The sequence below is a fragment of the Pempheris klunzingeri genome, chromosome 7, assembly GCF_042242105.1.
Source record: "Pempheris klunzingeri isolate RE-2024b chromosome 7, fPemKlu1.hap1, whole genome shotgun sequence".
NCBI classification, from domain to species: domain Eukaryota; kingdom Metazoa; phylum Chordata; class Actinopteri; order Acropomatiformes; family Pempheridae; genus Pempheris; species Pempheris klunzingeri.
The window spans coordinates 20,847,322-20,919,410 of NC_092018.1; the positions used below are offsets into that span (position 1 = coordinate 20,847,322).

Consider the following 72,089-nt stretch of genomic DNA (forward strand, 5'->3'; position numbering starts at 1 on the left):
CCACAACTGTACCAAATATGTAATAATAATAATAATATGTGATTTCTAAACAAAAAATGTGAGCTCACAAACTGTAAAATTGTAATGTACTACCTCTCTAACAGTTCCACGGTTAAGATGTACATCGATCAGGCTTTAAAGGAAAAGCATATTTAGCCTCAGAGGATGTCATCACAGACATCTCACAATGCTGGGTGTCTTTTCACAAGTCAACCTGCCCATAGAAGCATTTGCGACGTCAGGGCAGCTGTTGCCGTCCATCAATCGGCAGATCAACCACGGTGTCTTTGGGCACGACACCGCTGAGGCATAGCTTCAGCGTGTGAATATGTGTGAAAGAACACTCGCCTCCAACTTAGATTCCTCCCGTATGAATGATGTGTGAATGAGGATGTGATGTAAAAGCACTTTTACAGAGTAGCCAAAACGACTACATAGGTGCTATACAAACACAGACCATTTACCATTAAATGTGCATTTGTAAATTAGTTCCCTATACCTGAGCTCTGAATGAAAATGACATTGGCCTGCAGCATTTATGGCAAATAGTTGTACAACTTTTTGTGCATAGTGTCAATAGGCCTTTAACACTGCATTGTGGTTGTGTAATTGAGTGCCATGAGAACGTGTGACTGACGTGATTGGATAATGTTGTCACAAGGAGAAATCATTTCCCAGTGTGTAATACAATTCTATTATCTTGCACTGTGATCAAAGGAATTAAAGCACAAAAATTTGAAATGGCTGGACTGGGAAGTGAAGAAAGACAGCAGTACAGTGAAGTGAAGGTCCTGCTTGGCAAAGTAAGCATCGCTTTACAAATTGTGTAAATTGTCTTGGTGGATTGTTCACATTCACAATTCTGTAAGCCACCCAGCCCAACTCTGAGAAAAGAACGAAGCATTTAAACAGAAAGACTTAGTTCTCAATTTCATTGAAATACTCTGAGGAGCCTGAGTATGGAGTGATGTCACCAGGATCTGTAGAGGAGGACGAGACAACATTAGTTCAGCTTAAATGTTCATATCGTTCATTATATAATCTTTACAAAGTGTGATGAAGAGGTCACTGTGAGACATAACAGCTGTTTACAGTAACAGGCAAGATTTATAGAAGGCAAATTATACTAACCTTCACATGGTCCCCTTTTAAATTGGATGTCATCAATAGCGATGTCACTTCGAAGTGATGGGCCTCTGATAGCTTCAAATATAATCTGCCGGAAACACAAACTATGTGACTATGTTGGCCATAAACTATGTGAGAGTGAGCGTGATGTCCACCAGCCACAGAACACACTGTGATTCTGACATAGTATTAAAAACACAGGGATGCTTTACAGTTTTAATTATTTACCGAGTCAAATTCTAAAGGAGGCAGACCATTAAATTAGCAAACATGACAAAAAATCACCCCAAAACAAGCCCCCCAACAAAAAGAAACGTAGATATACTCAGCCAGTCACCAGTAACCACTGCATTTGTCCCAACACCCACCCTAATATACTCATCATCATATCAACGTACATCACTACAGAGGTGTGTATGTATGTATGTGTGTGTGTGTGTGTGTGTATATATATATATATATATATATATGTATATTTTGGTCTGCATTAGATTCATCTGATGTTGAGTAGAGACTAAAGAAGCTCCATGCTGTTGGTATTCATTGCTGTTTTCCTGCTAGCTTTATGTAAGGAGCTGTGACACCTCTAACTACACGTTGACATACCTGGTGTCGGACGTCACAGTGGTAGTCCACCATTGCCCTCATCCAGCTGACACTCTGCTCACCGCGGCGTCTCCACAGCAGCGCGTCCCGATCTCTGCTGCTGTGGCGCAGAAGCACGCTCAGTATGCCGGTGCCAGATCCATACATGTGGTAGTAAAAGATCAAACACTGAGGGGACGAGGAGCCCCACAGGTCGGAGGTCAACAGCCGAGCTTTGTGACCCGGACGCATGAGTGACGCCTCTATGTACATGAAGTAACCTGGACGAACCATAAATAACACACTTTTAAGAATGGAAATGTATGTAATAAAGACTTGTTATTGCAGCTGTAAAAGGATAAAAAACAACAACAACAACAGAGTGCATATGAACAGCCAACAACTCCAATATTTGGACATCTTGAGCAGAATAATATGAAGTAGAAAGTGAATGCTGCCTGCTGAATAGCCCACGCCACACCGCACTGCTGCCTTTTGCAATTCCAATGCACAGTTTAAGTTTCCATGATTTGAGTGGTGGGATTTCCTGCTGCCCCTGAACACACCACGTGTGTCCTGCAGCATTCACACCAATAAATTATTGTTAAAGTCCAAATTCCAGACATTAAAATCTTCAACAGCAGGATGATGCATTAATGGTTTACATTTCACATCACACACAGGGTTCATTCCAGTCATCATGTCTTTTTAGATTGAGCTCTGAATGAATGGATAAAGCAATAAAAGAGGAAATGACTTACCCACCCCAGTAGTGTGGTCTCCCCTGGGTCCCGTATAGGAGGTGGGGGTGTGTCCTCGGACTCGCAGCCAGTCAGCTTTATCTTCTTTTTTATCCTGGATGTAGCCACAGTCTCCACTTTCAAAGTTACACTGGCCTGGGAGGGAGCCTGCGGAGCAAACACACAAGAGCAAAAGCACTCTAAGCTAAATTCACCAAGAAAATGGCTCAGTGTGTGCTACAATTTTCCTGAAAATCCCAGGATCATTCTGTGGGTGAAGGAGAGCCCAGCAGGCACAGGCCAGTGTTCAGGGAAGACACCTTACTATAGTGATCTTGATTCTTACATTCACTCACTAACATTCATCTCCATGAATTGTCCATCTCTTATCAAATTATAATACTATTATAAGGTTACAAGGCTCGTCTATTCGTCATTCTGCAACACAAGGTTGCACAAAAAATGCAAATGCTCAACACAGAAAGACAATGGTGGAGTGTGGAGGACGAGAAGGAGTCTGACAGCCTGAGGAAAGAAGCTGCTGTTGGATGGAATGTGTTTGCTTTTCTGATTCATTTGCTGTAGTTGGAGTTGAGGCTAAGTGCACTAAACTAGACAGAATATGTAATCTAAAGCCTGTAGCCTGGAAAATCACTAAATGTATTTCTGACTGCCGCTGCTTCACTTTAAAAGACTTAAACTGGCAGACCGTGTGGTGGCTTTAAGCAGTCACAGGAAACACAATGTATTTGCAACACTGACTGTGATCATTCATCAAAATCTGTGGTCACTTTGGGTATAACTGGCCAGTTTTAATTAATTCACCGAGTAAGTGAACAGTCCTGAACAGCCACAGTGAGCTGTTAACGTTCTAGTTACCCTGGGTGTTCCCTGACATTTTTACTGGTCAGCCAATAGTTTGCTTTGATTGATCACCTTAATAATTTGCCAGTTCCATTATATACACCTTCCTGTTCCAGATCCTGGTTGCTGAATCTTGGAGACTCCAAACACCAGGCTTCCCTTACTCCAATTCGTCCCAACTCATTAACAGAATTATTTAATTGTAATTTGTTATTTCATTTCTTGTTTTGTATTGACCTAAGAAGAAAATAATGTTTCTGGAACTTCAACAAGGAGGCCCCTGGCTTATATCAGACGTAAATGGGTCTTTTACCTGCTGTCATTTGACAGTCGCCCAGGTTGACAGTGATGTCATCAATGGCTACCAGGCCACAATCCCAGAAGTTAGTACATATGCTGACAAACACTACCTGGGAAACAGAGAAAAAGACTGAATACTGCTATTCAACCAATCCAGTTAGAATTCTAGTCCAGTCATCATTCCCTCTATTCACCTCTCATCCACCCCTCCTGTCTTTCCATTCTTTCATGAACATCTATCTCCACATACACCTCCTATCGAGTGCTTCATACCTTAGAAATCATGGGCTTCATGTAGGTGATCTCCACTTCGGCCCATACAGCCCTGGGAATGTCAGGCACGCTCCACACCTTCTCCTGAGCCACATTGTTCTCATCATAAATGTAGACAACCAGAGCATTGTCTACTTTCCTAAATCCGTGAAGCAGGTAGTAGAACCTCAGGCAGTATTTGTGGTTCCCTGGTAAAAAGGGACCATGAAGCCGACCCATATAACCCGGCACTGAAATGAAACGCGTGTTTGCCAGGAGGAAACGGCCTGAGAAAGATAAGACAAATCTCATCACAATATCATAATTAAGAACAAGAGAGCTTAGTTCGACTACGATGCATTCATATTTCAGTACAACACTGTGCCTCAGCTTTATTTTGTTAGACAACTCTGAGTGCTAAACTAAAATGGTCATTTTCCCCAAATTTCCATGCATTTCTCACTTCCCTGTACTTTATTTGTTATTTTACAACACGAGGTTGCACAATGAAATATATAGTTGCAGTCCCTTCATGCTACACACACAGAACTTAAATACACCATAGAACAAATATTCAAATTTAGAAGAGAAAACGATTCATTAAAAAAAGTGCCTCAGGAAAATGTACTTAACAAAATGTAATGTAATGTGTATCCATTATCAAATGTTCTGCTTCTGTTTCCTCTGTTCTCCACCCAATGGGGATGAGTTCCTCTGCAACAGTGCTACAAGAACAACAAAAGTAACCACCGTCTTCATACTCCACCTGTGCCGAATTTTAATAAAGTGGAACTATTGGAGCTTTCAGTGACTCCAATATCTGCCATATCTTCATTATGTCGCCTGGTCACCTAGACTCCTTCATCGTTACTAGCTTTACATCATGAACTGCAAAGGACTTTATTGTGCCGTCCTTTACAGTTTTTGTCCTGTGTGCATGACTTAATGGCGTCTCAGTGTTGTAGTATTAGGTGTGTGAGTCTGAGGTGCAGCGTGACTCACCTGTTCCTGTGGTGTGGTCTCCTATCCTGTAGGCATTAGCCTTGACTGAAACTCTGCTCCACACCTTGCTCTCTGCCCTCTCCTGATAGTACAGACACAGCCCATTCTCAAAGTCACAGTTGGCTATAGAGGGGTCAATGGTCGGCTCTGGAACACAAAACACAGCATCTACAGGGTTTAGATGCTGGAGTAAAGGAGTATTGTGGTATCATCCACGGATTTAACATCATGGAAGAAGGCATGAAGAGGTACATGGACCTTGACTTTAATGTTTAAAAAAAAGCCATGTGTTCTGACAGTAAAATATTCATACCAATAAGCATACCAGAATTTAATTTAAATTCACCAGAGGATGCATACTACCCACTTTGTATACTCCATGGCTTTTATTTAAGCACCACCCTCAGGTTAAATGGTGACAAATAATATAAGCCTCTCTAGTAAGACCAAAAAGGCTGAAGACAGTGCAACTTAAGATACTACAAAGACACAGACTGAACACATGCAAAATCAGGAGCTTCTTCACCAATATGACAACACGTCATCACTTTTTAAAAAAATTTACATGCTATACATATGTTGTGAAAATGGTGAGGATATTTCATTGGCTCATGACTTGTCTATTTGTATGTTTTCTAACACTACATTGGCATCATACTGTTTAGAAATGGAACATTGATTGCAGGACAAAAACAGGTAGAGTGGGTCATCCATCAATCGGAAGGTCGCTGGTTTGATCCCCAGCTCCTATAAGTCAGCATGCAAGTGTCCTTGGGCAAGACACTGAACCCCAACTTGCTCCTGAAGCAGCTTCAGTGAGTGAATGTGTGTGAAAGAATACTCTCCTCCAAATTACATTCCTCCCGAATGAATGATATGTGAATGGGTGAATGAGGATGTGATGTAAAGGGCTTTGAGTAGTCCAAAAAGACTCGACAAATGCAGACCATACAGATAAAACTGCAATACTTGCATTATATGTGGCATACCTGGCAGTGGGAGTAGTGTCATTTCTGGTTGGAAAATAATTCTATGAGGGATGAAGAGATGATCTGTTGCAGGTTGAAGGATTTAAAAAATGATTTTGATTGATATGACCATGATGAGTACGCTGGGTGCCAGAGTCTGATCAACCACCGTCAAAATAATGACTACTTTCATTTAATTAATACTTTCTCACATGCTGCAATAGAGTTCTAAATGCTAAATGCGAAATGCAAATGCTAAGTGCTAAATATTCAGTCTGTAAGCAGTTGGAGTGAAGCTGAACATTTAGAGAGTGTTGGTGTTGCACCATTTCTGAGCCACTTTGGCCACCATAAATAATCAACAATTATCTGGTTATCTTACACAACATAAAAAAAGACAGCATGTGTGGTACATTTATTATGTAACAAACGATCTAACTAAGTGTGTCTAACTAAAGAAAAGTGTGTGTGTGTGTGTGTGTGTGTGTGTGTGTGTGTGTGTGTGTGTGTGTGTGTGTGTGTATGCGCACGTGTGAATATGCAAAGGAGGGGAAGGCTCAAACACATGCCTGCTCACTTAGTCTCTCAGTGGAGGTTGCTTTGCCATGTATACAGTTGCATTATGTTCTATATGCCCAGCTAGAGTTTATTACCAGTCCTTGAAGGGAAAAGAGAGACACCCTTTGGTGTGCTGCTGTTTTAGCTGGTAAATCTGCTGATGAGCCAGGGTGAAAGAAGGGTTGTGGTGCTGCAATCAGAGCTGGTCTTTGTCCTTGCTGTATTCAGATCGGTTAGGGTCCTTTTTCCCTTGTTAGTTAGACACTTGCTAGTGTGCTCCTGTTAACGAGGAAGACCAGCTGGCGGACTTTGCGTCATACCTGCTGGCACTGAATAAACTTATTTCAGGGAGGTTTAGTGTGTCGCTACCATGAAAAAGTAGGTGTGCTTGGTGCAGGCCACACTAAGGCTGGAGCTGGAGCTGGACCCCAGCCGGTGCTGGGGCAGAGCCCTGGTCAGAAGAGAGGAATAGCAGGGGGGGGGGATATACTATATTGACCTGACGTTGTGGGGTCATGGTCCACATTTTGAACAATGGTGACCTGAAAGCTGGCTCCAGGGGTGCATTTAGCTCATAGGTGCTGAACTTCACCACCATTTTGGTGGGGCCCAACATGATCTTGATGAGCTGAAGAGCTTTTGTTTTCCTCTTTTGAGTCACAATAAAATCCCTTCATAGACTGATCTGAGAAGAATCTGTGCTGCTGTAATCTTTACATTCATGTGACAACATTCATCTCAGCATTTTGCCTTGTGGGGAGTGCTGATGAAATGTTACAGGTCAGACCTACACAGAGAGGCATCATGACTTTTACAGAAGTGACACAGGTGTTTACTCAAACACGAGGACAACATGCAAAATTGCCATCCCAGGAATGAGTGTATGGTGTCTCTCTACTCAGCTACACACCACACAACAATTAGAAAGATAAGCACCATATGTTCTTCTGTTATCTTTCAACAGCACAACGTGAAAAACAAACCTACCTTCACACCAGTACACCAGCAGATGTGCCTGAAAGCTTGGCCTGTGAACTGCAAAATCTGCCCCTAACTGAGCTGACTGACTCATGATGTTGCACCATTGGTCGGTCAAATGTTGGCCACTGACCATTGTTCTTTCAAAATGAACATGAATTAGCCCAGACATTTCATTCAGGGAAATTCCACTGATTAAAAGAAAAAACAGCAGGATTCAGGATTAAGGCAGTTACAGTACCAGTGCTTGGAGCCGCCAGAAGAAAAGACTTTTTATTTCAGCAATCACTTCTCACATTTGACGTCCCAAATAATAAACGGCAAACAGTCCACATCATATATCAATCATTGCATATCATTATTTTTGAGTATGTGACACCATCAAAGAATATCATAAAACCATTCCAATGATGGTTTTCTTAATTTCCTTAACATAATACTAATACCAAAATGGTTAGTATAAGGGCTATTCTATTCTATTCTATTCTCTTCCAGTGCAACACTTATAATACAAATAAAATTGCAGCCTCTTGTGGCCACAAGTAAGACTTCTGACTTTGAGTCCAGCACATTTAGCAGTCAGCCAAACTGAGATTGAGAATAGAACAGTCTGTGTTTGTGGTTCACTTTTTCCCCTCCTAAATCATAGACGTCCCCTCTCACCTGTATCAGTGTGGCAGAACTCAGGGGAAAAGGAGATGTCATCTACGGCCACGTATCCACCTCTAGCACTGTTAAAAGCCACCTCAAACACCACCTGGTAACACACACATAAACACCGACCAGTAACAGATGGGTAACGAGCAATGTATGACTATGACCTATTAATCCTGAGAACATGCTCTGTGAAATGTTTAAGACAATTTTCCTGATGAGACAGCTGTAGAAGCCAGACAGTGACATCAGTGTGAAGTCAATTCAGGAACATGGGTTAGTCAGCAGAGTGCTTCATGATGGAAAACTTCTGTACGACTCTTGGCTCAGTTGGACAGAGGAACTGACCCAGTTAGTAACATTACGCAAGTCTCTTTCCACAGCGACAGCCGCGCAGGCAGAAAGAAAGGAAAGCGTGGAGTAATGTGGACGAAAACACATTTAAAAGCGCAGTGGAAACCTACAGAGGAGGGGCGGTGTGAGTGCGTCTGTCTAGTCAGCTGCACACAACACAGCAATTAGAAAGAGAAGGACCACATGTTTTTTCTTTCTTTCATGATACTCGGAAAATGTGATCTTTCCACAGCATAAGGTGAAAAAAATGAAATGACAGGAACCAAAAAAGCTTACATCAGGAAAGGCACACAAGACTAAGAGAGACACAGAAAGACTGAAATAAGTTCATTACAAAGACACTGAGCAGAGGTTAGCACCTGTGATCTTTCCAAATAAGCAGAAAACTGAGAGTAAAAAGCAGCTCATTCACAGTACTTACAGAACTGTCACAGAGTGCTTCATGCAAAGGGGTTACCCTACAACTAGGGGTGAAATCATGATTTGACAAAGTGCAGTTTTCAACTCACAACGATCAATGATTTGAGTTATGATTTGCATCAGTGTCCTGAGCTGTTGGAGGGGCTGAGCTATACTGACAACTGTTATTAGGAACTTTACTCAACTATAATCAAACTTGGAAAATGACGTGCAAATCATCATCATTTTATTTGATCTCATTCATGTGGAAACAAAATCAGTTTGTTTTTATGAATTGTACAAATATATCTTGTTAGATTGATAGTTTGTACATTAAGAACCCAGTAAAGACTTTTCATGTCTCCCCTGATTTGTTACACATGTTTGCTACAGAACATTTTTATGACTCTTCTTTAGAGTCTGCACCTGCATATGTGTCTCCATCTGTAGCAGACTATGCAGGAACAAGGGCAGGAGAGTCATTAGGTAGAGTAGTGGTAGAGTTCTTGAGTTGCAGCTGTCAGACAGACTCCTCCACAGTCACAAGGCCAACACAGACAGCCACAATACATAAAGATATGCATTTATATTTATCTGGCTGCCAAGGGTCAGGACAATGCTCTCTGCTGATGACTGCAAGACGTGTGCAGCAGCTAGGAACACACTTTAAGCACCATGCTTGGACAGAATGGATATAGATGGATGAAGCACATATGCTGGGATATTGTGTTTTCACACATTAGGGGACCCACAAGAGAGTGATTACAAAAGAAAGGTGCCAATCTGTGCAGCAGAGGCTGAGAATATCTTTTAGTCCCTTGTCCATGTAGGTGAAACTCCAGCTACACTGGATCATCTCCCAAGATGCAACTGGATGGAATCTTTTGTTAGACACTCCCTCACTGCCTACATCTTTCAATCTCCAATGGCCCCTTTTGAGACAGTTTCTGGTGCAAATTTATAATGTCTGAGCCCAAGTTTAGATCACCTTGATGACATTATCGGGGTTATTTCAGATTTGACAAAGCTCTTCAAGTCTTTTAATATGTAAACATTGAATGCATGTATGTAAAGTGTACTGTGGTGCACTGAAATATTTGCTGGAAACTACTCACAGCAGTCACCTGACTCACAGACTATATGACATTAATAGTTCTGATCTATAAATGAAACTGGTGGACTCAGTTTGGATGGATTTTGAATTTAGATGTAAAGAAAAGAAAAACAGTTGTTACTAATCATAGAACACAGACAAATGCAGAATACATGTGTATACATGTTTCTATATTACTTAAGAATATTTAATATCCTTGAGTAACACTTACACTTACTGCTTCTCACTGCTTTGCCAGGTTGTGGTCATCTCTGGCTTTTTATACAACATGTCTGTGAGTAGTGAACTGACACTACTGTTGTTGTCATTTCCCACCCACACACTTTTATGAACACTGCTGGAGCTTCTAGCTCCTCTTCATCCCCACCTTCCTGCTGCTTCTCCTGCACACAGTACCCACTGAAACTCCCACTATATTGTCTGTCAACCAATCAGCCTGCTCATTCTGCCACACACAGTACCTGTTGCTGGTTTGGTCATTAACCCTCCAGGACTTCTACCAGTCCGTTTGTCTTACCCACACTAAATGTGTAACAAAATAATCTGAAAATAAGGCTTTCAACCACATCTCATCGTCTTCACCAAGAAGTGGAGCTGACTTGCGTGTCATCACCCAACCTAAGTATAGAACTTGGCCACGTGAGCACAAGAGGTTGTGTATGCGGGTGAGATCGTAACTTTGGTGTTGGATGTGATTGTCCTTCTTGAGATTCCAGCACAAAATGTGGCCACCTCAAGATCACACGTCTTACATTCCTTATGGGTCACCTCCGGCTCAGCTTGCGGAGAAGACACATAAAAACAATGCTGCATTCTTTCAAAGTCAACTGTTCCATCCATTTGCCCTCAAAGCTGCAGTACGCAGTTCACTTTCTGGTGTTTGTTAGGTTTGATAAAATCCAAGTCAAACATGGTGTGGAGTCATTTTGCTATGTTTCAACTCTAATAGTAGTATTTCAGAAAGTTACATAAACATTGTGATCAGATAATTCCTCATCAAACAGTATTTTTGGCTACATTAATTGGCCAAATTGAGAAAATTTGATAACAGCACACCTGCTTTGACTTTTTGTGTTGTGTGCACATAGCTTTCCTGTGCAATTAGAGATGAGTAACATTTAAACTGTGCTCACTTTCAGTTTGATGCCTGTTAGCTTGTTCACAACCTCTCTGTCAGCCTGACTGCTTGTGTGTCTTGACTTTTAGTGATTCTAGTGTGTTTCCTGATATCAGATATGAACTTGGATCGGAATGATCGACAAAGCTACAAATTTGTTTGACCCAATTTGTTAGAGGCTGAAATGAACCTTCAAAGAAACTTCATGCAGCCATTCCCACAATAGAGGATTTAGGTTTTTAAAATGATGTGTATTTTTGTTCATTTCAATCAAATCATCAAATAAAGCTGACCTACGTACTGTAATGGTGCATGCTAGCTCCAGTACTGACCTCCAGGGGGTGTGGGGCCTTGATGTCCACGCTGACCTGAGTCCAGCCAGCTGTAGTATACACCTCTGGCCTCCAGATCTCCTCATAGTGGCCCAGCTGGTCTCGGGTGAAAACTGAAAAGATGTTTCCCCTCTCCTGGTCTCGGTAGTAGTAGAAGGACAAGCAGCCGGCCATAGGCACTGTAGTCATTGGTGAGGTCAGCTTGGCCACTTCCTGGAAGTGCTTGGCGTACACCGAGTCCACATACATGTAGTGGCCTGGAGCAGTGGGAGATATAGATGAGCTGAGGGTACACAGTTATGGGCTGACATCACAGTCACATTTTTAGGATATGCATGGCCTTACGCTTTATGCTGTCATAAAATTGTGCAAATGAAAAAGACATTCACTAATGAACTGTTACGCTGACACATAAGGTGATGGACACTCATCTTTGTTAGTGTTTGGGGATTTAAACAGATGTTTTCTTTACAGGTTGCAATGAGCATTGACTACAGCATGTTGTTATTTCTAAGCAAATAAAGCAGAGATGGATAACCCTGACCACAGAGGTTCCAACCTGCAGGTTTCATTCAAACCAAACATTACAGCAGCTCATTTCATTGGCCTGCACACCGTCCTGATTACAGATTCTGCTTCAAGAACCATCACTCCTTGTAAACTAACTGTCAAACTGCAGAGCCTGGGTCTCTGTATCTTTATAGATCTGGATGTTTTCAGCTGTGTGTATGCATGCATATACCTCTCTGGTTATTGTTGGAGTGGTTTACAAGCAGGCTAGACTCAGGCTCTCTAGCAAGACTCCCTCCAACGTACCAGTTGACATTTGGGTTCCAGCTGTTACTGTAGCCACACAGATGATGCTCCTCAAAATTACACTCTGATAACAGGAACAGCGAAAACACCCATTATTACTTACTCAGTCTTACACATTTTGAATGAATAAATACAGTTTCACTCATAAAGTTGACTCTGACCTATGCAGTAACCAGGGACAATGTGAATTTCAAAGATGGCAACACTGTTCCCTGAGCCACGTTCAGGTCGACCTTCAAGCAAAATCTGTGGAGTAAAAAATAGACTAATCAATAAACTGGGATAGAAGGCAGCCAGCAACTTTACACCATGTCACACCAAGATGCCTAAATCATGTCATATCACATTAAATACATGTCTTGTTTTCAAGTCACATTTCATCAGCATCATGTCATATCACATCACCATCATATCACCATGTGGTATTATTCATGGCACACTGTCCATGTGATTGTGTGACTAATGATTTACCACCACAGTGTGCATAAGCACATGTTCATCTGTGATGCTCACTTGTGATTTTCTTTCATCTGCTTCTGAAATATGCTAATTGCGTATTCTATTAAAACTCAGCTTCACTAACTGATGATTTAACCACTGAAACCATCATAAATACACACAGTCCTCAATGACCAACAAGCAACTTGGAGGGAGCCAGTCCAAGATTTTGAAACTGGTATGATGTGATTAAATTGAGAGGAAACAGGTGCCAGTTAGGCCTTCCCTAATCACTTCTTTGCTGAAAACAGTTTTTAGGATGTAATTGTCATACACATGGAAATAACAAGACATATAAGGTCAGAATGAAAAGTGACTATATCTTAAACAAACAAAAACAGTTGGATCTCCACAGTGAGTCCTACCTGGTAGGGGATTGTGGTGTTGCGTAGGTCCACACTAGCAATAAGCCAGCTGTCAGAGGCTTTGTTGGCAGTCCAGAGCTGGTAGTCAAAGTTATCACTGTCTGGTCTGAGGTGGAGCTGCAGGGAACCCTGCCCAGTGATCTGGTATACCAACCTCACACAGCTCCAGTCCTGCTGGTCCAGAACTGGACTGACAAGAACCGCCTGTTCCTGGTTGTGTAAGAAGGCTGAGTCCACTGTTATCAGACGCCCTGTGACAACAAAATGAAGAGATATCATTCACTTCATCCATCCGCTTCCGTCAGGGTCGTGGGGGGGTGGGGGGGGGCCAATCCCAGCTGACTTTGGGCAAGAGGCGGGGTACACCCTGGACTGGTCGCCAGCCAATCACAGGGCCAACACACAGACAACCACTCACGTTCACACCTACGGGCAATTTAGAGTCACCAATTAACCTGCGTGTCTTTGGACTGTGGGAGGAAGCTGGAGTACCCGGAGAGAACCCACACAAGCACAGAGAGAACATACAAACCCCACACAGAAAGACCCCAGGTTCAAAAGTGGATTCGAACCTGGAACACCACCGTGCTGCCCATCATGCACTTCATGTACAATAAATATGATATATCTGTTAGTCCAATTGCCATCTATCAGCTAAAGATAACTAAAGGTGCTCAGAATGATATTCATAATTCAGCTGTGTGTATCAATCAAAATCAGCCTCATCAGAAAGAATCGGCCTCGACAGACAGACAGATACTTTATTTATCCCCAGAATGAAATTCTTGTGTCTCAGCAGCAATACAGAAATGACTAGACTGAACAAAGAACAGTACAAAAGCAAAGTTCAAAACACAACTACTAAACTAAAAGTTAAAGTAAAAAATTATGGTGATTTGTGCAAATTGCTGTACGATGTCAAAATGGGTGCAATCAATCATTTTCTAAGTTACAGTTGAAAGATGTATTTCACTTTGTCAGAGGTTACATAAATCTAATTGTAAGTCTAGTACGAGTTCAGTAAGACCTCAGCAGACTCCAGCCCACAGCCTCTGAGACCATTTGCAGCAGAAGTCAAAGATGTTCAGAGTAAACAGTAAAACTGTAAACAGTAAAGCCCTGAGCCTTCATGGGCTGAGGTGACAGCGCAAACCACAGCTACCATGTTTCAACTGAGATTTCAAAAATATGCCCAGAGATAAAGCACAGCGACATTTCTGTTTCCCGGCCGTGTGCACATGCTTGTTTAGTTCACGAATCCCCGGGCAGAGTCAGTGATACACAGCTATGAGAGATCTTCTTATCAATTCCCATGGTAAATGTTAAAGACTGCTCTAGATGAGGCTTGAGACTCATAACCTTAGCGTTACTCTGCAGTGTACTATCATTAAAGTGCTGACTGAGTGTACCACTAGGACCAGAACACCAGAACAACAACAAAAAGGCTGATGAAAGGCACTGAAACGAAAAGGTGACGTGCCAAGTACGTGTACACTAGAGATACACCCACAGCTGTGGGTATGAATATTACTTGCTGACCACAAGATTTTAAATAGATACAATGTATTTTCTGAAGAGCATTAGTAATGACTGGTACCCTGAGATAGAGTTTCACTCATCCCTTATTGTGGGGGTAGCCATTCATCCAGGTCTGTCAGAGCAGAGAGGCAATTTAATGGATATAAACAGTGTTTATAGAAAGCTTGTTTGAGTGCTCTTAGTTCTACATCAGGTTAGGGAGGGGAGGGGGGGGGGGGTTACAGTTGTATCTGTGATCCCTTATTTGGTCAAATGAAGTTCATAGAGAATCTTATAAGCAGAAGTCTTTGAGCAGTGATTTGCTCAAACAGTCATGGACGAGCAAATAGAATGGAGCAGACACTGTTCAAAATGTATCCATAAAAGACGTACAAGGCATAAGAATCAGAAGAAGAAGAAAGAATCACGGCTGCAGAAACACTGATCAAGAGACTGACCTGACTGAACCTCCCTTTCAGTCTTACGCAGGTTATCAGCCACTGCTTCTGGCATCACTTAACTGAGCCTGAGAAAAAAAATGTTAACGGCTCTTGAAGAGACACACCACTGGTTTTGCACAGATAACCGTTGTGGAAACCACGCAGCTGTGTTTTATACATTAGCCTTTTGAACAGTGCATGAGTTATGCAATCCATCACGGTACTCAGTCCAACAACAAGACCAATAGTTTCCAGTGTTGAATTAATATCATGAGCTAATGCGGTGCGCACCTCTAAAATCAGTCTGCACTTCAGCAACTTATGCAACGGTCAATAATGTATTACTGTGACAAAAACAGATGCAGATTTAATGTTAATTTGATTAGACAACTGAAACAACTTTCAACAGTCACCTAGTTCATTTTCATACTGCATATATATGCATGGAAAATGTTCACAGTCAATGTATTTCATATGTTTTCCACCAACACAATATCCGTTTGTGGTGAGTACAGCATTATTTTAACCTTAACCACAGTTCTTTTTTTGCCGACACAGGAGTTAGACAAAATATGCTGCCTATGAACATAATTACGCTTGCCAGGGTGTAATTGGCTTGTCAATGTAATTGGGATAAAACTTCATAAAAAGACACAAGTCAACAATGTGTAGTTCTGTTTTCTATCTTTTTAAACAGGGCTCAGGGATTTCCTAGAACAGCTGCTCGCTGTAGTTTTTAGTGAGCCTCACCCCACTGGAGACTCTGTTGTGTGTGTTCAGTGTGGCTCACTGTGCACGCACCCTCACCACTGACTACACTGATAAATGTTTCTATTTAATGTCTGGACAATATCCTACAGGGCTTTTATACAACAAGTATTACAGTACCAGTCTGATTTTGGTCATTTTCCTCATTTTCTGCAGTATTACTAACTCACTGCCACTCCCCCCTGACCTGCAGTAGCACCTTTTTCCTCCCCATCACCTGACTGATCCATCCACCTGCTCATCCACCATTCTCCACTTGCCTCGTATCTGCCCCTCTAACAAAATCTGAATTTTCAGTCAACTGTTAGAGATTGCCAGTTTGAGTCAATAATTTGAGTCACTAATGTATGGGGTGGGTTTTACAACCCACACTTAACTCAGCTTTACAAGTTTCTACATTTTGCTGTGTACAAAAAAGCTTGTCATTAATCTGGTGGACAATTTATAATAATGATGACACAATGCAGCTGACGTACAGAAAAGGGCTCCACAGCAAACCGAACATGTATCATCAATGAATACAGCATTTTTAGCAACACAATATGGGTCATTGTCCCTGCACGTGACTCTTTTGTTCAGCTGTGACTGGGAGGTGGAGGGGGAGGGGGAGAGGGACGGGAGGGGAGAGTGTGTTCACTGAGCATTCTACAGACTTAAGCATCACTAATATTAGCAGAACTTTTCACTTTAAGTTGTCAACACATTTGGAGTCAGAAACTGGCTGGGACAAGCTCTAAACAGTCCAGAGACGGGGATAAGAAGTGTTCACTGGTGGTCTGTGGGACAGAAGTAAGGCACTGACAGCTCTCCACCTCACTCCATCCATCCCCGTCTTTCTGTTTATTCTATTTAAGCACAGCCTGAAGTCTTTGTCTCTGACGTCTGTGTTGTGAATATAATCACCTAGGACATCCATCCCGGTTTTAACCGCAAACTCTGCTTTGGGTTCTTTTTTTGATGGAGCTTCCTCTGCTCAAGCCCACATTGCCATGGCAACCAAACAGAAAACACTACTGTGGTCCAGTCTTCTTTTTATAACCTATTTATTGCCACAGTGGGTGTAGTCTATCACCATCTACAAGGCCAAGTTGGTGGCTGGAGCTCATTCCATCTCAGTCTGGTTAGTGGTTTAGTGCACACCACTCTGGGTTTTCACTGAAATTTCTGTTTAGCTCTGTTTTCAGTGTCAAAGGGAATACGCAGCTTACTTGCTACAGAGAGTACTCTCCGAGAGCCGAAGGCTTCGAAGAGAGATGGCACACACAATTTACAGTACCGCCACTTATTTTAACAGCGAGAACATAAACTGTGCTGACAGATTATTATAAACAGAGGGAGCTGCTTTGGGACGCTGTGGCTTGATGCACACAACAAAGCAACTGGTGGAAAACTAGACAAAAGGAGGAGTTGGTCTGAATGTCTGGCTTGACGCGTGGATTGTGGTGGCACACTTAGATAATGCAGAAGATCCAAATTCACCACATTTAACACTGTAAATCAATGTATTTAACATGTCTTTTATCAGTAATCCTCTGTAATTTCATACATTAGAAGTCAAGTCAAGTCAACTTAAACTACCTTATAATCACATTTCAGAAGTCAAGACACTGTTGCCCATAAAGTTGGAATCAAATGTTTTTTACCTCTTCTCATGAAATGATTGTGACAATGTGATTGAATCTTGATAAATAAAGTGTATATCTTCTCTTCTTCTCTTGATCAAACTCTTCCAAACATATCACAGTGAAACTTAAACCACAATGAACCTTTGCAGACTGTGTATTCAGGCTTTAACATAATTGGGGGTATTGAACAATTATTCCAACTTGATGGGCAACAGTGTGCTATATTCTGAAAAAGACCTGTTTTCAGTACAAAATTCTCCTCCTCCTTGCTAATAGAGGTGGCCCAGATTCTCAGTAGCGTAAATAATTATAATAATAAAATAATAATAGTAAAGTAGAGCTCTTAAGGTAGGTAGCATAATAATATATGAGGGGCTAGATCAAACATAAAATTTAGGGTAAATGATCAGAAAGTGTCCCACTTTACTAGTATTCACAAATCCAATAAGTCTTAATACTTTGATAAAAAGGTAGCAACGAAATATAATTCATGATTTATGATTGGTTTGGGTAGATTTGATTACATTTGCATGTTCGCTTACTGACCGTTCATATGCTCAGTTACTATTTTTGCATTCCTTTTGACAACATGTTACTTTCTCAGCCTTCCTCATTATGAATTACCCTCATACGCATGGTTTCATTTCATCCATGACGAAGATACAGTAAGTAACCAGTCCCCCATACTCATGCTTTGTGTCCAGTGTACAGTTTAACTCTGGCTGCTAACAGTACTGTAAATAGTACACTCGTCTTGTCAAGTTTGTTAAGTTCTTTTTTGTTACAATTTTGTTACGTTTACCGCTCCTGTGTTTGTCTGCCTCGCCCCTCTGATGTATCCAATATGAAATGATCTATAATTGTAGTGGAGCTGTGTTACAAATAAAAAAACGACCATGAGCACAACAGCTTGTGCGAACTGAATTCTCTCCCAGCACCAAATGTGCTCATAAATAAGGTTCTCCCTGGGTTCACCTATTTGTATCACTACTTTTATCTCTTAATCCAGAAATGAAAGAAAGCTAAGCAGAGCCCACCTAATTCCTGCCTGACAGTTCCTGTGCCTGTGGAAACACAGCTACCATGCAATATTTTGGTTTGACATGCCAGTAAGTTTGACCTATTTAAAGAGTGGCAGTGGCAGCACACAACACCCTACTAAAAACAGACACTTATTAAAGGCTACACCTGTAGTGTTAAATGTAACTGCACTAATTTAAATGATTTTGCTTGCACAAAAGCTGGTATTGATATAATGGCTAAGCTGCTAATAATAAAGATAAGACTGCACAGCAATTACAGTGAAGCAGCAACTGGCAATGGAAGTCTTATTTCTCAGGCTCTCTTCAACTACTCTTATAACACACTCCATGTAGATGTTTCATACTAAAAGCCTACAAAATAAGGTACACGTTATGCCCTTTGAACGACTTCGAGACAAAAATCTGGGCAGGGCTTGCTGAGCTTCATTGACAGCGACTTAACATTGATTTAAAATTGATTGATATCTCTCAAGTATCCCATATTGGAGGAAGGAGTAGATCCTGTACCTGCCATCAAAAATGTCCATCCATCCATTATACCGCTTATCCTTAAGGGTCGCGGGGAGGCTGGAGCTAATCACAGCTGAAATTGGGCGAGAGGTGGGGCAGACAGACAGACAACCATTCACATTCACAACCGATTTAGAGTCACAATTTAGAGAAGCAATGGCCTCAGACTTGGAGGTGCTGATTCTCATCTCAACAGCTTAACACTCAACTGCAAATCACCCCAGTGGTGGATGCTAGAGGTGAAGAAACCAACAGGACCATATCCTCTACAAAAAGCAGATATACAATTCTGAGGTTCCCAAACTGGACACACTCCTCACCTCAGTTGCACCTTAAGATTCTGTCCATCAATATCACAGACAGAATCTGTGACAAGGGACAGCCTTGGTGGAGTCTAACACCCACTTAATGGTGCCAAGAATATGGACACAACTCTCAGTTTGGTTATACAGGGGCCGGATGGCTTGTAGTAACGGCCCCTGCACCCCATCCTCCTGCAGTACACCCCAAAGGATACCCAGAGGGATACGGCCTTCTCCAAATCCACAAAATACACATAGACTGGATGGGCAAACTCCCATAACCCCTACAACAACCCTGTGAGGATTAAGAGCTGGTCAACTGTTCAATTATCAGGGCCGAATCCACATTGCTCCTCCTAAACCTAAGATTCAACAATCAACTGGAACCTTCTTTCCCTGGAATAAACTAAGCAGTGTGATACCCAAATACTTGGAGCACATCCTCCACCTTTTTGAAAATGTGAACCAGCACCAAAGTCTGCCACTCCACAGGTACTGTCGCTGACCTCCATGCAACACTAAAAATGTGTGTCAGCCCAACAATGTCCAGAGCCTGCAGCATCTTAGGGCTAATATCATCCACACCTAGTACCCTGCCACCAAAGGCCTCTTCTTAACCTCTTCCATCGCCCTTATAACAACCATGTAGCTTCATTTGACCCTAACCCTTACCCTACCCCAGCCCACTGGCGGGTTCAGAAGTTCCTCAATATTCCCAGTCTGAGGCAGCAGTTCTCCCCCTACTGAACACAGAGTGCACCAAGCCTTGCACTCCCTCCCTGAACTGCTGAAGGGTATACAATACTTTGTCCTCTTGAGGACCACTGAAAATCCTTCTGAATTGTTTCCCTGAACTCCTCCCACACCCACATTTTTGCTTGTGGGACTGCCAAAGCAGCAGCTCTTCTGGCTTCCCAATGCTGGACTGCTGCCTCGAGAGAGCCCTGGGCCAACCAAGCTGAATGGTTCTTATACCGTTGGTGTTCTCCAGCAGGGTCTTCAGTTGCCACCATGACTGAACATGGCCCACTTGGATTCCATGTTGAGTGATCATTTGCAGCATACCCAATATTTTCAAATTAAGCTAAACTGCATAATTTTATCTAGGAGGTCAAGCCTAATTTTGTAGGATCATTACAGATGGCTGTAATGCCAGACAACTGCATTAATCACATGCACGCGTACATGCCCTGATGTAACTAACTTAATGCAATTTTGTTATTCAACTATTGAAAAATATATTAATGATATTATTAAAGTAATATATTTGTTAATATATTATTAAAGTAATATTACTGGCAGCTAGTCAGACTGTTGTGTAGTACTAAACTACGTTTATACACATTGTACACTCTGTACAATTTGCAAACTGTCTTTTAAAGGTTTAACAGGCGACTTGATGTGATTGGGTATTCCTGGAGCTAATTTGAACTATTGTGAGTGCTATTTTTAGAGTTACAGATAAAAAACAGCATGTTTAAGTTAGGGACGCAGCATCGTCGGATCTTGCACCTTGGCCAGAAAATCAGTACATGACCTGTGTCCTCAAAAACAGTTACGACCCTGATGACGTCGATCGATACACATCAAAAGTTCACGAACCAGTGATCTGGTTTAAATATCTCTCATGCTGATTTGTGGTTACTTATCACCACTTTCAACAGGTGCGTGCACAGACCCCAGGTGGTGCTCATGCACCACCTCTGACTAGATACGGGCCCTTTTTGCAAACCAATTTTTTTTTCTTTTTCTAATTTTATATTCTATTTCTTTTTAGTTTGGCCTGTGGCATAGATTGTCACTTAAAAATGGGTTATAATGCCCTGTATTCAAGTTCTAATTCTGCAAGATCGCACAAGCCTCCCTCTTTTTACTTCCCTTGTAATAGCCACCGCAGTTAACAAACATAAATCGAGTGCATCCAAATTTCCCTGAGAGCCAACCAGGTAACGGTAGCGTTTGCTCTACACCTCCACATTGTTTACCTCTGTTGTGAAATTAAACCACAATTAAATCATCTCATTATAGACAGCCGAGATTAGGCAATAGTTAACTTAACAGCAACCAAGCTTTTCTGGCATTTTAGAGCGTCATCAGTGAAAACAAGTGCTTGAGTTGCCAGCGGGTGTTTATGTGTGTGTATATGAGAGATAGAAGGAGAGAGAGCATAGCAGCTGTGCTCAGGGTGGATCTGAGAAATAACAGCTTGGTGAGGCGTCCGAAGCCAGGAGACTCTTGGTGTTATGTGTGGAGAGGAAAGGAGAGGACAGGAGAGAAAAGGCAATAAGAGAATCACAAAAGGAGGAGAGGAGAGGAGAGGAGAGGAGGCCTTCATCACTGTGTGAATTGAGAACTTTGTAGAAATCTGTTGAGTATTAAACAAGTGTATGGGTATTAAAACAATGAACTGTATGTAAGTGTAACACCTACGTCCTCTTAAGATATTATTATTGTTGATTTATGATTGACAAATTGTAACCAGTTTGCTGTTGCTGATACTGATATTGCTGATACTGATACTGTGGATGTATTACTAGGCCTTTAGTGGGAAAGTGCACCTCCCAGTGTCATAACCATGAAGTCAGATGTAAAAAGCAGATTAGTCAGCAGTTAGTGAAGCATGCAAGTTGCCTTACAGTTAGTTTGGCCTGCTACACTGTATTTGGCCGTTCATTTGGAATATTTTGGATTGCTTTTCTGTGGAATACAGTATTTTGGATACTCCCTTGGATTATAATCTCATTCTACATGAGGATTCTACTCTGTAAAATTCATCCTGGATGGTGGATCCTGGAAGATTATGGATTAGAAAGTCAACAATTCTCAACTCAACAATTCTCTTGACGGCATGAACTTGTTAGTAACTCTCAATTTGAGATTGATGCGCAGGGGAATGTTAAAGAAATAACAACAGGTCAAAAAAGCAGACAAATGAACATTAAACGGGCAAACTGGCATGATAAAACATGTGCTACTGTACTGTACCTTTATTCTGACACCTGCCTCTAAAACCCTACCTTCCACTGTTCCCTCATGTAGTCTTCATGCTGGACTGGCCAAATCTAGCATTGCCTGGTCCTGCACCACTCACTGACAGCAATACACGGACTTCACTGTGGTGTATTTAAATGGCAATACGAATAATATTCCAAAGCATAGTTATTTGTCATGATGACTCTGTACCTTCTTCATTCATGCTCCAGCTGCCATACTCTGGGTCTGATGTGTAGCCACAGGTGCCCAGCTCGAAGTTGCAGGACCCGGGCAGCAGCAGCTGCTGCGCCCTGAGGAACCCGCACAGTAGCAGCACTGCAGGGAGAGAAGGAGGACGCACACATGCATGCTGTCAGCTGTGCTTTGATTTCACGGGTGCTTAAATTAAACACAACCAAGAAGACCAGATTTACAAGAAGTCCTCGGTGGTCCATCACCCTCCTCCCCCCATAGTGAAATGAGTGGATTTACCCTGAACAGTGCGGCAGACGCTGCTCATCGTATCTACCGCTGCGGTGAGTGTGTGAGCTCCCTCTGTAGTTTGATAGTCGTCACCCGTTCAGTCCCCCAAAGAACTACAGCAACTCGTCGAAACACTCACTGGCTGCCTTTCACATGTTGTAACAGAGTCATCGGGAGCGATGGGGTGTTTATCCGGGTGGATGAATGGATCTCCCGGGGGCGGGAAGCAGGGACAGCGGTCCAGGCCCCCCCACCCCTCCCCCGCCTACTTCTGCTGCTCTGTGTGTCAGAATAAGCCAGGGCCGCACCCAGACTGGTGCAGGGCCTTTGGAAATCCCTCTGGACCACCCCGCCACCACGAGCATACCATTACACTAAGATACTAGGAAAAAGAGAAATCTGTCAGTGTCACACACACACACACACACACACACACACACACACACACACACACAGACTCAAGGCAAATCCAATGAGCCAATAACAGCCAATATCATCCAGTAGGCAACTGACTTCACTAAATACAAATTAGATTATTACAGTGACAGAAATGCAGTTATTTCTGAACATCATGTTACGAGCTCAAATCTTATTGACCACAATCTGTGTTTTCAATGGTCCCATTATCACCGTGTAACAAGCAACAGATTGTTGCCACTGTTGCTCAATTTAATGTCTGACGCTGCTCATGTGGGAATTCTTGAATTCTTAATTTTGAATTCCTGAATCGTTGGGTCTCTCTCTCTTATTAAAGAGTTTGGTCTAGACCTGCTCTTCATGGAAAGCGTCTTGAGATAACGCTGTTGTGAATTGGTGCTATATAAATAAAGATTGATTGATTGATTGAGATTGAGTGCCATGAGAAATCCCTACTGGAAAAGCCATAAATAACTTAATTTAGCTTTAATATTAATTGTTATACAAATCATCTGCCTTTCTTTCAAAGACATTATCATTTTTATGAAGCCTGTGTGATTATAAAGTTAATATTTCCTCCCTTGCAAATGTAAAGACTTTCCATCACTGTACCAGGCTTTCACTGGCATCTGTGGGGGCATGGATGCATATCTGCATTTGTAAAACAGTCAATAGGAAGGCTCTCTCTCTGAGAGGACCTGTGACCTCTGTGGGATATTCCTCCTGTCACGGGCTAGATTTTCTAAAGCCTCAGAACAGATGGCAGGTGGGATGCACTCTACAGAGAGACAATGTTCAATTCATGGGATGGCACTGTAAATTGTATAAAAGATGTGGATGTAGTTTCTGGTTCTGAAACATGGAGCCAATGCTGAAGTGCCTTAAATGCTGAAGAATGGCCAGCAGGCCTTTTTGCTGGTTGCAAACAGAAGTAAGAATGTATGGAAGTCTATGAGGAAATGACCCTACTTCTCGCTTGATTTATTACTTCAGTTGACACTTTCCTAATGGGTTTATGATGTCAAACACTAGTTTCAAGTGTTCTTCGATACAGCATGATGTTGATTTAGTAAATTATGGTCCCATTTAGAGGAAAATAGACCTATCTTGTGACTAACTTGTCAGAGGTGTGTCATGCCAAACCCTAACCCTAATCCTTCACAGAATAAATGTCACTTCTGGTTCAAAAACCAACATGGCAACACCCTAAATACTTGAACCACAGGATTCGAAACGGCAGTGCACAAATGACTGAGTGACGATGCGTTAGCTATGTCCACTTCTTTTATACAGTCTATGGATGGCACACGGTAAAGGTAGCAAACCACAACATGTTATCACCTTTTTAGTTGATATTACAAACTTGTTAGCAAACAGCTGTCTAAGTACACTTCCAGCAGACACAGGGCAATAATGTAATTCATTCAAAGATGTCATTTTGTCCACTAGAAGAAAGTCAATCAATCAATCAAATCAAATCAACAGGCAAACAAGGAATTTGACTTGGTGAAACTTGACTCTTTATGTATAGTAGAAGGAAAGAACAGGACAATATAAACAATATAGAACTCTTTGAGTATATACAATGGAGGTAGGTGTAGTGCAGAATTGAAGTGCAAGAAAGTAGTGCAAAAGTTGCAAATGTGCAGGGGGTTGGAACTATTTACAGTGGTTCCTCAGTCTCTGTGACTAGTGAGAGTTCATCAGGGTGACGGCCTGGGGGAAGAAACTGTCTCTGTGTCTGGTGGTTTTGGCGTACAGTGCTCTGTAGCGCCTACCAGACAGGAGGAGTTTGAAGAGTTTATGTGCGGGGTGTGAGGGGTCTGCAGAGATGTTACCTGCCCTCCTCCTGACCCTGGACAGGTACAAGTCCTGGATGGAGGGCAGATCGGCCCCAATTATTCTTTCTGCAGACCTGATTGTCCTTTGCAGTCTGTGCCTGTCCTGCTTGGTGGCCGATCCAAACCAGACAGTGATAGAGGTGCAGAGAACAGACTGGATGATGACGGAGTCGAAGGTGATCAGCAGCTCCTGTGGGAGGTTAAACTTCCTGAGCTGTCGCAGGAAGTACAACCTCCGCTGGGCCTTTTTCCGGACAGAGTCTATGTGCTGAGTCCACTTCAGGTCCCAGGAAATTGTGGATCCCAGAAACTTGAAGGAGTCCGCAGTAGACACTGTGCTGTTGAGGATGTTGAGGGGGGCAGGTGTCGGGGCATTTCTCCTGAAGTCCATTGTCATCTCCACAGTCTTGAGCGGGTTCAGCTCCAGGTGGTTCTGGCTACACCAGTGGACCAGCTGTTCCACCGCCTGTCTGTATGCTGACTCGTCACCGTCCTGGATGAGACCGATTACCGTGGTGTCGTCAGCATACTTCAGGAGTTTCACAGAAGGGTCCCCTGAGGTGCAGTCGTTGGTGTAGAGGGAGAAGAGCAGTGGGGAGAGGACGCAGCCCTGGGAGGTGCCAGTGCTGATAGTCCAGGTGCTGGATGTGGTGCTCCCCAGCCTCACCTGCTGCCTCCTGTCAGTCAAAAAGCTGGTGATCCACTGACAGGTGGAGGTGGGCACAGTGAGCTGGGTGAGTTTTTGGTGGAGGATTTCAGGGAGTCGGGGTGATGCAGGATGAAGTGCAGTCCCACATTGACTGCATCATCTGCCGACCTGTTTGCCCGGTAGGCAAACTGCAGGGGGTCCAGCAGGGTGCCTGTGATGTCCTTCAGATGGCTCAACACCAGTCTCTCAAAGAATTTAATGACCACAGATGTCAGGGCGACGGGCCTGTAGTCATTTAATCCTGTGATGGAGGGCTTCTTGGAGACTGGGATGATGGTGGAGCGTTTGAAGCATGAGGGTACTTCACACAACTCCAGTGACCGGTTGAAGATCTGTGTGAAGGTGGGGCCAGCTGTTCAGCACAGACTCTCAGGCAGGAGGGGGACACACCATCTGGTCCTGGAGCCAATCAATCAATCAATCTTTATTTATATAGTGCCAATTCATAACAGTGTTATCACTTTCCATAAAGAGCAGGTCTAGACCAAACTCTTTAATTAAGAGAGAGACCCAACGATTCAGGGATTCAAAATTAAGGATTCAAGAATCCCCACATGAGCAAGCATCACATATTATATTAGGCAACAGTGGCAGGAAAAACTCCTCTTTGAGTCCTGCATTCATTCTCTTGTAGCTCTGATATTGGTCTCCAAAGAAACTGACAATAGTCACTTCAGTGTAACTTTTTTTGATGTCTATTAATGTATTTAACAGTACATCTCACAAGGGAAGCCTTAAAAGGACAAAATGTTAAAGGACCTTTATCTGCACTCCCAAAAATTTGACTAAATGTAATGATCAGGACATTTTAGAATGTATAAAAACATCTCTCTGGTCTGTTTCATACATGATGACAGCTGAGCAAACTTCATACAGTGATGAAGACAGTGAGATGTGGTTGAAAGACTGGGAACGAGATAAGGTGGAAACATGGCTAGACTGTGTATGGGCAAAATGCTAAATTGTTGCCAAATAGTTAGAGAGATAGTCAGTAATAGTGTAAATTATGTGAATTTCTGGATATTAATTGTAGTGGTCCCACTGAAACTGATAGTCTACTAAAGTTCTGAGTTTGAATTCAGTTGAAAGAATAATAATTTCCTCTCATATGTTAAGTTGTTTCATCTGAAAGAGAGAAAAGTGCATTGAAACTGTTCACTGTTCAAACTCACAAAATCAAAACAAAATACAAAAACCCCTAAATAAAAAAAAGTTAGTTCAAAAATTGTTATTGTAGAACTTTTCAGAATGAATGTTCTCCAGCTTTAGAAAGGACATGATCTCACTAAGCCACTGACTGCCGGAGGGACCTTTAGTGGGCTTACAGTGGAAAAAAATGGCGTCCAGCCACTAAGGAAGTGAATGCTAAAATATCTAGTTGCTTGGAAGTGTATCAGTCTTCTGGAAACCCAAATTAGAGAGACATTAATAGTTATCAACAGAAGTTTAAGATCATATTGAAGTAGCTCTGCCAAAACCAAAATAGTAACAGACATGAGTAGAACATATGGCTTAGATTGCATGAAGCATGACATTGGTCACAGCTGTCTGTGATATTGGGATAAACTTGTGACAAGCGACTTTTGGAAAAAAGAATCCTAAACAATATACCTTAGACTGTATGTGTGTGAGAAAAGCACAGATTGAACTTGTGTGAATTTTGTTGAGAGCAGCGTACCACAAATTATCCTCCAGGTTCAACTGTAATCCATGCTCCCGGGCAGGCTATGACGCCACTTCCCAAAGTCAATGTGGTAGGTAGCGTCATAAGACAGGAGATTGCTGTAAACTTTTGAAGTAACTTAGGAAGGGGGTCGAAACTATGAAACTCATCCTGCATTTAATTTAAAGGAAAAGCTGGAAGATTTTACTCAGCAGTGTATGATTCTAAAATATCAAAAGAGATGAGAAGGTGGGAGATTAAATTTGCTTGATAATTGGCTATATATCAAATATATATAGGTCAAATATTTAATAACCCCCATTGGTAGGGATAGTAGATCGCTACACCCTCCCCCCCTTGGAAGATTAATCTATGGTTGGCATTGTCTTAAAAAGTTAATCAGTAGTTCGTAGTTGATAGGGCCCTTTGCTGTGGGGTCCATTTAGCAGCCAGCTTACCCGCATACAATTTCCCAGCCTTTGAGAGAGGATGAACATGCAGCCAAATTTGAGCCTTTTCATCAAATTCCAACTCCCATTTGTTTTTATCATAATAGACAAAAAAAATGTGCCTTTTTCAAGTTTTTTTTTTCAAGTCCGGTGAGGGTGACTGTGGCAACAGCATAGCCTCCAGGGGTCCTCACACAGGTCAACACAAGTTCAGCTCAGCTGGAGTCACTCCTGTGGACCCATTGGTGGCAGAATTTAAAGCAAATCAGAATTCGGATACGTGTCTACCCCATTCCTTGTGTTTATGTCCCACAAATTATGCTATCATTTCATGAGAGTCCTGTTTATTCTCTCTGTGAAATTTGTTTGGGGATGATTGGCAGTAGTCATTTTGTGCTTCAGGTTCCATTCATTGCCTGTGAAGAGTTTGCAATGAACTGTGGGCCTTGGTCTGAGAGGATGTAGTCGTGGACCCCCCCAACGGGTTAAGAGATCCTTAATTCAATATCCTTTCCTAATTTCCTTTTTTTGACATTAACTCCACTGTAGCTTTTCTCAGGGCAAAAAAACTCAACCCATCTGGAATAGTAGTCAACAAAATCCAGTAAGTATAAGTTCCTTTTGGAACTTCTTGGAAACATCCAAGATCCATCAGGTCCACTCCAACCATCTACCAAGGGCATTGAACAACGGTCTGCTGAAACTTTCCTGCACCTTTCCTGCTTTCAGGTTTGTAGGCTTGATGCACTTGACATCTACTGACATGATCCTTGACCTCTAGAGTCAGTCTTGGCCAGTATACCAAGGATCTTATTCTTTTGTAGGTTTTGTATCTCCCCAGGTTACCAGCCAGAGGATTGTCATGGAACCTCTGTAGGAGTTGATGAGGGCAAGGCTCAGGTATATACAACTGGTAGATGGTTTTATGGGCCATTTTGACCACTCTGTACACCATGCCCTCCAGGATAGTGAATTTGGTGTATGTATTCACAGCAACATCTCCCTGTTCCAGGATCGACTGGTACAGCTCCATATGAGAGTCTTCCAACTGGGCTTTCCATATGACCTCATCTGATATTGGAGGATCTCTTACTGGAGTTGGTTTTTGGTTAGCCAGTATAATTGCACAGATTGGATGGGAAAGATTGGTCGTCTCTCTTGGGGTACTTCACAGTATCATATTTGCCCTTCCTATACTCCACAGCAAATATGAACCCCTGCAGGCCACCATACTGCCACCAGTATGTCTGGTTACCACGGTGAAGACTCTCCCTTCAACATAATATTTCCACTTTTCTAAAGCCCATACAACTGCTGTCCTGCTCCCTTGGCATGGCATCCTCATTATGGGATGAGGACGCTCTCTGGGAAGCATTCACAGAGCTCTCTGATGGCACCCACCACAGAGGTCAGGATGGGCCTCTCCGCTTTGTTTAGAAATTCATACAAATTATCAAGGGACTCATAATTGTTCTGAGCCACTCTTCTGCCCCACAGCTCAAGCTTTTTTTATTGAAGCTTCTGTCTTACTGTTGACATGAAAAATGGTCACTGCATTTCCTTGGAGGGACAGATTGAGCCCATTTAAGTAGCCGAAAATGTCAGCCAAATATACCAATTTACAAGTCACGTGGTGTCACAGAATCGAGCTGACAGTTCAAACAGGGAGTCGAGTGAGCACCTTACTAGATGAAAGCCACCGTACTTCCGTGTGCAGGCGAAGCTGCAGGTGTTCGCTTCCCATCTATGCACAAAATATGGTAAACAGGCGTGACTGCAGTAAAATCAAATCAAATCATCATCTGGTAAAATCAAATCCTCCCCAATGGTGTGTGGCTTCCTGGTTTTTGTGATTAGCTTTGGTACTCAGTAGAACACGTCCTTTTCCTTGGCGTTTTCACTCCCAGTGGCACATGTGGATTCACTTGCTTTCTTGCAGCTCAGATAATCTCTCAGCTTGTTTTCAAAAAATTCTCGAGGATTGGATGAATATTGTCCATGTTTAGTTTCTAGGTGGCTACACTGCTTGCATGGTTTTAGTGCCTTGTTTGCTAGCACCTCCAAGCAAAGAACACAGACGGGCAGGGGACTGTCATCTGGTCCCAGACTTGTAAATCCCAATGATAGGTACTCACATGAGTACTTTCTACAAGTCCTTTTTTTTTGTTTTCCTTGATTCATTTTGATCTTCTGATGATTCGCCATTAAAAACTAACTGTTTCTAGCCAGTGATGCACTGTTCCATTGACAGATAAGATATGCTCCAGTGTTGCACCATATTTGGGGGTTGCAGCCCACACTTTGTGAATCACTGCTCTAGGCTATGTAAGGGCTATATGACAAAGAAGGAGAGTGATGGAGTGTTGCATCAGATGACCTGGCCTCCACAATCACCTGACCCATTTGGGATAAAGGAAAAGCAGCCAACAAGTGCTCAGCACCTCAGGGAACTCCTGTTGGAAGTTCCATTCCAGGTGCCTCATGAAGCTGATTGAGAGAATTTAAGAGTGTGTATAGTTGTCATCAAAGCTGTCATGTTAAACTACACATTTCCATTTATGGTGAAGTGCAACAAGTAATTGGGATTTCCTTGGGAATATTGATGCTGGCATTTCTGTCCTTGTTCATCCCCACAACCTTACTGCATTTCTTTCTGCAGATTGATGTGACTTGATGTGTCCAGAGTCCAGGATCAGAAATGCATCCATGTCAACGGTCTGTGATTCATAGCAGCAGTCTGCTATTCAGAAATAATTGTAGCATGCAGTAATTGGCCTCAGAATTGAGTATTCAACAAATACTCTCTCAAATACTCACTCAGGTTGCTCGCTTGTTATTTTCTCTGCTCCCCTTCAAGATGGTGTTCAGTTTTTTGTGGTGGTCATTTACTTCATGTGGTTGTTAAGACAAACTTTAGTTCCTTTTAGTTCTTTCTCTTTACTTTTGACTGGTTATTTCAGTTGAACAGACTTTTGCATCTATACAGTTGGCTGTAGTCCTGCTAAAAAGCTAGTCGTTCTTGAGTTGGGACATTGCTTGAAAATGTCCAATACACTCATGAAAATATGATAGGAAAATACTTTTCTACATTTCTGTGATATGTGGACAGACTCAATGCTACAGTGCTAACTTAAAAAGGTTAAATATGGTTGCTGAGCATAAGTCATCACAACCACCAAGACTACAAAACAATAGCAGTCTCAAATAAATAAAAGGATGAATAGTGTTCATAAGGGTTCACCCTCCTCTATAACCCTGTATATTCCCCTATTTCCTGTTTCAAAATGAGAGCGATTATTCTGGCGGATGAAACATCTAATGTGAAATATCTGTCGGTCCTGCAGGATATGCCCAGGGCTCAAAACCTTCTGTGGAAAAATATTACACATCTGGATATGGTTACATTCAAAAACATCACATCCTGAGACATAACACTACAAGTCTGTTTCTATTTATTTAGCAAAGTATGTGTTGTTATTTCTTTGCAATGATAAAGACATAACAGAGAAAGTAAAAAGAAGAACACATTTTTGATCTCCATCAGCACTGGGGCTACATTGTCCACATTTAACCTTCCAAATTTACAATGTTGTACTGGAATGAATTCTTTTGAAACAGGGATTCCTGTGGTCACACACACTCATGGTCATAAAGGATCATACCAACATTTTTTTTTTTATGAGTTCAACCTCAAAGGTGAGCTGTCTTGGTCACACCAAAGCATTTGTGATGGTGAGGATCAATGAATAGAATCGATCAAAGGTATTTGTTAGCCAGGGAAACATACATGAGTAGATGTTAATCAGTCGTCTACCTACTAGAAATAGGGAATTGCAGCTGAGATATGCAGAGGAACTCACACAGTAAAAATAAAAGGCTTGAAGCACGACTTAAAGGCAGGCAGGTTAAGATTACTGAAGTCAAAAACCAGGCAAGGGTCAAAACCAAGCAGGTAGTTAGAAGTAGTAGCAGGCCAGCTCATTGAAAAGTGGTCAGACAGGAAGGCAGGATCAGGCAAGCAGAATGAAAGGCTGGACAGCTAAGTCACAAGCAAACCAGACAATATGTCAGGGAAAGAGTGGCCAATATATACCGTATAATGCAAGGATGATGAGAGAAGAGGATGAGAAGGTGGGCGGGGAAGTTCAGGTGATGGGAATAGAAGAAAAGGGGTTAATGCAAGGCAGGAGGGAGTGGCTGAATCTGAAATGGCAAGAGAGTTTGTAGCTGTGGCTGAAAACAGACAACAGAATGATACTAGGGGATGGCTCAAGTTGTGCCAGCATGTCAAAGGACTAAAACTTCATCTACCTCACAGTTACTTTGATAGCTTTATGTTGTGCAAACATGTAAGCCAACACAACTTGAAATCCAGACGCATTAAATAAGTCATGCTTGAATACAGATACAGAGAAAAGACTACGGTAGGCATTTTACATCATTTCTGGTTTGTCAGAGCCTCTAGATCTTTCTCAGTACCAACTACGCCAAGTTTGGACTTGCGTGCTTGGTAGTTCGGACTTGACAAGTTTGACTCAGGAGTCCAGACTCCTCTACATTTATGTTGGGCCTTCACCAGAAAATGGTGGAGACTACATGTTTTTCTGTCTTTTGAACAAAGGGCTCCTTCTCTGAACTCAGTTTCCCAGAGGCCTTAAATTGTCACACATAGGTGCTAAATGCACCCCTGGACCCAACTTTACAGCCACCATTGGCCAATGTGTGACACATGACCGTACAACCTCAGGTCACAAAACCAGAGCTCCAACACTGCTCTCTCTCTCTCTCTCTCTGATCTCTCACCGAGACTGTGGAGAGTCCAGCTCTTCTCCCAGAGCTCTCTCACACCCCTGAGAGTCCAGCCTGGCTCTCTCACACCTCTCCTCTGGACCTCTGAAGGTCCAGCTCTCTTTCACCTTGGGCTCTGCTGGAGACCAGTTCAGCGCAGCATCACATCTCACCAGGACCTCTGAGAGTCCATTTACAGGCCTGCAACTTACTCCTCCAGCCCCAGCCTCAATGCAGGCCACCTTTTTCATGGCAGCGACAGGAAGCCCTGCCTGAATCAGCGCCAGCAGGTATGACCGAAAGTCTGCCATCTATCCCATCTATGCACAAAATATAGTAAACAGGCATGACTGCAGTTTAAAATCCGCAGACATCGTCTTTGTGGCCAGTGGCTCTCTGTAACCAGCAGAGCCACATCTTTGACCCTTTTCACAACTCCAGGGATAGCCCAAGCCCAAGCTCCGTCAGTAGTCAGTCCCACACATTTTGTCCAAGCTATTTCATTGGAAACAATGAATGCATTCAGAGTTTCAAAAATGGTTTCGGCTGTAGTATGCGATGGTAAAGAAAATCTTCATGCATTTCCCTGTCATATTCATACCTGAAAAATGCAAGCAAATTTGTCAAGCCTGCAATGTCTGTCGACTCATAATCTGGAGAGCGTAGAAACATCTTGCCCATGGTCACTAAAATTAATGTAGACTCTGCAGTGCTCTCTGGTCCCCTGCCCAATCTGACCAGTGATTACATGTATAGCCGTATTCCTTCATTCAACTGCTGGCTGTCAAGGTGGTGCCCAGCAAACAATGTGGGCTTCACAGATAGATTAGACTAGATTAGATTCCTTTTATTGTCATTGTAAATAAATACAACGAAATTCAAAGCACAAAAAAGTGAAACAAAACCATAAAAGTGCAAAGATACAAAAACAACAAATGCCAAAGAATAAATTATATTCCACTCAAATTATTGCACAAGCCCTATGTTTTAAGTGCATTATTTAGTTTGGTGATGGCTTGAGGATAAAAACTATGTAACAGTCTGGTGGTGCATGTTTTAACTGTCCAGTAGCGTCTCCCTGAGGGGAGAAGGTCAAACAGGTGGTGGGCAGGGTGAGATGTGTCTTTCAGGATAGTGTCTGTTTTCTGGAGACAACGGGAGGTGAAGATGAGTTCAAGGGTAGGTAGGGTTGTGTTTGTTATTTCTTCAGCAGCTTTTATCACCCTTTGCAGGGCCTTTTTGTCTGCTGTAGAGCTCTGTAGATCTGTAGATCTATGTATCTATGTAGAGATCTGTAGAGATAATTGGCAGTCTTTCTGGGGATGGCATCCATCCCGCCTGGAAAGAGCAGCTCTCCTATCTAGAAATTTGGCTGAGTTTATTAGTCCCAAAACTTGACAATACAGAGTTGAGACCAGGAAGCAGAGCTGCAGTCCTACGTGCTTCTCTGCTCCTCCATAAGAACAGTCACCCACCCAACATTCCATAGAGACTGTGTCCGTCCCTCGACCATTCAAATCATTTAAATCTATTAAGTCAAATGTAAACAGAAGAGGAGTTATAGTAATACCACCACTGGCAGAGTTAAACAAGTCCTATCCTGTTTAATGAGTTAAATGTGGACTTTTAAACATCAGATCTCTGCCGTCCAAAGCTTTTAGTAAACGATCTGATATGAGATCAGCATACTGATTTATTGAGTCTTACTGAAACCTGGCGTGAAGAATATGTTAGCCTTAATGAAGCCACTCCCCCCAGTCATATTAATACTCATATTCCTCAAGACTCTGGATGAGGAGGTGGAGTTGCAGTTACATTTTCAACTCGAGCTTAATCAAGCCTAGACCTAAACATAACTGTAATTCATTTGAAAGTCTTGTTCTTAACCTCTCACATCCAACCTGGAAAACAGTGTACCGCCGTCCTGCTGTTGCCAAATTTAAGGAAGTGATTCCATCAGCATTTAAGCTAATGCCATTCTCAATACGATAGAAGACTCATATGCTAATCATAGCCCCTCCTAAATTGATTATCTGGTCAACAGTGCTGCATACTCACTGCAAAGGACACTCAACTCCATCGCCCCTCTAAAGATGAAGATAATAAAAGAAAAAAGACAAGCTCCTTGGTATAATTCCCAGACCGTGAAAACTTGAAAGGTTAGACTACTTAAGGAAGTCCTACCCTTAATTAACCCGTCCTCACCGGATATGATCAATTACGCTACGTACCGCAGTCCTTTAAAGTTGCGGTAATTAAGCCTCTTCAGATGTATTAGCCAATATAGACATATATCCAACCTTTCCTTTCTCTCCAAGATCCTCGAAAAAGTAGTATATATGTTTCCTCTGGGTAACATTATCAGGAAACACTTAATTTCCACTGTTATGCAGATGATAGCCAATTATACTTATCAATAAAGCCCAAGTTCAAGTCTGCCTTAAGGACATAAAGTCCTGGATGACCAGCAATTTTCTGCTGCTAAACTCACTTTCAAAACTGAAATTATTGTACTTGGCCCTAAACACCTTACAGATACATTTTCTAACAAAAAAGCTACTCTGGATGGCATTACTGAGGAATGCTACATGGGTAATTATGCTTAAATAAATGTTAGGTTGGGAAAAAAGATCATGATATCAACTTGCCACTACCTGCTTGAGTGTAATAATCTGAGAGCATCATGCTTTTATTGTTAAAACTATGAGGTATTGCTGTTAAAGCACTAAGATTTTCATGTTTGGCAAATATTTATAGTTTGTATTGAATGGCAATATGTAAAAGCTTTGGTGTGACCCTTTTCTTGATGTGGGGTACCACTATTCCATATAAGCTGGCATAGTGTACAGGAACATCTGCACTGAGTATGGGCTGGAAGACACCTCCCAAAGTGATTGAGAATGACCGAGATATGATCCTGTCAGACTTCTAGATCCAGACTGACAAACTGGTGATGGCTAACCAACTAGACATTGTCAAACAACAGAAGAAGGCAGCGGTGATAGATGGAGCAATCCCAAGTGACAGCAACACAACAAGCTTGAAAAATATCTGAGGGGCTGAAGGGCTGAAAGAGGAGCTAGAAAAGATGTGGGGAGTAAAGTCAACAGTGGTGGAGCACTGGGGGCTGTGACCCACAAACTGTGAGAGTGGCTGCAGCAGATTAATTCCAGGTACAACATCTGAGGTCTCTGTCCAGAAGAGCGAAATCCCAGGAACAGCTTAGATACTGTGCAGAACCCTGATGCTCCCCAGACCTCTAGGTATGTGTGTGTGTGTGTGTGTGTGTGTGTGTGTGTGTGTGTGTTCTGTAAATCTGCTAATCAGAATTGTCTGATTTGTTACACTTACTGCTGTCCTACTGTAGTCAAACCCTAATGGGTAATTTAAGCCATTTGTGTTGGACCACTTAAATGAAACACAGAACCAAACAAAACACAGCTGTAGTCCCACAAAGTCTGGCAGCTGGAAGGGAAACTCAGGAAAGGTTTCCATGATGGTTTACCCTCCACATCCTCCTCATATAGTTTGACCTGAATTCACTGTACATACCTAATAAACATTACAGTAAAAATACTTTGCGACAAACAGCATAAATGGGTTTGTGGGGATAAAATAGGATTTTAAAGGTGCAGCTATTACTTTCAGACAATAAAAATGTATCTATCTCAAACTATTTATCATGCCATGTAAAAACATTTAAGACAAAAAAGAGAACATCTAACTCTGAAAGAAAGCAAATAATCATATTTCCCTAATGCTTAAATGCTACTAAATGTCAATGGACTTTGATATCAAAAGTGTCAATTCTATTTATATAGCCAAAATCACAGTAAGCCACATAGGGTTTAACAATCATCATGGGACACCTTCTACCCTTAGATCCTTGAATCCGCTGAAAAAAACCTTCACAAAACAACTTTAAAAAGAAGAAGCCTCCGGAAGAGCAAGAGAAGATCCCAGGAAGGAGATAAATGCAGCTGATGTTGTGTGTACAGATTAGACTGAGAATATAAAAAAAAAAAACATGGAAAAACAGGAGGACAAGATAGATTGTATGAAGAATGTGGACCAGGGGTTACTGCCAAACAGATTTTAGTCACATGACCTTTCTACCATGGAAACCTGGAAAGACAAGAACACCATTCATACAAGGGGAAAGAGAGACTAGAGGTCAGGCTGCATCTCCCAGACCCCAAACATGCAAGATTTATCCTGGCTCGTGCTACAAGAAAAAACCCCGAGAAACAAAGGTGGAACTGGGAAACAAAGCTGGAGGAGAAACAGAGATTAAAGGATGATGGATGTAAAAGATCATTTGTGTGTCATAAAACAATAAGGTTGTAGATTGCACCACTAATACTTCCCTTGATTAATCCAAGTGTACACATTCAACACAAAAAGACCATATGTGGAAATAAGTGGATTTATGACATTTTAACACTTGATTTTCTTTACACTGCTTTTGGTTGCTTACAACATAAGAAGTTGAATCAATAGCATTGATGGGCTCTGGCCAATAAACAGTTGACTCCCCCACTGTGGTTCCCATCAACATCAGAAAGCAAACATTCTTTTTCCACAGATGCTCTCCATCTCTTATGTAACATTGTTTTAAAATTAAATTTCAGGATTTACTGAGTGTCAGGTGGGGGAGTTAGTGAGAAACTGTCAAGCTGTTCCATTTCCAAGACACAGACTTTTCAATGTTTTTTTTAAAAGGCCACCTCAAGGAGTTGCACTGCATGCACATTTTTATTTTAATCTTATCCTCACTGGATAATTTCAATGGAACAAATGATGATGGACATATTTGTTGATAGAGCTTCATACTGCATTGCTTTTTTGCAAGATTATCTGACTGCAAAGCAAAGCCTGGTTTAGGGGTATAATAGCGACATATCTCCCCCTTCTGGCAGGTCTTCTTTATGATTTACAGATGTTTCCAGGTTAAATGGGCAGACAAGTTGTCAACACCCAATATTTATTAACATTTGAGACATTTGAGTTATCACAATTACAAAACTTCTACAAAGATGGTGTTAGTGAGCTCCACTTCTATGCTCTAACCAGACGCCCAGGTATCAGCTGCAAAGGCTCCAAGCTCACTGCGTGGTAATTAGTTTCTGGTATTTGACTGATTTAAGAGGGCTCCAAGTAGGCCACATAATCAAAGTATGTTCCGACTGCAGGATCATTTGTGAAAAAAGGGGCCAGGTGAAGGGGAAATGTGGAACTATCATATAACATATACTGTACCACACAATTGCAGCGACAAACAAGATGCAAGTTATAATTTATGCAATAATAAATGTACAATACTTAACAATAATAAAATAATGTAAAACATTTATTTCATGAATGACTATCCTGAACAAATGAACTATCAAATGCTAAACATAATCAAAGATGCTACATGATTTATAATTTTGCATTATTATATTTATTAATTGTTTGGAACTTAAATATATTATATATATGTTCCATATTATTGCATCACAAGACAACCGCACATAGATAAATTACAGCGATTCCAACGAGTCTTCGTGGAATGTTCGCCTATGTCCTCTCTGGGTTTCCGTAGTATTGTGTTGTTACCCGGAAAAAGTTCTTGTTCCACATGTGATGTCATCGGGTGCCATAAAAATGGCGGAGTCGGAGGAGGAGGTGGACGTCTTGGTCCAGAGAGTTGTTAAAGATATCACTAACGCCTTCAAGAGAAACCCCAACATGTAAGTATAGTTGACTGTGAACATGGCAGGCAGACCGGAGGTGTCTGCCATATACAGTGGACCTTAAGCCGAACAGCAGGTCGAATCAGCGTTTTTAAGGTGTATGGGCTCTGACTATCACTTGGAATAAGAGCAGTCCAGTGAAAGTTGACAGTTTAGCCAGCTAAGCTAGCTCAGCCGTTTGTTTGCTCTGTTGCTATATGAAAGGCTGGCTTGGAAACACTCCGGGATACTTTCCCCTTGTTCCACAACAAGATGCGGTGTGGTAGCTCGTGTGCTTCATGGCGTCAACACAGCCGTCTGAGTGACGTTAAAGGCGGCTCTCCAAACTGACGTTACACTGCATGGGTCAGTCACGGTAACGCTAGCTCATTAATGGTGGGATTAAGTCCTAGCATTTCTGTTTTGTAGCCACGATCAGTGATAATGTGTGTGAAATTGCTAGACTCAAAAGATGTGCTAATCAAACTGACCCGACTTGTCTTCTGTTCTAAGTAGTAATTACCCCTCCTGATGCACTAGTGCAGGGAGCATTGGCTCCTTTCTCTGATCATTCCAATCTAACCCATCCAACAGGAGCCACTGGGTGTTGTGACCCACAACCCTCAGCACAGCCGTCAGTCCCTGTGCTGTGCTGATCAGGTTTTTTGGTGTTGATTCACTCAGTGCTGTTTATGCAAAGTAACAAGTGATCAAAACTGGTAAATGTCAGTTTAATTGACTGTACGAACAACTCTCTGTTATTTTTGTTAACAGTGGACCTTTGACACTCTGCCTACTTAATCTTCTGTTATTTGTGCTACAGCACGGTCTGGATGAAAACATTTTCGCACTGCCTCCTCATAATCATACATTTTCTCCCAAGTTCCTCAGGCTCACAATTCCTCAGTGAGTGCTAATATTTTGAATTTGATCCCTTGCCTTCTCTCAGAAGGCCAAATAGCACAGAAAACACTGGACAGTGGCTTCATAAGTGGAGGCAGGCATATAGAAATGGATAGCAAACCTCTTGTCTTATTTAAAGAAAAAAACCCAACAGTGCCAGTGTATGGCTGAAGGTTGTTTTTTGCTGTAGATTGATGATGCAACTTGACAACGTGTCTTTGCTTACATATATTTATCAGTTGATTTATATAAATATTCTAAGATTGTCCAGGCGTGCATCACACACTTTTGATATGTTTCTAAATTATTACCAAGCAGACTGACGGACTAATTTGTGTCCAAGATTAAATGAAGCCCATCTCGCATAGTGTGACGTTATTGGACGCAAACCTGCGATATCGCTTTTATCACAGTGATTTAAGAATAAGACAAGTGTAATACCAAAAAAACATGTTTTGATTGACGGTACATTGAACAAATCAAGCTATAGCCTAGAGCAGGGTTATTCAACTAAAACTCTAAAAGGTCCAGTCAGGGAAAATGTATTAAAGCAAAGGTCTGGAACTTCATAATGTCTAACTTGAGATAGTGTGATATATGTTGATGTAGCCTAGTAGTTGTATCAACGTCTGCATGTAATCAACACTGTCAAATCAAATGAATTCAGTATGATTCAAAAACATTTTGACAATATTTATTGTCACTTAACATTTAAGTAAACAGATACATATTGTACATGCTGTAGAACGTTCTTGTCTCATTAAGTAAAAGGGCTGCATTTAGAAAATAAATAAAATAGTTTTTGAATAACTGTGCGTCTTAAAATAAAGTTCATAACTTGAGAAAAATAAAGTTTAGCAGCAGCTTTTCCCCTTTTCTTTAACTGTCACATCTTGACTGAACAGTCTCAACCAACTTTATAATATATAAATCTCAAACCCATGTAGCGTCACGTGGGATGGCTCAACTCAAATGCAGTTGGTCTGTGCGTTTCCTGATCTGCTCCACCAATGCTGTAAACACTAGAAAAAGCTGCGCCGGTTAAAATAGAAGCATCTCGTCAAATTTAAAATCCCCTTATAACTTACTGATAATAGGTCCGGGTCCGTATACGATGGCGCCCGGGCCCGGACCCGGACCGCCAGTTAGTGACCTATGGCCTAGAGTACATAGCTATTGAAAATGAGAATGTGACTTGATACCACAGGGGGAGCCACACATTCTGTTCCGTATATAACAAGTGAAAACCTCCCTCAGCCCTCATTATCAGTGTCTGCTTCCACAGTGATGAGATTGGTGTGATCCCGTGTCCAGAGGCTCGCTACAACCGCAGTCCCATTGTGTTGGTGGAGAACAAGCTGGGTGTTGAGAGCTGGTGTGTCAAGTTCCTGCTGCCATATGTCCACAACAAGCTGCTGCACTACCGCCAGCGCAAACACTGGTTGGACAGGGAAGGTAACTGAACTCACTCAGGATCTACCTCAACAAAATACAAAGTGTACTGAACCAGGGTTTTATTTTCTCACTTAACCTTACAACTCCAGCATGGGTAAGATATGTATTGAAGCACGTGACAGCCATCTACCTGCTCATGAGTTACTCCAAAATCAAAACAGTTCGTGTTTCTGTGTCCTTCAGCTTTAGTGGATATCACCTGCACTCTGTTGCTGCTTAACCCAGACTTCACCACCGCATGGAACGTCAGGTACAGATACAATCAGCTGCAACACACCTACGAAAATATTTACTCCTATCATTAGATCATGTCTTGCTCGTTGTCTATGCTCTTGGAAAAGAAGTAGGTATGTTGTCATGCATGGCTGATTGTCATTGCAGGAAGGAGCTACTGCAGTGTGGAGTTCTTAACCCAGAGAAGGACCTCTACCTGGGCAAGCTTGCTCTCACCAAATTTCCTAAGAGCCCGGAGACGTGGATCCACCGGTAAGACATAGCTGCAGACCACCCTGTTCTTCTCTTATCACTATCATCGCCACTTCAACGTATTACAGTGACTGGAATGTTATGGTGGAGGTGGGTAAAGCAACTGTGGAGCCACAGGAACTAAACCCTGGAGTTAAACTAGTCCCTTTTCTGCCTGTGTGCAATTTAGAGCAATAATCAGCTGTACCTGGGTGAGTGACAAATAAGGGTTGGCATGATGAACAATGAACAAAAATGTTTTTGGAAAGCATGCATCATGTATTTTAAGGTGTAGTTATGTTGGTTTTATTTTATGACATTTTTAAAAAAATTTTTACAAAAATGAATGTCTAACTGTGTCAAATGGTTTAACTACAAAAGAATAACACATTTTAAATGTTTTATTCACCAAGTGCGTATTATCATAGTTTTATGCGAAATACTGGTTACTCCAATTGGCTAACACCGTGTCCTAACAGCAAGTGAGCGTCCGATGGTCATAACGCACCATGTAACATCGGGCACTCTCTGTCCACACTCAGTCCGTCAAATATGCACTTCTGTTGTTGTCATCATGGAAACAAAGCCCATAGCTACCAGCTGATCAGACTAGAGACGTACCCACTCTGGTAATAGATGGCGAGTACTGACTCTCCTCCCATGTTTGTCCTTTTTAAACGTAAAACAGTTTTATATTGTGATATTTAAATGTTATTGTACTGGAGATTATCTGATCCTGCCAACAGCAGCAGGTTGTTATTCTGGATATCAGCTCTCTGTGGCCTCCCTCCAGCCAGCTGCTCAAGTTTCTCTAGTGAAATGAGGAGCTATCGTCCAGCTAACTCCTCATTTCAGCTTCACCATTCAGCTGTTCCTCCTCCGTTATGGCGCTTTCAAAGTTACAGTAATAGAAATCGGGCATCAGCTCAAAACGGTGAGCCCAGCAGGAAATAGGGCAGTCAAATACTTGTTAGGGTACGGTGTGACACTCTTTCTTAGGTAAATCTGACCTTTTGTGCACAACTGCTTGTCTTTGTGTGAGAAAACAACCTTTCACATCATTTGGCTATGTAATTGGCCCTAGCCACAGGATCCCGGTTCACTCATGCTCTTTGACGAGCTATGACTTTCCTCTTGCTTGAAAGTGGCATCTGCTTGGGGAAATATTATTTTGAAACTGCAGATAGCAGGTTTGAATAACATTTCCCCCATCCCTGAATTATTGGATTTTTAGGACTTTAAAAGCTGCTGTTAATGTTCCACAGGAGTTGTCACCGCTCACCTACTTAATTTTGCGACATTATGAAATTATGCGCATATATTAAGTTCTATATTGCTTAAAATTGTAATTGTGCAGAATACAGATCTGCATTTGCAGCATAAAGATTTTCCCTAGCCTTACAGAGCTTTGATGATAAAGTTGTAGATAAATCACCACTTTTTCAACATATATAACACTTGAAAATATTTCTACCTAGTAAGTTAGTTCATATTGCATCTTTAATCAGCATCATAAATCACTGATATTTGACAAAATTGACCTCAAACAGAATGGATGGTAATAGGAGTCAAATGGTATTACCAGTTACACCTTTTGATTTAAAATCAAATCAAAACATCATTGACCCACCTAGCACTTTCATATTTTGTGAATGGAGCTGTACCCAAGTTGTAGCAGCAGGATTAGACAGAAAAACAGATCTGATATAAAAACTTTGTGCTCAGCCTTGCTCTGCTTCAGTGACAATTTTTGACTTTTAGATACCAATATGAATAGTCTTTTTATTCATCTTTAATTTTGTCTACTAACTAGCAACACTTCTAATAGTACTGAGTTTCACCCTCAGCTGTCCTTTTACCCTGTTTCATGGGCTCTTTGAGGACTACACATTGAAACTCTCTTGTATTCATAACAGCAACTGGTCTGTATTTGTTATATATTACAGCATCACTTCAACTACTCAAAGCGCTTTTACATCACATCCTCATTTACCCATTCACACATCATTCACACCGGAGGAAGTTGATGGAGACTATTCTGCTGTGCTTTGTCAGAAGGACACTCTGACAAGCTGACTTCGAGGAGCCGGGGATCTAACCTACAGATTGATTACTTGTCTGGAGCAGGTTTTATCCCCAGTGGCAGGAGTTACAGATGAAAGCGGTCTTGTTTTTAAAAAGCTGTAACTGTACGCCAGGTTCATGGAGTAACCCATGAATTGTTGCCTCCCTTCAGCCGCTGGGTGCTGCAGCAGATCCTGCATCAGTTCTCTGCTGTGGGCTGCAGCAGGAACAAGCAGCAAAGTGAAGCAGAACAGGCTGATGCAGAGAGGAGCCAGCAGCTCAGTGACCACCTGGCCCGGACTCTTCACCAAGAGATGAAGGTGTGCTCTGACGCCGCCTGCCGCTATCCCAGCAACTACAACGCCTGGTCCCACCGCATCTGGGTGCTGCAGCACATGGCCATGGGCAATGTCAAGGTGGGATGAAGAATAAATGCTTAGATTTTTTTTATTTTCCTTTTGTTCTCTTTTATCCTCAAAATGCAGCCAATTGTCCAATTTCCTTTGGTCCCTTAAGAAGGTGGAGGGCACATATAAAATGTGTTGTAATTCCTACACCGTTCACCAGATTTGGATGTAAATCCCCTCAAATTAAAGCTGAAAGTGTGCACTTAAAGCACATTTCAGAGCCGAGATGCTGAAAATTGTGTCAATGTCCAAATATTTATGGACCTGACTGTATACACATGTGTATATATTTTAAAAATAAAAAAAAATGTTGTATTAAATGTTAAATTGTTGATTTGTGGGGGTAGTTTAAGAGATGAAAGATTGATAAAAACATTTATATTTTTAATTATTATTTCAAATCATCGATGTCTAATTACAAAAGAGTAATTAGACATTCCTACTGATGAACTGCTTAAAAAGGTTGTTTGGTTGTTCGTGTTTTCTGATTCTAATTTCAACAAAGAGTTCAAATTGTTTCCATTAGTGGGTCATTTTCAGTAACTCTAGCATTTTAACATTGTGCCAATCAATCCTGTGACACACCAAGCAGCCACATCACAGGGTTGGATGGTAGAGTGTGAAAAATGTGCCAACGCTGAGCAGTTAAGCTCCCTAATGGTTTAAAATACCCTTAACCTACTTCATATTTGAGTATTTCCTACTTTTGTTTGGAACTTTCATACAAACAAAATGGACTGCCTCACATGAGACAACACTTTAGTTAAAAGACTCAAAGCAGTGAAACCAACATTTTAGATTTCTGTGTCTCATTTCTGTTGAATCGCTGTTTAATGTCCTTAGGCCATGTTTAAGTCCAGTAGTTCCTCCTTGAGCTCAGTTCTTAAGTCTTGTATATCGCTGGCCAAGCTTTGGATGCTTTAGCAGTGGTCAAGTATCCACCCTTGCTGCCTGAAACTTTATTGTCTCTAAACCCATTCATACTAGGTCCTTTTAGTTTCTTGTAAGAGGTTGTGAAATTGACCACGAGAGCTTTTGATCTATGCCACCATCTTGAAATGCTTAGCGGGAGTTTCTTTGATATTCTAATCCTCTAATATGTTGGCCACACTGTGGTGTGTTGTTTTCATCAGAAACACCTGAGCTCACTTCATGTTTCCTCACAGGTTTTCCATGATGAGCTGTCCTCTATGCGCCTATGGGTGTCCATGCATGTGTCCGACCACAGTGGCTTCCACTACCGCCAGTTCCTGCTCAAGGAGCTGATCACTGAGCTATTCCAGTCTCAAACTTCCACCACCACCACCACCACCACCACCACCACTACCACCACTGGTTCACCCCAGCACAGATCCAGCACAGCTCCCAGCAGCAGTCCCCACCATCACAGCCACGGTCAGGCTAATGGGGAGCTGTCCGGAGCAGAGGCAGCAGGTGAGGAGGAGAGGCAACTCGGTGGCACCACTGTCCTTCAGCTCTTCCGCCAGGAGATGGAGCTGTGCTCAGACCTGATTCAGTCTTTCCCTGGACACGAGACACTCTGGAGTCACAGGTGAGACCCCAGACTGAACATAAGATGTTTGTCTTCTGTTGTTATTATGACACTATGTCTCAGTCGTTTGCACTACTGTAAACTATAAATGCTACCAATAGAAGAAGCTTAGTACAGCGCTGCAATTAAACACTGCACTGTTAATTTCACTTGCACATCATGAAGCGATGAAAATAATCTCTTGCTGCCAGAAGTCTGCATCCTCCATGTCTGCCGAAGGCAGTGGTGGAATATAACGCCAGACCTGTCTCTAACGGGTGTGTTACACTACTTTCTACTGTTACTCCACTCTGTTGTGGGATAATTATATTCACCAGGTACTTAACAAATCAAGCTTTTTTTAATACAAAAGACATGATCAGCTAATACGAAGTTATTTCCTGTAACCAAGTGAAAACAATCCACTAGCACTGTATGAATTTTCAAGGCAAATCAACTCGTTTGTTCACACTCCTTTCAAATATTTTCCAAAACAACTATTTGCAACTTTTACTTAGGTAAAATATCTGACCATCTTTTTCTACTAGGAGTGGACCAGAAGTTACCCTGAAGCTTGTCAGCTGTCAAAAAATGCAACCTAGAACAGTAGATTCTCCCCATTAGTATGTCAAATGCATATTGCACAGCGGAAAAACACAAACTGGGGGAAACTCGTACCTATTCTAGAGGGGTGCTCACAGGCACACACAAGAAGAAAGGGAAAACTACACACTCATCACTCCAGTGCATTTATTTGATCTAATGAAGATCACTGTTATGGCAAATTGCCTTCCTGAGACACAGTAAAGCTGAAAGCTGCATAATACTAACTACTTCACCAAATCAATCAGTGTCTCACTCCTTAGTCGACCCGTGTGTGAAAGTAGCTCAAGAATCTCACATCAAGCTGGAACCGTGTCTTTTGGGTTTGTGCTAATATTCTGGTAACTGTGGGATAGCCAAGATGTGTAGAGAATGCATGTTTGAATGTGGTCAGAGATGAGATATGAAAAGACTTGTCCTGTTACTCCTCCTCTTCAGTTAACTTCAGTGTTGTGACAGAATTTGACTTTAAGATGAGACTTTGATGATCAATTATCTACCCCAGGAAAATCAATGCTAGTATATTAGCCTCAGAATTGCTTTAAACTATATGTCAAAATGTATGTGGACACTGGATATTGCAGTTATAGGGGACTGTAGAACATGTCAATCAAAACCACGGGACAGGGGAGTTAATGGCAGCCTCAGATCCAAAGTACGTAACAATATGTGGATGATTAGCCTGCTTACTGTACAAGTTCATTACATGTCCAAAAGTATAGTAAGTTTCAGTGTTTGATGTGTGCTTTCACCCTTCCCAGGCGGCATGTCTTCTACTTATGGCACCACTGGAGGAAGGAGCACCAGCACAACTGCAGCAGCAACGGAGGCAGTGAGTCTGTCCACCTGAACAACAGCAACAGTGACCCAGACCAGCCGACGGTCGGCGCTCAAAGCTGCGCAGGCCGGGGGGGGAGTGTGAATGGGCAGAGGCACGCTAATGAAACTAATGAAGCTATGGAGGTAGACGGCGTGTCCTTGCCAGACCCACGTGACAGCAAGCGACTGAAGAGAGGCGTCCTGCTGCCCGCCCCCCCCACCCTGCCCTCTGAGTACAGCTTTGCGAGCGGCATCCTGGACAACTGCGGTAACCCCGAGCAGAGACGTTTCGCCTTGGCATATAAGAAATGGTTAGACACTGTCATTGGTCAGCAGCCTTGAGAGAGAGAGAGAGTGTTACAACCGTAACAGTTAGCCCGATCCTTTCTCAACATTGAAGTTGCCTTTAGACACAGATTTAGGAGGAGCTTGCCCACCTGTAGTGCTGTCTCTAAGTAATGCTAATACTTCAGATGACAACTTAGATTGACGACCTAGAAGCCTGTCACGGGGCAGCCTGGTTACTGTCCTGTGCTCCTGGCAGTGCGTAGAGAGGATGGGCTCTAAGAGTAAGAATGGTTTGGCACCACCCAGTACGTTCTTCCTTAGAAACATCTGGATTCTCATAAGCTTCATCTGAGCCAGTACCCCTTCAGAATGGGAATCTGAACACTTATGTGTCTGTCAGTAGATTCTGCTCTTATTTCAGGTGTGTCAATGCCTCAGGTCAAATTTCTAAATTGCCACTGTGGCATTCATCTCCACGTCCTACTTCAGTTCTTTTAAAGTATTTCAGCAAAGAAACTAAATGAAGCTGCCACAGGAGAAGAAATGTGTCTGCAGAGGTGAGAGCAGAGCAGACTTTACACTTAGTCTGACTCACTAACAGTCACACTTGTTCTATTTATATAAGTAAGTAAGATGTTGTGAAATGCAAATGTCACGAGTAAGTAGAGTAAAATATACAAGTGACCCAGAATTTGATGATTTGTTAAAACTCAACTAGTTAAAAAAAAAAAAGTATGTTCCCAAGTGATTGACTGGAGGTCGAGGGGCTGGCACCAACTCTGTCATGGAAAGTGATATAAAAGAAAAACGCCATTACGAAATAACAATCCATTTAAAGTGTATTTTTAGTGATATAGCTTTAATGTAGGGAAACAACACACATTGTTACAAGTGATGAAATATTGCTTCACATGAAGTCTCTTAAAATGTCTTAGGATTAGGTGTTAATCAGACCTCTGCAGTAGACCAGAATGATAGGTGCTCCGTTTAAATGTCTTTTTGACCAAATTGGACTACTTTTTTAGCTTCATGTTCACTCCTCTTTAGATGGCCGTGTTGACGTTCACTCAGCCCTCTCTCACAGCAGGTTTTAAGCACAGCAAGATTCCTGTTTTTTTTTTTCTTTGAGGTCTCTTAGATTTCCATTCTGAAGGTGGTAACACATATTAACCATTTTCTCTTCATCTGATGGTTCTTATTTGCTGCTGCTTGATTTCTACCCTGTAGTTTTACTGGTGAATATAGTCAGTAAGTCCTAATTATGTAGCTAAGTGGTAAATTACAGTAGTTCACAACAGAAAGCCAAAAAGCTACTTGTTCGATTTAAATAAGGTTGTCTTTGGCCTGTGTGACAAGTCCTAACTAACTTGCAAGTCTTACCCTCTGCCAACCTCAAGCATTTAATATAGAAGCGGAGAAATGTTGGCTCTACCAGCTTAGCGGTACTGATGTGTGACTTGGAGGGAGAGAGATCTAGGGAAGTGAGTTTCTCCGACATTCACTGGTGCTACATGTTGCCGCTATTACAACTTCATCTGTTACAGGTATATAGTATGCAACAGGTGAAAACTGAACAGCACTTTGGACTATTTGTTGATAATGGGCAATCAATGTTTTGTTGGATCATTGCTAAATGACAATATTACAGCCTAGCTGCTTTATGTTTCTACCTTGTATAAAACTAGATGTAACATCAAAAAGGTCAAAATCTACATAATGTCTTTGTGTTAAGGAATAATTTATAGCATTACTTTAAAAGTTGTAACATGCTGTCTGCACAGTTCATCCCTTCAACAGTGTAGAAGGTGAAAATGATCACTCCCCCACTACAATGTCTCATCTATATTGATATGAATGGTATTGTATAATTTAGATCTAACAAATCTGAAGTCACCTGTATTCTAGATTGTTGCCTAGGAAACATGATGGATTGCAGTTCGAATAGGATCCATCTTTTCGTTGCCCATGGGTGTCGTGGGGCGTTGTTACTAGTTTAGCTCTATCAGCACACAGAGTGAACAAACACACACATTTACACAGATGGCGCTCCATCAGCGTAGCCATTAGCGCTCACTGTACGTACTATGTGATCACATCTCACATTCATTTGGCAAGAGCGTCACAGAGTGGGTATTTGTATATAAAGGTGCGGTTGGATCGCCTTTATTGGCTCGCTCTTAAAGACAAAACGGTGGATTTTGAGGAGGAAAAAGAAAAGCTGCATTTGGTTTCAGTGGCCACCGTGTGCACAGGCTGGCTACCCAAAAACTGCATAGCTCCCCATTAGACGGTCTCCATGTGCTTCCATGTAACCCTCACCACGTTGTACTTAGCTTCTCTTAGGAACCTACAATGTAAGAGTTATGGAGTAAGATGCTTTATCACCTCAAATCACTGTGTACATGATCATAGATAATCTTGAAACTAGTATTTTTGAGCCATGTATTCGTTAGGTTTGTTCATCAACAATGGGTGCATATCAGAACTGTATGGTCGGGATATTTTACCACCCTTGCAGACCTAGAACACAAACTTTGAATACAAGACTATCTATGCAGAAATGTTTTTAAAGGTTCAACAAGCTTTTAAAAAGTATAATGTAGCTTCTGTTTTTCTAATTTATTCAGTTGACTTAAGTGGAGGTTTTGTCTTTAATGAATAATCCCTAGCATCTCATTCATTTTCTATTTATTTATAGGGATACATTCTTTATCTTCACTTTCAGTGTTTTGTCATCTGCTTACCAAGAAAATAAAGCTCATCTGGGATTATGTTTTCTTACTTTTTTTGAGTCTGAGACTTGTCTGGCTGCTTGGATCCCTTGATACACATGGTTACGTGTACGTTAGACTTCGAGAACTACAAAGCTTGAGAAGGGAAGTCGTGCGTGCTGTGCTCGAAGCACCAGCATGTTCCATCAGAGCTTACTGAGTCATACCCACTTCACAATGTTATTGGCCAGCAGAGGTCACAAAGATCCAGGATTCGAATTTCTCTCTCAGTTCTTTCCTCATAAAAATGTACCCTCATCTGATATTCCCATATTTAATCTCTGTTACTGTTGAGGCAACATTACCCCCCCCCCCCCCCCCATATGTAATTTACTGCATATGAATGTGCCACATACAGAATAAATGTTTTTGATCAGAGAAAATAGTAATTTGATGAGGTTATGAAAATAACTCATCTTTGGAGGATTTCCTGAGCAGTATGAGGGGCTTTTGGAAAAGAACTAGTGATCTGTTAGAATAATATGTCTAATCATGTGCACAGGGTCTGGCATTAGCAAAAACATTTTAAAAATGATCATATTCTAAGATGTAAACGATCCAATCAAGCAAGTGAGGTCTCCTCACTGGAAAAAGAAACTGGTTCAAATGCTATAGCTGTAGTTTTTATTATGGGGTGGTAAGGATGATGAAACTTGATCTAACTATGCTGTTGCCCCCCCTTCCAAAAAAAAAAGCTGAGCTGGCATCATCTTAAAATGGACATAAAAATGAAAGCACAAAGCAACAGAAACATGTTCAACAAAAAGTTACATTTCAACAAAATCCAAAAAAAACCCAGACTGACTTTAGCCTGTGACCCTTCACACTTCCCGTAGTGGTGTAAGAGTGTACAGTCCTGCGGTGTGATGAGCACATGATGTGATTATGTGAGAAGAAATGCATCTGTTAATATACCAGTAGAGAAGGATGTTTCTTTTACTCCACTCACTTCGCTGTTTGCTGAACTCACTTGTCATTTTACAATTCTTCTTCCTCCTCTTATTATTAAAAATATTACAGGAACAAGAGTTTTAGCAGCAGAAGTCACGTCAAACCGTGTGAAGGAGCAGGTGGGCAGAAAGAAACCAAGACTTGGAGAGGAACAAACGCTGTGAAACAATTGTTCACATGATTCTATGAGTGATTTCCGCTGTTTGACCTGTTCTCTACGTGTGACAGGTCCCGAGAGCTGCACACTCTCCTCTAGGCCACATGTACTGAACAGTGGACAGGCACTCTGTTGTGTCGGTGATGTGACGGTGGGAGTGAGGAGGGGCTGGGAGGCTGGCGAAAACACACACACACACACACACACACACAGCAGCCACTACAGGGAAGATGGAGGACGGTGAGGCAGCGGCGGAGCGGACCTGCAGCCTGCTGCAACATCCCTGCTGAAAGCAGGTGAGTTCTCCTCTCGGCCGTGCTGAACACCGCGCACAGCCGGCGGACACATGCGGCACCGCCGGCTGCTGCGGAGCCATTTGCGGCTCCGCAGCAGCCGCGCTGTCGTTGGGCTGTGGGGACGGTGTATTGTTGACTGAGGAGTGGCTACAGGAAAAGATAACGGCGCGTTTCAGAGGAAATGCCATTCCGGGATTCGGATGGAGAGAAACGGGGCTGTATGTACGCGGCACGGCGCCGGGCTGGAGCGCGACCGCCCACCCGGCTCACATGAATGGAACGGGCGATAGAGGCCCTGTTGTTGGCAGGTGCACAGTCCGAGCGGGGCTAACTACTATCCAGTCATTACTATGGCCTGGATGAGTCTTTTCCTGACGCTTCCTGTGTCATGGTTCTGCCAAACCTTGGCCTCCATCAACTCCTGCGGTGTAGGAGCCAGAATGTATGTTCTGCAGAGGCAGCCTGTTGTTGTTGACAGAGATGCTGCAGGTTTGTCACCGCTCATGCAGTCTGTCTGGGCTGCAGCACCACGTCTTGATAGAAACCACACTGGAAAACATGGTTATTCTTAACTTAAAGTCCCAATGGAATCACATTAAGCATTCCAGAAAATTATCAGCATTTAAAAAATAAATGAATATATTTATATTTTTATTTCTAAAATGGAGAAAAAAGTTCTGGGAAATTTGGGGGTTGGTTTTTGCATGACAGCAGATGACAGGCTGAGCTCCTGCAGGGGAGCAAGAGGCGAGTAAACAGGTTGCTCTGTAGCCTACACATCATTGTTACCAGTGTCACTGGAGGAGCACGGGGCTCAGCAGCATCTAACATACACATCTAACATCTAACATACCGAGGTGACGTCTGCAGGTACATTTACTCGCTGTTTGATGTGTTGCAGCTGAGCAGCTCCACATTAAACAGCCAGTAGGACCAGTTCAACCTGTCCAGCTGTAGCTTCTACCAGCTGGTTGGTTGCTTTCAGCTGTCGGGTGACACTCGGGGTGGGTGTGAGATTGGTTGCTATAACTCAGCTCTGATGGACCTTTTTCATAGACATTTCAAGACATTCAAGACATTTTTACATGTCACAGCAATAAAAGCATAGGTGTAAATAATAACAGAACTCACTGTCATGGTTCGCTGAGGCTGCCGTTAATGTCATCCGTAACTTTTCCTACATTGACAAGTGAAAAAAGAAATATTGACCAGTGTGACACCAGCTTATGGTCCACTCCACAGCTACACATGGTACATATACAACTGTAGCAAGTTACATAGTAAATAAGTCCTAGAATAACCTGATGATAAATGATAGATGGGTGGAGGTTGGATATGAAGCGTCATCAAGTATGTCTCTCTCAACAGATCTCATTGTTTTTGAGTAGCTCTCATGGTAAAGATGTATTTTATTAACACAGAAAAGGCACTTATCATATCATAAAATATGACTACTATATCCTTTAATACTAACGTATCTAATGCTCGTATCTTTCCGTCTCTGGAGAGCTTGCAAGTGTCAACTGTCCGTGAGTGCATGCTGAGCCTTATGACAGATGCTGCATGTGTTTACCAGTCTCTATTGATTGGCATGCTGTTAAATAGCCTAGTCATTTATTGATTGTGCCAGACAGCGTTATGAATTTAAAGGGCGTGGACACCAGACTTTGCCAGTACTGATAACACTGAGCAGGTGTTACACCACATTCAGTGACACAGAAAGTGACAGGTCACAGGATATATGTTATTATACTGCTATTGCAAAGATGTGTAGCTTCGTTACAAACTGCTTTTTGCATGCTGTTGCTAACTGTTGTGGTAACTATATTCTAGAGCGGCTACCACACAAGTATCCGAGATATAAACTCACACTGTTTTTGATTATATTTAGACTTTTACATGGAAAATAGACCAATGTGTTCAATGTGTTTTTAATGATAATGATGATGATAACTTGTCAGCACTGTCCCTTCTCTTTCCTCTCACTTTCTGTTCCTGGATGATGTTTGTGAGAGTAGAAATCAGGTGTGGGTTCTTCACACCAGCTGAACTGCAGCCTCTGTGCATAGAGAGGTGCAGTCAATGAGCATGTGCCAGATGTATCACCTGTTTACAGTGTCTGTCTAATCTGTCCAATAGTCCAAACCTCAACATTACTAATAAAAAAAACATTAAATGTAATAAAATAATTCAAAGGAAAAGCAGCAAACTTCATATATTACTATTAAGAAAATAAATTGTAAAGTAACTAATCACTAGAGGACCTCAGGAGGAGCAGCTACTGTTATTGTTGCTGTAGTTCAGGGGATCTGTCAAATATGAAATATGATTGTAGTGCAGCAAAATGCACAATGTCTCCCTCTGAAATGTAGACATGTGACATGTGACATGAAAATAGGAGACCCAAGGAAACTAATTTAGGTACGTCATTTCTACTTAGAGCAATAGTTTCCACTGTTGCCTGTTTCCAACTTATTTAAATAGTTCTACATGCAAGAAATGATTATGAGTAGAAATCCCCTGCTTTATATGGCGGCACGTTAGATTCTGAAAATTAAAGACAGTCTCACTGAATATCTATTCATTCATTGAGCTGAAGACACTCATTCACCATTCTCAGTTGTCCAACGGTACGCACTTGTAAGTCCTAACTTTTTTCCATCCCGCCTGATGTGAATACAACATTACCTCAACATTAACATCCTGTGCAATGGAATGATTTTGGCTCACTGAGAAAAATGTCTGGTTCCCTGAGCCAGTTCACTACCTCCTGAGCTAGGGAGCAGAGATGCCCTCATGTAGTTGTCAGGCTCTACATTAGTGCATGTCCTATAATGTCTTCATGCAGTGGTAAACCAGTGGCAAACAATCAACATGTTTCAAGAAGATATCATTCTTCAGCTGATATAAACTGCAGCACGTCCTCTGCCCACTGCTCCTGATAAATGTGAAGTGATGGATGGATGAACAACGGTAGACCCAGAAATGCCCAGGGCTTCAGGAGGTGCTACCTCTGTCATATCACGCAGTCCACCGCACACAGTGTCTCCGAATGACGGCAGATTAATGATTAGTCCAGGAGCTTGTGCTTGGTGATAAATGTTTTCCTGTTCTTCTTTGCTTTGCAGATCACTTTTATACCTCACAAGGTATCACCCGTAATCTGTGTTTAATGGACTGCCTGAACAGTTGAGTGCCAAAAACTCAAAACCTATTGCATATTTGAGTTCATAGTACCTTAGCAGAAGAACTGATGCCTGCCACATTAAGAATCATCTCAGGTCTTAAACGGCATGGAGGTTATTTTGTATTGTTGAACTCTTCACTGAATTTTAGCAGTAAAATGTCCCAATTGTTGAAATGTTTTCTGCTGGAGTGACCGGAGCTTTGTGGTTTGATCACGGATGTATTAAGGAGAACTGGATACTGTGTTCAAAGTTGGTGCCCCATTCCTTCCACTGAAAGTAGCTCACTGCAGACATGCTTCCACAGGGTTCCTTATTCTTCCTCATTCATCCTCAGTTCATGGTTAATTAGTCTTACTAAAGATAGCCATGAACTAATGATAATAACAATAATTTGATTTATGTAGCACCTTTGTAACAAAGTTACAATGTGCTTTATAATAAAAAAGAGAATGAAAAAGGTCTGTCCTCTGCCCTCCCCTCTTCTCTCTCCTCATCTGTCTCTTCCTCAGTTCTCCTGTTCTCTTCCAATCCCTAAGTTTAGTCCATGTTCCCTCTTACTTTTTACTCTTACTCTAACTTTTAACAAGCTGTTTAGAACACCTCCAGCCCAGCTACTTGTGGGTTTGTTGTAGAACGTTTGTTGCAGGAGTCTCTCCTGCTGCACCAGAAGAAGTAGCAGTGTGTTGCCGGAGCCACTGAAAGGTGTGTGCCATCATTGGTAGTCACGTTACTTTAGTCAGCCATAAAGTGTGTAGATAAGTTCAGGGTGCAGTGTAATGATTGGTGAAAGGCTGTGTGTTGTGTTTGTAGCTTTTAAAAAGCTTTTTAAAAAGCTTTTAAAGCTAGTAATCAGCTTTGAGTCGAGGTTAAAGAATCAGTTAAAACCAGAGGTCTTCCAGCTACGGCTGAGAGCCCCAGATTTGGAAAGGTAACATATGCAATCACTTTAATTTAGGCCACATGATTGTATCTCTGTTGATTTCGTACACATGTACAAACTATACTCCAGCTCTGTTGATCTACCTTTTCTACTTTTGTTGTCCTTGGAAAATACTTGAGTTAGCCCGTTTTCTTAAATTAGTACGGCTGACTTTTGAGCCGAAGATATCAAAGCAGCGATCGTGCTCGTAGGGAGTCAGTAGGTCACAAATATAGGCCTGACCATTCAAAGCTTTCAGAACAAGCAGTAAAATCTGAAAAGCGATTCTAAATCTCACAGGTAACCAGTGAGGGGCAGCGAGGATCGGGTGCGACGTGGTCAGGTTAAAAGCCTGTCCGCAGTGCTTGGTATGAAGTGCAGTCTCTGGATGTATTGCCAGCTAATACCAGAATAAAATTTGTTGCAGTAGTCAAGTCCGGAGGAGATGAAAGCATGGATGACCTTTTCTTAATCCGCAGAGGAAAGGAATGACCTGATTTTGGTTACGTGTCTCAGTTGGGCATAGTACGACTGTACCACTTTAGTCAACTGAGCATCGACAGACAAGTCAAAAATAACACTCAGGTTACAGAGGGGCCTTGTCTGAAGGGGTACTTTGTCGATTTTCAACCAGCTTTGTGTCACTACAGTGTTGATGATATATGCAAATGAACAACGTTCAACTTTCCTCTATGTCCGCCAGATGATGGGAAACGTGGCATTTACCCGCTTTGATGTGTCTTACATGCTATATTTGCCTGGGTCTTTGATTCTCTGTGGTGTGTGTGTGTGCTCACTGGGTTGGTACTGTATCTCTGCAGCTAATATTATGATTACAGTTGTCTCTTCTCTTTGTTTGAACTGGCAAGTTTTGCAGAGTGTTTTTGTCTGAAGTTAATCACCAAACTACTTTAATATTACGGACATTTGATCTTTCCGTCAAAAGTTTCCTCATCTTTGCTGCTAATGAGCCCTGTCACTATCATTTTCATTCTTTCTGCCATTACTCCATCTCTCTTACCATAGGAGGGCTACTCCAACCTTATTGGCTGTGTTTAACCCTCTAGAGTCTTGGGGTAAAATGGCCGTTTTTTACTACTTTTCATTTTACCTTTGTGTTTCCCATTAAAACTGTTTAGCTTGCTTTCTTTGTGTTTGTGTCTTTGACGCCGACGGGCAGTCCGAGACTCTGAAGAGTTAAGCGATGTCAGCTTGATTGGCTGGGCATGTCTAATGGTTTGCCAGATGAATTTATCAAGTAGCATGTGTTCTGTGACGTGACACTGACATTATTTAATCAAACGGAAAAGCAAACCCAACTACACAAGCTGTGTTTTCATCTGTGTTTTTATGTAGTTACAGATGATCAGTGCATGCCATCTGCTCCTTCAACACTTGTGGTAGCTTCACAGATGTTGATGAACTCCACCTCAGGCTAGATTATGTCTGAGACAACTGCTCATCATTTTCCTGGTAGGATGAAAAATGCTCTGAACGCTCTGAATTTGAACCGTCAGTGATACCATAGTGCCACCTTTCAGTAAGTACAGTTAAAAAATGGCTTCCTTTTTTTGTCAACTGGTCTGTGCTAGTGCTGTGTAGTTACAGCACGAGACCACCTGACACGGTGTGCCTTTAGGTGGGTCCAGCTTTATCACCTAATCTCAAGATCCCCACTTGGAGAGGATCTCCGTGTCAGAATTTCACTTTACGACCTTCATTATTTCAAGAGAGGTCAAAAGCTCAAAGCTCAGTGTGATTTATTGGGTTCTAAGGAAATGCCAGGAAGCACACAAAGACCCGTCTAGGCCCGTCACAGCTCTTGCCTATTTGAGCTGACCACGATCATTGTGCATAATCGCTCCATTCCACAATCAAGGGAATTCTAGTCCAATGTTAGAAATGCAGCATAAAAATGTTTGGTTGGAGAGAATGTTTGGTTGTGAGAGCAGTGTGGCTACTTTAAAGAATATCCAAGCAGTGTGAGCACAGCGATTGTGTGGTGATGCGAGAGAGAGGGTGTCAGTGGCACAGAGCAGACAGGCGTCAGTGACAAAGCAGAGAAGAGATGAAGTGAAAAGCTGTGTGACAGAGGAAGGCTGAGTGGACTCTTCTGGTTTCTGTTCGGCTCTTAAAAAATACTGCAGCTCCTTAGAACTCAAGTCCAGTCACAAAAGGCAGTCCCCATGGGACGCTCAGCAGCTGGGTGAAGTGAGGGAGGTTAGCCCAGAGGTGTGCATCGGCCCTGGATGCCTGACCATGGTCCGGCAGCTGAACCAAGAGCAGTTAGTTATGGTTTTGTGTTTCACTTTAATATTAACTTCTGAAAATCAAATCAAAAGGCACCAAGGCATCGATTTAGCGTACTAATTAATCAGAGTATATGTGAAGGATAATGCACAACAAGCTGGTCATTATTGCAGGATGAACCCCAGCAGGGTGTAGCAGCACCTCTGATTAATGTTAAAATGATGCTCCTGTGCCTGCTTGTTCAGCCACAGTAGTGACGCCCGACCCTGTGGATGTATGTTGTACACAGGTCTCTCAGTTATCACACATGCACGCTGCGGCGAGCATAAACAAGGCTCAAGAGAGGCCCCGCACCTCATTTTTGCTCAGGGGCCCCCTAGCAGGTTAATCCGGTCTTGATCCATAGTTTTATAGTTGTAATATACTATATATAATGATATATTGGTGCTTACTGTATATTTTACGTCAGTTCCTAGAGCTCACGGCCTGTATGTTTCTACAGACAACAGGAAGCATCCTCCCTGCGTTACGAATGGTGAGGGTATATTTAGAAAAATCACTGTCCTTCTTCTTCAACAGATCAACAGTGCTCCAGTTTGCGGCTTTGTTGGATGTTTTTATTTTGTCAGCAACAAGCAGCAACAGCTCCACTGCTGCCTGCTAGCTTTAGTTTCAGCCTGTTTGTCTGAGGCCCCTTGTGTCTGTGTCAGTGGACAGTGGCTGTGGCAGCCTGCAGTCAGCTGCCCGCTCAGACAGAAGGAGGATGGAATAAGTGGACATCTTGGCAGACGTGGAAAAAGGAGCCCTTTGCCACTGGCAAATAGCATCTCTATTTGTTCGTGAGGGTTCGTGCTGATGTATGTATCAGTGAGCAGAGAGCGGATTTCCCCTGAGAGGCCATTCAATCCAAGGTAAATACAGTAAAAACTGGTGACAGGCTGAATCCATTTGGTGATGTAAATTTCTGCCTCCTTGAGCATTTAAGGCAGCCTGAGGCGAACACTCCACCTCTTCGGGCACAGTCATTGTCAGCTAGTGGTAGTGCAGAGGCTGAAACACCCTGAGATCATTTTTTTGAGGTGGTCAAAGGCGTTTTGATTTTGCGAGGGATTCATGATGCAGCCTGATTAGATAAGCGATTCATTCAGACCTCGTCACAGGGGAGGGAAACAGACTAGACTGTGTATACGTTGAAAGATACAAATCGATAAGTTAACATACATTTACTTTCTCGTTTCAGTCCGTCTATAGTATAACCTATGAAGACGTGGGGGTTGACCATAGAATACTACAGGCACACTGTGTGTCAATATCGAAGTATATATAATATTGAAGTATTCTAGAAATGATGTATTTGTCTAGTTATCTCGGGGATTAGGGGTCATGTGGTGTATGTGGTGTATAATATTGCTTTACTGATTCTGGTGTTGTGGCTAAGAGGTTGGCACTGTGGTCAGAAGATGTGGGTTAGAAGCTTGGTCCTTGCTGTGTCAGATTCTGTGTATTCTAACCATGGTTAGAATGGGGGGGGGCGTACTTCTGTCTGTGTGAGCAGCACTGTGAACGAGTGAGGTCTACACTGGTACACTGTTGCTCTGGTGACTCTGCCATTCAAATAAAGCATTTCAAGCATCTCTCTGACTTAGAGGCCGACAGATCTTTTTAAAGGCCGATGTAATAATGACAGTTTGGAGCAGGAAAAAGGTGATGATCGGCTGGGTGGCTGTGGGTCGGGTGGTTGAGTGGTGGATTTAGGGTGGAGGATGTTGTTGGAGGGTAAAGCTTCAAACAGTGCACAAAGGTAAAGTGCGTCCCCATGGAGGCTGTGCAGCCATTGGTCGCTGTTCGAGCCAAGTTAACAACTGATAACAGCAGTTTGTAAAACGTCCTAACAGACGAATCAGTCCACCTCTAATTACAACTTCATTCTTACTCAAAAGAAAACAAACTTGTCATGGAGATCTGGGAACACATTGCTTTAACAGAAGAAGCCGACAGTTGATCCAGATGATCTCCATCACATTTTTTGGGGTCAAACTGAAACAGAGTAACTACTAATCCCTTAATGCTCACAAAACCTGTGTAAGATGAGTTTCCACAGCACAGGGGTGGCAACTGTGAAACAATATGAGTTTGTGAACCGCCAGTTTTGAGATTTGTTAACTATCCTCTCGATACCTCTGGGTGCATTCAATTACTGTGGGCACTATAGCAAATCAACGATCAGGCCTGTGTCGTGGCAATATCAGATATTTTTTAATATCTTTATCAATGTGATGAAGTACTTTCGTTTGCCAATTATTTCATTTGTCTTGATTATATAAAAAGACACCCCTGCATGGTTATTTTGTCCGTTAATTGATTAGATTAGACTAACACGACAGATGAGTGAAACCCTTTGTGTGTGTGTGTGTGTGGAGTGGATGGTTTTCATTCCATCCACTGTCCAGATATCCACTACAGGGAATGTGTAAATCACACACAGTTCTTCCTACTAATAATAATGAGAAATGCAGCCATGAGTAATATTAGGACATGTTATATACAGAAATGATATACAGTATGATAAGTTAATTGGGTGTGATATAACGTTAGTATCTATTATGTCTTATAATAGATTAATATATGTGTTGAGAAGAAATGTAAGACGCACTGACAGTAGTTGGAGACATTTTGTTTTGATTTCTTTAACACTTTATGGTCTGATCTCACTAATCTCCACAGCATAATGTAGCAAAACAATATCGATGAATATGTTTATCATATAGAAGCTTGTTCACTTGGGTTCCTCTCGCTTGTCCTATCAGATTCCCTTTTCTGACCGCTGGTTGGGCAGACATCTTTCATTAACTCATCACTAAATCCTGTATAGAGAGAGTGAGCTTTAATTTTGGTGCACTCCCCATCAGTTGGGTGTGATGGGTGTGGTCTGCACACATTAGCACACTAGCGTGGAATATGGCAGTACACAACAGCAGGCAGCAACCACTAGATGGCATCTGGAGCAGGACTTAAAGCCTGGGTGTTTACACTGGAACCTGCAGAGGAAAGCCCCATACCCGGGTTTGCTGTGTGTGTAACATCCTTTAGTACATGTGCCTAGTCATTAGCAGGATGGAGGAAAAGACCTGATTAGTCCCTGATGAAAGATTGAGGCAGAGCTTTGGCAGTCAGCGCCCCTCAACTCTAACACCCTACCTGAGGATCTGATGCCTGCACGATCAGCGACATCTTCTCAAAAATGACCCTTCTTTGAACAAAAAAGCCTAATTGTAGCCTGCCATTGTTTGGCACATGACCCCTGACACCCAGGTCAAGAAAAGCAGAGCTCCCCCATAGTTCTCTCTGTTCTTCCCTGGGGCTCTTCTTCTCTCCTGGACCAGTGAGGGTCCAGATTGGATGCTCGTCACCTTTCACCCCTTCTAAATTATAAAACAGTCAAAGTTTAGTTTATACAACTATCATCTTGTTAAAAAGTATATTATCCTGTGTATTTACTGTTGCCTGGTAGTATGCCCGCCTGGATATGGGGAGTTGGGGTGTCTTTAAAGATGTGGGCACAAACAGTCTCTGACTTTTTGTGTTTAGGGTCCCATTTCATTGAGCTGATCCTCCTGCGACCGGACAGTAGCTAGAAGTAGCTGGGTTACCTTAGCTCTCGGCTCTCTCTCCTTTCCTGGGGAGATCAGCCCTCCCACTATGATGCTTGGTCCAGATGGACGGAAGATATTGTAGGGAGCGATGGAGTCAAGGTCTGCTTTCATCCAAAGTCTTAATTTATATGTGTAACTCTGCCACAAGTAATATGTGTATCAGCAATAAAGGCAGTAATTTGATCAGTTGTTAAGAACATTGATTAGTGACGCTTTTAATGAAGCGCATGTCTACATGCTTCTGTATTTGTTGAAATACAAAAAATAATAATTTAACACACAGTGTCAAAAATGTTTTTGTTCATGCTGAAAAGCAAGTATCAGCCATCATCTCATTTTTGTCCTCAAATATGTGGTGGCCAAAATAGTATGATGGTGTTGTATTGTAACTCTTTGATTTGAAGTCCTAGTTGTAACTGAGATGTTTGGGCATTAACTGAAGCTGTGAGGCTCCACTCTCGTTCAGAGGGAGCTGGGTGGATCCTTAAAGACACTAACAAAACAAGTCAAAGCTCTGCCTTCCATGGGGCTAACAGGATTTCTAGAAGGCCTTAAATACACAGAACTCAAAATCTAGGTTGAGGTTGCCAGCTGGAGCCCATAGTAAGACAGTGATTAACCTGAATTCTGTCTGTATATGTGGAGCAAGACACGGAGCGATGAGGCTGACTGTTCCCCTTTCGTATAGTCACTGCTCCTCTCCAGCACAGTGTTAGTGTGCTGCTGCAGTAATAACATCAGCTGTAGCGTTTACACCAGCCCCCTAAAGGGAAGGACAACTGACAATTGCCAAAGCACTGGGCAGATTGATACATATTGATTGTCATGTTGACAATTTGTTAAGCATATTGTGCAATTCTTCTTCTTTATATTTAGTATATTGTAGTTTTTCCTCACTTACAATCTGAACTATTGTAATTATTGAAGATGATTGATAATTTTGAATATTTGTGCTTCTATAAGTACCTCTATAACCTTCAACAACATCTTTACACCCACATTTCCTGTCAATTGTGCATCAGGGAAACAGCTAACAGTCTTGTTTTGCTAAATTGTTACCCAAATATTTAGATATGAATTAATAGAGAGAAGAACAGCTTTCAAAATGTTGGTGTAATCAGTGGCACGTAAAGGGTGGCTGCTCAGAGGTAGAGTGGATTGTCCCTCAATCGGTAGTTCGATCCCCTCCTCCTATGGGTCAGCATGTCGAAGTCTTGCTCTAGTGGGGTAGTACGGTACTATGAGTTCTTTAAGATATGATGGAGCCTGAACATTAAGAACCTTGTAGGTGAGGAGAAGGATTTTAAACTCTATTCTAGATAGAGAAGAGAAGCCAGTACAGGAGAAATATGGTCTCTTCTCTTAGTTTTATGTGGGAGTTAAAGGACAAATCCTGATTAAAGATTCAAGATTTATTGTCATATGTACACTCCCCTCCAAAAGTATTGGAACAGTGAGGCCAGTGAAATTTTTTTATTGCTGTCTGGAATGAATGCCTAACAATTCGCGTATAAATAGTAAAAAAAGACAAAATAAATAAAAGGCAATTTTATGTCCTGGCGGGCCTTTATGTCCTTAAGGCAGATTTGAAGTTTAGCCAAATGATTGGATTCATCTGGCTTTATTGAGAAGTATAATTGGGTATCATCTGCGTAACAGTGGAAATTAATGGAGTGCTTCCTGATAATATTACCCAGGGGAAGCATATATAAGGTAAATAGTATTGGCCCAAGCACTGAACCTTGTGGAACTCCATGTCTAAGTTTAGTGTGGACAGGACTCATTGTTAACGTACAAACTGAAATGGATTTGATAAATAGGACTTAAACCAGTTTAAGGCAGCTCCTTTTATGCCAGTGAAGTGTTCCAGTCTCTGTAACAGGATGTGATGGTCAATGGTATCTAACGCAGCACTCAGATCCAACAAGACAAGTACAGACAGAAGTCCTCTGTCTGATACCATAAGAAGGTCGTTTGTAACCTTCACCAGTGCTGTCTCTGTGCTTAGCAGTGAAAGAAAGACCACTTGTCAGCTGAAAAGAAGTATTTTCTGACATCATTAATAAAATACAACCATTCTTAAAGAGTCTTCAGCCAGAAATGGCATACCATGTGGGGACAACAGAATAATAATAACTTTAATATCACAATGGGAGCTTCATAGCATAAAGACAAAGAAAATCAGCATAAACAGGAGACATAAAGTACCATTACAATAATTCAAATACCAATGTTACAATCTCTCTTTCACCTTGACTCTCCCATCAATAGCTTTATGGTGGTTGGTAAAGGGCAGGAAGTCACCGCCATGGCTGTGGACGTGGGAGAATACTGCTGCCCCCTGGAGAGGTCACCTCCTAAGGAAGCAATTACCCAGTGGTTTCCATGACAACCAGCAGTCCTGCCGCTGCCTGTGCCCTGAGAGTGAGAGGGAGGGGAGAGGAAGCAAAACGATGTGTCAGCCTTTAAAAGATGCATTCTCTCTGCTAAACATCACCACAGTCTGGAAAACAGTAACATGAATTCTGTGTTTGCTGAGTGAAATACATGTGACCACACGATGGTGCTCTGTCAGGATCAAAAGACATCAAGAAGAAGTGTAACTGACCTTACTGAAAATTGCTATTACTTGTTACGCAGGCATGCCTAACCATTAGTAAGTAGTTGATAATTGCGATTGTGATTTAGTATATTTTTTGTTTTTAAGTTCCTTATTTTCTGTTTCTGTATGACCAGCTTAAGACTGAATAACGTCATCATAAAGTGCTCTGTCCTGTAGACCAGGCCAACATCTTATAATGAAAAGAGATGAAGTTATGCATGAATTGATATGAATAACATATCTTTATAAAATACGTAATGTTATATATAGCTATTACAGTTGATTTCATATGAGTGAACAGCTCAGAAGAAACAGTAGTTCGTGTGCATTAAGGCTTGGTATTCCAAAAATCTGTTAAAATATAAATAAATGTATTAGTTAAAATATACTATACATTGAGGTCTCTAATACAGAGATTGTCATTATTTAAATTAGATAACTGTAAAAGGAGACATTTCAACAATATATGTGTCATTGAGAGATTTGAGATTTTATTTCTTTCACCAGCTCTTACAGTGTGTTCAGGTGTGTTCAAGTGTATGAAATGTGCCACTATATCTTTGTTAAAAAGAAACACTGAACCATCAGTCAGAGAGCCAGACCATTATTCAGCCGGGGGTGCTACATTTAGCCTTGTGATGTTTTTTTAATGCTGGAACAGGTTTGAAGTGTTAAATGGCAAATGGTCTGTATTTGTATAGCACCTTTCTAGTCATTTTGACTGTTAGAAAGCGCTTTTACATCCCATCCTCATTCACCCGTTCAGTCACCAGTCATACAGGAGGAATCTTAAGCTGGAGGAGACTGTTCTTTCACACACTGTGGCCATACTTCAGGAGCAAGTTGGTGTTCAGTGCTCAAACACACTTCAACATGCTTACTTAGAAGAGCTGGGGATCGAACGGCGGACCTTCCGATAGATGTACAACCCAGTCTGCTCTTACTAATAAAAATTCTGGCAAAACACTAAAACATAGTATAAACTTTAGAATATGCAGAAAGATTGAAAAGGTGTGTACTTTCTTACATTGTTACGTAAACCTGGACGTTATCTGCATGTCTGTACTGTGTGTCTAATTGTTAGTGTGAGGCCAGCTAGGCTGCAAACAAGCCTCCCTCTGCCTGTTTGTGTCAGCACACTCTTTCTTTTTGATCGCTGGTCCAAAGGTCACATCTGAGTAATTACAGGTCCTTTGTGAACTTTTCAAATATCATAAGATTTATACGACGTGGAGCAGTAGAGCGCTCTATCGCTATTTATATGAAAATTATATATGCAATGTAAACTGGCAAAGCAGAGACACCTATAGCGATTATTGTTTACTCCATTGGTTTGGTTTATGGGTAAAACAGGATAAGTCACCTCATGAACAATTTCAATAGGAAAATGTTTAGTTGTATAAATATTGGGATAACGAGGATGCTCTCATTGGTCTGATTCTCCGAGTTCAATCCAATGTTCTGTGTGAGAAAAGACTCCCTTCCTGTACTGTGATAGCTTCCCTGTAGCTTCCTGATAGCAAACTAATGAGTCTTTCCTCAAACTCAAACAGTGGTAATCATTCATTTACTACCAAGTCTACATTTTTATCAATAAGTATACCACCCAGTAATAGTAGTATAGTAGTAGTCATGTTCTCTGCTTTGTGCTACTGGAATGAAAGTTCCAAAGTCTGAATCTGTCTATTTTGGAGCAAAATTCCATTTGATATCACAGCAGTGTCAGTCAAGACTTTCAGCCACAAACACTCCTGCAGTAATATTGAACAAGCACACTACAATTTATAACTAATCTCTTGACAGTAGCATCTCTCAAAAGGATTTTCTCCAAACTGCAGACAGCAATAACTGCTCCTTTGGTTGACAAAAACACAGCAAAGTTGGATGCCCTTATAGTACGTAAGACATGATCAAGTTGACCAGTGGAGAAAACATGATGCAGTGCACTAATGTGTGCCTTTAAAATGGACAGAACACGATGCAGTGCCCTACATGTGTGTTTTCATTACAGAGGTGTAGTAGCTATATGTTTAATCTCAGTTACATGATAAAAACATTTTAAACTTGACCAGGGTTTAGACAGTTTTACTATAAATGCATCCAAATTTTATGTGTGCCGATGCCCGGCTGCATAACCAGATTTTCTCTATGGAGAGGAAATCTGGGTTACAGCTCTCAGTTGAGTCAACATCCTTTTTGACAAATTGAGTTGTACTCTATGTGTGTGTGTGCGTGTGTGTGTGTGTGTGTGTGTGTGTGTGTGTGTGTGTCTGCGTTAAGCATTGAACATTTATATTTAAGAAACCGTTTCCCTGCCTTGTTGCTATGCATCACCGGAGAAAAGACCAGAGAATGATAAACAGGATTTCCGTCTTCCCTGTCGTCCTTCTTTATAGGTCTTTATAGGTTTTGTAGCTGTGTTTACAATTAAATGTCGTGCTCTGCTTCGTTAGTGAGGGACTCCGTGGATACATATGGACCAAAATGTTGGATTTAATATATAACTGTCGATTTTGTTTTCTTCTCTCTGTTCCAGTGTGAGCATCATAGAATCTAACACTACTGCTGGCAGCTTGCACCTGGTAACGGAAGGTAAGTCCAATTTAACATAACAGATAGGCAGTGCTGTACATTACTGCTTGGTTTATCTGAGAGTAAAATATTTCTTCAAATGTTTCCACTTAAGGTGCTCTGTAAAGTTTTATTTTAAACAGTCGCATTAAGTTCCCTTGTTTGTGCTCTGAGGAGCGAGGAGAGATCTTTGAGGTGACGAGAGACCAGATTTCACTGGCGTCTTTTACCAGATCAACACACTGCTTTATTAGATTTTATTTTGTTATTGTGTTGTTTTATATTTGTTTTCTGACCCAGCAACTAGATAAAATAATGGATCTGTGTTAACTTTTGGTCTGACAAAAGAGCCATAAACAACTTACTTCATTTATTAAGAGATATTCCTTTTGCAGTCCATTTCACAGTTTCACATTCGAACCATAATCTGATTCATTAGTATTCAACGGCTAGAGTAGAACCCCACTGACTCTGTACTATTTGTTATTATGATTATTAGAATATGTATTATGATTATTATTATTTGTTGTCTTTCGCTTTCTCTTTTTTTGTGAGGTGCAACAAACTAGAAACTTTGCCCAGTAACTGTAAATGATGTGCAAATGTTTGCTAAGAAGCATGATCCCAATAAGCCTGATGAGGGCACCATCATTTCAAAAACCAGCACACCCACACCACTGACCATCTCCAACTCTTTCTTTTGTTTGTTTGTTGTTGTTTATTTGGTCAATTTTGGTCATTTCTAAAAAAAAAAATCATCTTGACTTTTGGGATTTTGACTGTATCAACACCAAATTCGATGTACAGCCTCGCAGGACTTAGAGAGCAATTGACCATTCCTCATTTATCATTGTTTGCGAACAAGTGTGCAAAAGCATTTTGAGAACAGAAGTAGATTTTGAATGTACTACATGGTAGACAGGATAACATGTCACAGTCAAACACAGTCAAACTGCTGCTATTTGCCCCACTTCACTGGATATGGGCGAGCCTCGTGTGTATGTTCAGGACAGAATGTCTCCACTGAGTCTATTCAGGATTGCTTGAGGTATGAGCCAGAATGTGATAGTGCATCAATCCACACCAACTGTCAAGTTTTGGATCGTACTTGCACCCAGAGCATGTGCATCACACTTTGAGTTTTTTGTTTTTGGACCAGTCTTGCCCAATTATAATGTGTTTGTGTATCTCAGTCCCGCAAGGCTACCACATTTGGTGTTGACACAGTCAAAATCAAAAAATGAAATATTGCATTACTGCTTTTTTAAATTATGCAAATAAGCAAAAAAAATCCATCTATCCAAAAAATCACTTTGGAGTTTGAACCCTATTAAGTAAATTTTCACTTTACCAAAGCACAGCATGCCAACCAAATTCACAGGCAGTATTATGTGGAATAAATATATGGAAATGTTCCAGTATTGTTAAACCTCTAGACATGTTAAGAACAAAAGTCTTTGGATTTTCCATTCCTTGTTTATGGTTCATTCAAACTGCCAGCTGTGTTTGTAGCCAGTGATCCTGAAACTTGGTATTCAATCTAAATTTTCAATGACAGTAGTGGAAAGAGGAATATCTATTACGTTATTGATCTTAAAAAAACATTTCTATGGTCATGTTATTGTCATGGTAAGTTTGCTTGCGAACTGAGTGGCACATTAATTCTGTCTCTGTCTGCTTCACTGTATTGTGTATTCCAGCCAAAGTATGACAAGTTAAAATTGGCATACATTTTATTTCAATGGCAGCAGGCTAACTAAATGCTATGATTGTTTACCCAGCCACCACACCAATATGCATGCTCCCCTTGTAATTGTTCTGCATGAATATGCCCTCATTTCTGTTACTACTGCTCTTGTTGTACATCTTTCTTTTTTCATGAGCTCTTCCTAGGGAGAATAACAAAGCATGTAAGTCAATGGGTTCAAAATGAACACGCTTCAGTGCCGTGCCTGCAATTAACTACACGTGATTGGCTCAGTGTTGAGTGATGACCAGTCAGTAGACTGATAGGAGGGGAGGCATATGCAGATCTTATGTTTGGACAGATGTGACTGTAATGACATGACCGCTGTTGGATTTGCTGCAGTTGAGTAGATTTCAGTTAATTCTTTGCAGATTATTACCCATATTCCACTCCTGTTTACAGTGACTGCACCACAGAGGGACACTATACTGTCACAGGTCTTTGTGGTAGTGGATGAGAACTTAACCACTACGCACCTACAGTATGAGCCATAGTTTAATACATTAACAAAGTTGTCAGTTGCTACTTCAGACTACAACAATGTCTTACACTACCTTGGTTGTATCTGTTGCCCCGATATATACATCTTTAGTTTTTGTATATATTCCCAAATGTCGCTTTTTATTGTTAAAGTATGGACAAAAATCCTGAGTTATTAATGTGATGTATGATATGTATGCATGTTGACTGTGGAACAAGTCAATGCAGGTAAATGCCTTTGTATTTTGCAGTCTACAGGAGTTCTGGTCTCTGTGGTGACAAAACTAATTGCTGAGTTATTTTGCTTGTCTGCCGCTAATTTGCTGCTGGTTTGTCTCCAAACATTTTCAGCCAGTCTGTCCTGGAAGGCATTCATTGTGCTGCACATGAAAAGTGTCAGAAATGATTGTGTGAAGAATGAAAAAGAGAGCTGAGAGAGAAGTTCAAATCCTGGCTTCTTCCTCACCTCTGCACAACTGACCAATCACGTAATTAACTGGGTGTGAGTGTGGGATTGTCAGTTTTGGAGGGTAACAGAAAGGCTGGGCACAGTCCCACCTTCACATCTTCCTTTTGGACACTTTCATGATGCTTTCATTTTATTAGAAAATCTTGTAACTGTCAAAAAACGATAGCACAGAACAGCAACATCTCTTTCAGGCACCATGAGATCCACAACATCCACTTAGTGTGTTCCGGATTATGGACAGCAGTCTCAGTGTAGCTGTACAGGATTTGCATGTAATCATTCATGATTAGCAAAGCAGACAGTAGTAAAATGGCAAATGAGATTTTAAGCGGTGAGGATGAGTTGGGGCAAATGTTACTTATTCCAACAAATACTATATATTATCCATGTAGTCAGTCATGTATAAATCATTTCGCAGGCTAAGCAGGAAAGTCAGTCTTTTCATCTCATGAATCTCTTTAATGATTTCAGGCTACTTATCTACAGTAGGTGGGTCTGCCTGCAACCAATTATGAGTAATTACTTTTTTTGCCACAATGCTATTTTTTTTTTTTTCCAGGATGTATCTGTCATTTCTGATTATTCCTTGTGGCAGATCGCCCAAATAAAGTGACACACATGTCAGTGGGATTTGCAGGTCAAGACTATGCTGAGTGATTCACCAGATATTTTCCAAACATATTTGTTGTCACTGTTTTCCAAAGTGTGTTTTTCTTTTAGTGTCTAAAAGGTTTTTCACGTCATTATCTATTAATCTACATCAAGCAATGTGACCAGAAGTGCAAAAAGCAGTAATGCAGAGTGAAAAATAAATACACAAGGAAATATACAGTATATGCATGTGCGGCTGTCACAGAAGACAGTGAAATATATAGTCCAGGTGTAAGTATAAGTATAGACATTATATACAGAATTAGCAGCTGGAGATATGACACAAGTACTGTGTACACTACACTGTACACTATATTTGTGTTTTGTACTTGTACTGGGTTGCTGCAGCAGAAGTTAACCAGAATCTGAGGAGACATATGCACTGTCTTGAGTCTCCTCATGAAGAAGAGGTGGTGAGTCAGGGTCGATGTGCTTAGGATCCGGGAGAGGCTCAGAAATGTGGACATCCAGTAACTCCAAGCTAGAGACAAGCTCAACCTCCGTCCCTTTGATAAGAATGGATGTTTGTGCACCGCCTTTAGTCTTCCTGAAGGCCATAATGAGCTCTTTGGTGTTCTTGGTGTTAAGGGCTAGGTTGTAAGTCTGCACACAACACCATGAGATGACTGGGTCACCATGGGGTCTCTGATTAGGCCAACCACTGCAGTGTCGTCTGCAAACTTGATAAATGTATTGAAACCACATCCAGAGGAGAGGACTGAACACATAGCCCTGTGGGATGCCAGTGTTCAGGGTGAGGGTTGAAGAGGTGTGGTTGTCTAAATTCAACAATCTAGAGACTGTTGGTTAGGACCTCTAGTATCTTGTTGCAGAGGTAGGTGTTAATGCCCAGGTGTTTGGTGTTCAATGCTGAACTGTCAATGAACTGTGAAGTCAGTGAATAGCATTCTCTATCAGTGCTATTGTTGTCCAGACGAGACAGGGTGGAGTGTAGCGTCAAGAAAATTATGCCCTTCACATAATTCATCAACCAGCGCCCAGTGTGGTTTGTAGGTAGGTTTTGAGGTGAGCTTTATGATAGTGGGAGTGAATACAACAGGGCAGAAGTTATTAAGGGTAGCTGCAGGTTTGGCACCAGCATAATGGAGGTGGTTTCTGAGCACTTGAGGAAAGCCACTTGGGTCAGAGAGATGTTGAAGAATACAGGAGCACGGTCTTCAGGTTGGAGTCGTTAGTTTCATAAAGCTGCTTTCAGGTGTTAATGCTCTCGTTTGCTACTGGCAGCATTAAGTTATTTCATAACAAGTTTTGCATTAGCATGAGGTGGATATATATGTATATATGTTTTATACAAGTCACAGGGACAACGTGTTAACCAAACGTCCAAATATCTGATTGCTTTTTGAGACCAGTCAGTGTGATTTTTTTTGTTACTCTTGGACAATGCTAGCTCCTTAATAGGCAGATTCCAAAAATTAAGCTATCACTTATCAGTGAGGTGTGTTGTTTCATCCACTTTTACCTAATCCTGCTCTCCCAGAGTATGAACTATACCACCAAACGTGGAGCACCACCTTTTTAGTAACCACACAATAATTGCTGTGCTGTGTGTGTTATGTTTGTCTGTCTTTACTGACAGTTTCTCCCCTCTGTCTACTACTTTCAGTGTCTTCCCAGCAGCCTTTTCCCTGACATCATACAGGAGCCAGCTGATGACGGACTCATAAAACCTTTCTCTGAGCAAACCAGAACCAGATAGCAATGAACCCCCAGGAGACAGAGCTTGGCCAGGAGGTGATGGAGGAGACTGATGCCCATCCTCGCCATCGCCACAACAACCACAATAGGTCCCGTAACCACAGTAACCAGGAAAAGCGCTACAGACGCTGTGAAGCCCCAGCTGTAGGAAGTGCTGGCGGCAGAGTCAGGGCACCACAGCAGCGCAGGACATTGGAGGAGCAAGACATGGAGCTGCAACATGGAACTCAGTCTCCGCAGCCCCCGCAGTTCCAGCCCATTCCCCGACCTGCAGTGACACGTTATCGCAGACAGGGGGACAGTGAGGCCCGGATTAGAGCTCAGCAGCAGAGGCACAGGCAGAGGCAGCAGAGAGAGGCAGAGAGAGCACAACATTTAGCACAACAGCAGGAGAAGCTGCACCATGCAGAGATGACCCAGGAAGATGAACGAGAGAGGGACGATTCAGTCCTGGCCCGCTCAGCAAGCACAGAGAGCGGCTTCCACACCCATACTGACCGCGCCGAGGGGGATGATGGCCTGACGATGATGTCTCTGGAGCCTGAGGGGCATCCAGAAACAGAGGACGAGGCAGGAAACTACGGAATCCAGCTACGGCCAGAGGCGGAGGGGTACACTGAGAGTGCTGAGGCTGAACAGCAACATCTCCATTCACATTCTAACTATCCTCCTCAGCCCCCACCCCTGCCACGTGACCCCTTGCCTGATATCCAAAACCCCCAGAGTCAGGATGAAGCACAAGAGATGCTGAATGCTGGTTATTCCAACTATGTTTACACACAACCCCTCAGCCACCCTGGGGGAAGGGCCAACGTCTTAGCTGGTCAGAGCTTTGCAAGTTTAGATGCCGGACTTGCAGATGA

At 41.9% G+C, this 72,089-nt stretch overlaps 3 protein-coding genes across 3 annotated transcripts in view; 2 read left to right on the plus strand and 1 right to left on the minus strand.

Moving 5' to 3' along the window:
• Positions 1–489: 489 nt before the first annotated feature.
• Positions 490–22,769, minus strand: mamdc2a (MAM domain containing 2a). Its single transcript, XM_070834385.1, has 14 exons — positions 22,696–22,769; positions 22,414–22,539; positions 13,025–13,275; positions 12,323–12,407; positions 12,088–12,225; positions 11,346–11,602; positions 8,039–8,132; positions 4,872–5,018; positions 3,891–4,156; positions 3,631–3,727; positions 2,475–2,621; positions 1,735–1,994; positions 1,132–1,216; positions 490–980 (listed from the first exon to the last, which is right to left on the minus strand). Exons 1-14 carry the CDS (start codon positions 22,721–22,723, stop codon positions 919–921), a joined length of 2,043 nt encoding a protein of 680 aa, XP_070690486.1. The 5' UTR covers positions 22,724–22,769; the 3' UTR covers positions 490–918.
• A 15,421-nt stretch (positions 22,770–38,190) lies between these two features.
• On the plus strand, positions 38,191–47,403 carry ptar1 (protein prenyltransferase alpha subunit repeat containing 1). The gene is made up of 7 exons (XM_070834388.1): positions 38,191–38,285; positions 40,456–40,625; positions 40,809–40,875; positions 41,007–41,111; positions 43,327–43,570; positions 44,728–45,113; positions 46,457–47,403. The coding sequence occupies exons 1-7, from the start codon at positions 38,200–38,202 to the stop codon at positions 46,854–46,856; spliced, it is 1,458 nt and encodes a 485-aa protein (XP_070690489.1). The 5' UTR covers positions 38,191–38,199; the 3' UTR covers positions 46,857–47,403.
• Positions 47,404–71,229: 23,826 nt separating this feature from the next.
• The window catches only part of apba1a (amyloid beta (A4) precursor protein-binding, family A, member 1a), a 21,139-nt gene continuing 20,279 nt past the window's right edge, over positions 71,230–72,089 (plus strand). The window contains exon 1 of the mRNA XM_070834038.1: positions 71,230–72,089. This exon is cut by the window's right edge and continues 721 nt beyond it. Coding sequence (XP_070690139.1) covers positions 71,230–72,089 — 860 coding nt within the window.

Coding starts and splice junctions, on each gene's coding strand:
- mamdc2a (XM_070834385.1), bottom strand. CDS start 22,723: ATGAGCAGCGTCTGCCGCACTGTTCAGG. Junction 12,226..12,322: donor TGTCCCTGGTTACTGCATAG/GTCAGAGTCAAC, acceptor TCCTGTTATCAG/AGTGTAATTTTGAGGAGCAT. Junction 4,157..4,871: donor AGACCACACCACAGGAACAG/GTGAGTCACGCT, acceptor TATCTTTCTCAG/GCCGTTTCCTCCTGGCAAAC.
- ptar1 (XM_070834388.1), top strand. CDS start 38,200: ATGGCGGAGTCGGAGGAGGAGGTGGACGTCTTGGTCCAGAGAGTTGTT. Junction 38,286..40,455: donor TTCAAGAGAAACCCCAACAT/GTAAGTATAGTT, acceptor CTGCTTCCACAG/TGATGAGATTGGTGTGATCC. Junction 41,112..43,326: donor CCGGAGACGTGGATCCACCG/GTAAGACATAGC, acceptor GCCTCCCTTCAG/CCGCTGGGTGCTGCAGCAGA.